A 72,089-nucleotide genomic window follows, 5' to 3' on the forward strand; every position below is an offset into this window, starting at 1 on the left:
TACACACCTACACACCTCACTCACACCTGTACACACCTACACACCTCACTCACACCTGTACACACCTACACACCTCACTCACACCTGTATACACCTCACTCACACCTACACACCTACACACCTCACTCACACCTGTACACACCTACACGCCTCACTCACACCTGGGTGCAGTGCTGCACTCATAGGTGTGTCTGTACTTATATCGTTCATTTACATTTACATTTTTGTCACCTCACTCACACCTGCAAAAAGCGATTTACAAGTGCATAGGTTCTACCACAAGTCAAAGCATCACCTGCATAACTCAGAAAATTCACATGGAATGTTGTTCTAAACATATAGTGCAATTTTTTTTATTTTTTTTGGGTTAGAGAACAGGGATATCAGAAAGGGGGGGCGGGGGAAATCAGGAGGGAGGACTAAGGTACAGTTCGAAACGGTGTGTTTTGAGTCTGCGTCAAAATAGGGGGAGGGATTCAGCTGTCCTGACAGTGGTAGGCAAGTCATTCCACCACTGAGGAACCAGAACGGAAAACAGGCGTGAACGTGCAGCTCGACCGCCAGGTGCACGTAGAGAGGGAACCGTAAGGCGACCAGAGCTGGCAGACCAGAGTGGTCTAGCTGGGGAGTAGGGAGTGATTAAGGATTGTATGTAAGGTGGGGCAGACCCCTTAGCAGCCTGAAATGCCAACACTAGGGCCTTGAAACGGATGCATGCGGCAATAGGAAGCCAGTGGAGGCCAATGAGAAGCGGGGTGACATGAGCCGACCTGGGCTGACTGGTGATCAGGCGGGCTGCAGCATTCTGGACCAGCTGGAGGGGCTTGATGGCACACGCTGGGAGACCGGCTAGGAGGGAGTTGCAGTAATCCAGGCGGGAAATGACGAGCGCCTGGACTAGGAGCTGGGTGGCTTTCTCTGTCAGGAGATGATGGATACGGCGTATATTATACAGAAAGAACCTGCAGGTTCTGGCAGTTCATTAACTATGTGTAACCAACCTACTAGTTTAAAACACATTGTGTCAAATGCAGAACCCATTAATGATATTTGGCAGACGCTCTTATCCAGACTAGGCAGGAGACAGTCCTCCCCTCGAGCAATGCAGGGTTAAGGGCCTTGCTCAAGGGCCCAACATCTTATTGTGGCTACACCGAACCACTGACCTTGCGTGTCCCAGTCATTCACCTTAACCACTACGCTATGCTACAGGCTGCCCAGTTTGCCCATTTGCAAACTGAAAAGTCTTCCAATAAAAGTCTATTGAATGACTGGCAGGTTACACAGGCAATGGTCAAGCACAGGCAAACAGGAATAGTAGACAATGCAGTTCATAGTCAGTAATCTAGACAGGGGTTCGGTAACCAAGCAAACAGACATAACACAGGTAATCCAAAAAGCAAAAGTATGTTAACAGAAAGGTAGTCAGAGAAGGCAGGTAAACCAAAACGAAATCCAAAATCACAAACTGGGAATCCAAACAAAGTCCAAACACAGTGGGTCAAATACAAACAGAAGAACCAAAAAGCAGTGGTATAGGCGCACAAAAACGGGTCAGTACACGAGCAGATCAGACATAGGCCTTTCACACCGGCAAGGCTGTTTTTTCCTTGTGAACCGTGACATCATCATATTCATCATATTCGTGTCATATTCCACCGGCCTTGTGCATTGAGAAACGCTCATGATCATCAACGGAGGGCGGTGGAACTTTGGTTCTTCTTAAACTGGTATGGATGCGGGCTGGTTCGCCAGAAAGCAGCAAGGTTCTGAGACTCCAGAACAGAACCAGAACCACATCTGTCTGAAAGCGTAAACAGAGAAACCACTGGAGAGAATGGCAGGCCCACATTACAATCTGACAACAAACTAACAAAACAGACAGATTTAAATAGACCGATAACCGTTTTTGTTATGAATTTAAAATTAGGAGTGGACCCCCTAAGTAACACAGTTTGTATTGAAATATATTTGTTTTGTTAATATTCTGTTTTTCTCTCTCCTCAGGGACCAACACGGGGGTAATCGTTGCTAGTGTTCTTGGTGTTGTTCTCTTCATCGCTGTCTTCGCTTTCATTGCAGTTGTCATTTATTTCCACCGCCGTATCAGTAAGTATGAAAGTAAGCATCAGCCACACCGCTTTGAGCTCTGTCAGTATTAAACACAGGGTTCCTGAATGCTTTAGAAACAGGAAGGAGCTGTGTCTCAGTGAAGCTGGCCAATAGGATCAGAGTTAACTGAGTGCCGGTAGCCAATAGGATCAGAGTTAACTGAGTGCCGGTGGCCAATAGGATCAGAGCTAACTGAGTGCTGGTGGCCAATAGGGTGGGATTTTCCCCTTGTTTCTGTGAAGCAGCTTGACTCACCTTGTAGATTACCCATAATCCATCTCTGTAGCTCTGAGCTGCAGAATCAGGGTGGGGTTCTAGCTGTAGATACTTTAGTGTGACTGGCTGGAGGACTGAACCCCCACACACAGCACAGGACCCACACAGTCCTACATGAACCCCCACACTAAAACAGGGGCCATACAGTCCTACATGAACCCCCACACTACAGCACAGGGGCCACACAGTCCTACATGCACCCCCACACTACAGCACAGGGGCCACACAGTCCTACAGGAACCCCCACACTACAGCACAGGGGCCACACTGTCCTACATGAACCCCTACACTACAGCACAGGGGTCACACAGTACTACATGAACCCCCACACTACAGCACAGGGGCCACACAGTCCTACATGAACCCCCACACTACAGCACAGGGGCCACAGAGTCCTACATGAACCCCCACACTACAGCACAGGGGCCACAGAGTCCTACAGGAACCCCCCCACACAGCACAGGGGCCACACAGTCCTACACGTAAATATACTGTATAATAACTCACAGGCTCTGATAGTTTAACAAAGACAGGTCAGTACATACTAATCTGCAACATCTTGTCATCTGTAAAGGTTTGTAGGGAAAAGAAAGACCACATAAGTGTCTTTTAGTTTCTAAATTACGACTAAAAATTCATAACTGAAAAAAGTCACGATGACTAAAAAGTCCTGACTGAACAGAAGAGCAGAAAAAAATACACACTCTAAAAGTATACGCTGCAAAAATGTATATGCTGCAACCAAATGCATTCATGGTTCTGATGTGATTGTGCACTTTCTGTTCTGTCAGTATAACACAATTCTTCTGGATATAAACAGGGGAGGACTGCAACATATTAGCATAGGTGGGTGAGCTGTACTAGGGGAGTTAAGGACACCAGTTGTTTCTTATTCTGTGGTTCCAGGCTTCAGATAGAACGTGTGACATGCCCCTCACAGACGCCCAACAAACACAATCACTGGCTGCAGATACTTGCTCTGAGTGTGGCATTCAGCTACATGTCACTGCCTGCAGAAACAAAACCCAGATACTCCTGGAGAAACAAACCCCATAAACATGATTATTGTATGGCCTCAATGACCCAATATAGAGATGCTGCAACTACTGACCAAAATAAAATAAATTACAGAATTTATTTTGCTTGTATTCATGACTAATTGCTGTTGGAAAACCTGGAATAACTTGATGATGAATGTACTCCCTGAACAGCACAGCTAACATGCTAACGTGTGGGAGAGCAGTGATTGGGTTACTGATGTGTATTAAAACAGTGCTGCTCCATGTGCATTCAGAATAAACTCTGCTGTCTTTCTGATTACAGAGCAGAAACAGGGAGAGACTGCACCAAACACTGACGGTAAGAATTCTCTCTCTGTGTGATTCCATTCAGCCTCATCCACCTGACATTGAGGATGTGTGTGTGTGTGTGTTTCTGTATGTACACACGTGTGTATGTTTGTGTAGGTGTGTGTTTCTGTTTGTACACGTGTGTGTGTGTTTCTGTATGTAGACGTGTGTACATCTATGTACGTGTGTGTGTATGTTTGTGTACATGAGATACTGACCACACCAGGACAGTAGTTATTCTATGTTTTACAGTAACTACTGCAGTCAGTTACGTGTCTTAACTTGTAATCCATACTAACATGTCCTCTGTCTGTCTGTGTCTGTGAGTCAGTCCCTCTGTTTGTTTACTGATTATTATTTAAATTAAACTTTTTCTCCTCAGGACTGTTAAAACAGGGAGAGAAACAGGGAGAACACCCCCACCTGGAACCAACAGAATGATCCCACCCATCTGGAACCAACAGAATGAACCCACCCACCTGTAACCATCCCTCATATCGATGAAGAAATTGTTCAAATCTAAAAGGGCAAGGACAGAAAGTGATTAATTTCTGACAAATTCCACCGCCAGCCAGTTATACTTGGTAGGAATGAATGAATGAAAGAATGAGTATAGTATGAATCCACATAATAATAAGTATGGAATGATTAGTTTGCTAAGATAACTTTTATTTTAGCTTTACATAGTCACTCAACCTGCTGTGTAACATTGTTCTGTTGTGAGAATGCATGCAAATCTTTGTTATGTCATTATTGTTTACAAATTTGAAGGGGTCTATATTAGTTTTTGCTGTGATATACACTCACCGAGCACTTTATTAGGAACTATTTTATTACACCTACTTATTCATGCAATTATCAGCCAATCGTATGGCAGCAGTGCAATGCATACAATCATGTAGATACGGGTTAGGAGCTTCAGCTAATGTTCATATCACCCATCAGAATGGGCGAAAGATGAAATCTAAGTGACTTTGACTGTGGAATGATTGTTGCTGGCAGACAGGGTGGTTTGAGTATCTCAGAAACTGCTGATCTCCTGGGATTTTCATGCACACTAGTCTCTAGAGTTTGGTGCAATAAAAAAAAAATCAAAAATCCAATGAGCAGCAGTTCTGTGGACAGAAATGCCTTGTTAATGAGAGACGTCAGAGGAGAATGGCCAGACTGGTCAAAGCTGACAGGAAGGTGAGGAACACAAATAACCACATATTCCAACAGTGGTATGCAGAAGAACATCGCTGAACACACAGCACATCATAACTCTCAGTGGATAGGCTACACCCCTCAGTACAGATGTGTAGGTGTGTACAGGTGTGAGTGAGGTGTGTAGGTGTGTACAGGTGTGAGTGAGGTGTGCAGGTGTGTACAGGTGTGAGTGAGGTGTACAGGTGTGTACAGGTGTGAGTGAGGTGTGTAGAAATGTACAGGTGTGTAGGTGTGTACAGGTGTGAGTGAGGTGTGTGCAGGTGTGAGTGAGGTGTGTAGGTGTGTACAGGTGTGAGTGAGGTGTGCAGGTGTGTACAGGTGTGAGTGAGGTGTGCAGGTGTGTACAGGTGTGAGTGAGGTGTGTACAGGTGTGAGTCTCATCTCTGAACACACAGCGCATCATACCTCTAAGTGGATAGGCTATAGCAGAAGTCTAAAAAATAAGTAATAAATACCTAATAAAGTGCTCACTGAGTGTATATTATTGTATGAGTTCACTCCACTCTTTTTTCAGTAATATATCTGACCTGTGAGAGAGGAAGGGGAACTGAAACTACTTTATAAAATCCCCAGAGAACCCAGAACCCCAAACATGTAGGGGCCGCTCACCTCTCATAATGTCATGTAGTGGTACATTTATATCTGTGTATGCTGTACTGTAGTGCAGGTGTGTGTGCGTGTGTGTGTGCGTGTGTGTGTGTGTGTGCGTGTGTGTGTGTGTGTGTGTGCATGCTGTACTGTAGTGCAGGTGTGTGTGTGTGCGTGTGTGTGTGCGTGTGTGTGTGTGCATGCTGTACTGTAGTGCAGGTGTGTGCGTGTGTGTGTGTGTGTGTGTGTGTGTGTGTGCATGCTGTACTGTAGTGCAGGTGTGTGTGTGTGCGTGTGTGTGTGTGTGTGCGTGTGTGTGTGTGCATGCTGTACTGTAGTGCAGGTGTGTGTGTGTGTGTGCATGCTGTACTGTAGTGCAGGTGTGTGTGTGTGTGTGTGTGTGCTTGTATGTGCATGTGTGTATGTGTGTGTGTGTGTGTGTGTGAGTGTGTGCATATGATCAGTTCCAGACTTTTCTCAATGTGAAATATTGCTTGTTATTTTATGAAATGGCCACATTAATAGCAGGCCATTTTAGACCTGTGTGTTCAGTCCAGTAAGAGTATAAATTAGGGACCAGGTGCAGAAGAGAAAGTACAGAGTCACTGAGTACTGGAGCAGAGTGAGGAACAGAGTCACTGAGTACTAGAGCACAGTGAGGAACAGAGTCACTGAGTACTGGAGCAGAGTGAGGAACAGTCACTGAGTACTGGAGCAGAGTGAGGAACAGAATCACTGAGTACTGGAGCAGAGTGAGGAACAGAGTCACTGAGTACTGGAGCAGAGTGAGGAACAGAGGCACTGAATACTGGAGCAGAGTGAGGAACACAGTCACTGAGTACTGGAGCAGAGTGAGGAACAGCGTCACTGAGTACTGGAGCAGAGTGAGGAACAGAGTCACTGAGTACTGGAGAAGAGTGAGGAACAGAGTCATTGAGTACTGGAGCAGAGTGAGGAACAGAGTCACTGAGTACTGGAGCAGAGTGAGGAACAGAGTCACTGAGTACTGGAGCAGAGTGAGGAACAGAATCACTGAGTACTGGAGCAGAGTGAGGAACAGAGTCACTCAGTACTGGAGCAGAGTGAGGAACAGAGTCACTGAGTACTGGAGCAGAGTGAGGAACAGAGTCACTGAGTACTGGAGCAGAGTGAGGAACAGAGTCACTGAGTACTGGAGCACAGTGAGGAACAGAGTCACTGAGTACTGGAGCACAGTGAGGAACAGAGTCACTGAGTACTGGAGCAGAGTGAGGAACAGAGTCACTGAGTACTGGAGCAGAATGAGGAACAGGGTCACTGGGTACTGGAGCAGAGTGTGGAACAGAGTCACTGAGTACTGGAGCAGAGTGAGGAACAGAGTCACTGAGTACTAGAGCAGAGTGAGGAACACAGTCACTGAGTACTGGAGCAGAGTGAGGAACAGAGTCACTGAGTACTGGAGCAGAGTGAGGAACAGAGTCACTGAGTACTGGAGCAGAGTGAGGAACAGAGTCACTGAGTACTGGAGCAGAGTGAGGAGCAGAGTCACTGAGTACTGGAGCAGAGTGAGGAACAGAGTCACTGAGTACTGAAGCAGAGTGAGGAACAGAGTCACTGAGTACTGGAGTATAGTGAGGAACAGAGTCACTGAGTACTGGAGCAGAGTGAGGAACAGAGTCACTGAGTACTGAAGCAGAGTGAGGAACAGAGTCACTGAGTACTGGAGCAGAGTGAGGAACAGAGTCACTGAGTACTGGAGCAGGAGGTGCAGGTGAGGTGTGACAGAGGGATCTGTTTTCCGTTTGCACCTTTAATTACACTGGATATCAACATTCCTTATTATTTTTGTGAACTTTTTGTCATGAAAGTGCTGTAAACATTGCCAGTTTCATTTTCATTTTATGAAGTGAACCTGTTATTTCCTTCACCATTTTCTTTCATTCATTCAGTGTCATACATTAATGTGGGGGAGTGGGTTATTGTTATTTCATATCAGTACACACTGCCATTAAACCAGCCCCCAGATCTGCATGCACTTGCCATAAGAGACACTTTGAATAACTGACAATCTACCCTGAAATATCTGTGTGCTCTTGCTTTTCATTGTGATTTTATGAAATACTGTTGACTCAATGTGATCTTTTTTTGCTGTATCTACGAGCTTTGCACTCATTGTGGTATTTACAAATACCCAGAATGCCTTATTTCTCTGATATTGTTTGACTGATCCTTTTGTCCTCATGTGACAATAAAAAGTTTTCTATGATTGATGTAAAACAATAAAGCTTTGTGCTCAAATAATACCTGAATTCACGGTGTCATTAACAATTGATGCTTCTCATTCACCCATTCATACACACACACACACCAACGGCGATTGGCTGCCATGCAAGGTGCCAACCAGCTCGCCAGGAGCATTTAGGGGTTAGGTGTCTTGCTCAGGGACTCTTCGACACAGCCCGGGCGGGGGATCGAACCGGCAACCCTCCGACTGCCTGACAACTGCTCTTACTGCCTGAGCCATGTCGCCCCATACTGTGTCATTAGCTACACACTGCTGTAAGAACACTGTGTCATTAGCTACACACTGCTGTAAGAACACTGTGTCATTAGCTACACACTGCTGTAAGAACACTGTGTCATTAGCTACACACTGCTGTAAGAACACTGTGTCATTAGCTACACACTGCTGTAAGAACACTGTGTCATTAGCTACACACTGCTGTAGGAACACTGTGTCATTAGCTACACACTGCTGTAGGAACACTGTGTCATTAGCTACACACTGCTGCAGGAACACTGTGTCGTTAGCTACACACTGCTGTAGGAACACTGTGTCATTGGCTACACACTGCTGTAGGAACACTGTGTCATTAGCTACACACTGCTGTAGGAACACTGTGTCATTAGCTACACACTTGCCCAGCTGTGCATGAAGGATTCTTGGACCCAGTGACTGCACAGCTCAGCTGCTGGACTGCAGAGTGAAAGCGCTGTTAATAATATCCACTCAATGAAGCAAAGCGCCAGAGAACACATCTGCTTTCTGGAAGCAGTTCCTGTTTCCTGCAGAACCCCAGTGAGAAGCAGCCGTGGGGAAAAACATGACATAAAACATGCAGGACAAGTGGTGTCAGTCTTTTTCTTTTTAAAGTCAACAGGTTTTACATTTACAGTTTTACATTTTCACAGATCATTCACACACTTTAGCAAAATGAGCAGCAGCCTTTGGGGAAAGCGCTGCACTGGTCTGTGTGGAGCTTCCCTGAGTTTGTTCAGTGTGTCTGCAGTAAGATGAAGCCCTTTACATTTGGATCAGCACTCACTGCAGACAGCAGGAAGTAACAGGGCTTTAAGCAGTCAGCTGCCATAATGTGTACAACACACAGGAACTCATTTACAGGACATTTCAAATGTATATGTACACTCAGTGAACACTTTATGTGTTCCTGCTGGATATGCGCCTCTCAGATCATCCACAGGAATGTCTCCTGAGTGCCAGTGTGGTTTCTACCCGCTTCTGTTTCCTGATGCAGGTGGAGATGGGGGTTCCTTCTGCCTAGAGTCATTCGTTTCCCTAAATAGGTATGTATCAAATAATTTGCTCAACAAACGTATATTCCTTCCAAACTGGAAATATGTTGGCCGGACGTGCAATAAAAGTGAGCTAAGAAAAAAAAAACATTGTGTTCATTCACGCAACTTCTGAATTGCATATTTTTGTTCTTATATTGAAACGTTTTTTGATATTGAGAAATGGTATCAAGGATTGATCAAGCTCATGGTTGTAAAGGGGGAGGCTGGGGTTTTATTGCCCTGCTTTGCAAATAAGAGGCTGATAAGCATGAAAACTGTTGTTCTCGCTAGCGGAGAGTCTTTTTAACAATCTGGCATCGCTGTTTTGCGGTTTTATTATTTCAGTTTTTTGTCTGATTTATGAATGAAACAATAATTTGAGATGTCAACGACTCAACTACAAGGGGCAAAGTGGATAGCTTAACTGCAACCTGTTCAATCCATTCAACTTGCTGAGCTAGATTTATTACATCTGTGTTATATCCATTCTACCGATACATTACAGCTTGCCGGCCAGCGCAGGATGGGCTCCTATAGTCTGGTTCCTCTCTTCTCTTGCCACTGTTTTAGGGTTTTCTCCCTGCTGAGAAGTTGTTTTACTTCATATATATATATATATATATATATATATATATATATATATATATATATATATATATATATATATATATACTATTATAGGACTCTGGCATGGTGTTTGATCTTCTGTCACTCTGTAAGGTGTCTTTCTAACAAGTGAAAGCAAAATACATTCAGGTCCATAAATATTGGGAAATCGACACAATTCTCATCTTTTTGGCTCTATACACCACCACAATGGATTTGAAATGAAACGAACAAGATGTGCTTTACCTGCAGACTTTCAGCTTTAATTTGAGGGTATTTACATCCAAATCATGTGAATGGTGTAGGAATTACAACAGTTTGTGTATGTGCCTCCCACTTTTTAAGCGGTTCCATGGCCAGGTGTGTGTTATTCCCTCATTATCTCATTTACAAGGAGCAGATAAAAGGTCTTGAGTTCATTTCAAGTGTGCTATTTGCATTTGGAATCTGTTGCTGTCAACTCTCAATATGAGATCCAAAGAGCTGTCACTATCAGTGAAGCAAGCCATCATTAGGCTGAAAAATCAAAACAAACCCATCAGAGAGAAAGCAAAAACATTAGGTGTGGCCAAATCAACTGTTTGGAACATTCTTTAAATGAAAGAACGCACCGGTGAGCTCAGCAACACCAAAGGACCCGGAAGACCACGGAAAACAACTGTGGTGGATGACAGAAGAATTCTTTCCCTGGTGAAGAAAAACCCCTTCACAACAGTTGGCCAGATCAAGAACACTCTCCAGGAGGTAGGTGTATGTGTGTCAAAGTCAACAATCAAGAGAAGACTTCACCAGAGTGAATACAGAGGGTTCACCACCAGATGTAAACCATTGGTGAGCCTCAAAAACAGGAAGACCAGATTAGAGTCTGCCAAACAACATCCAAAAAAGCCTTTACAGTTCTGGAACACCGCCGCTCCCGCTGCCCTCTCATCCTCCTTCTCCTTCTCGCACACTCCCCGGCCTTCCGGCCGTGGTGGTGGTACTAGTCTTTTAATTTCCCCCTCATGGAAATTCTCTCTTCTCCCCCTCTCTGACCTGTCCATATCCACTTTTGAATTCCATTCTGTTGCAGTATCCTACCCTACTAACCTTTTCATTGCAGTTATCTACCATCCTCCAGGGCCCCTGGGAAACTTCCTTGATGAGCTAGACACCCTTCTCAGCTCTTTCCCTGAGGATGGCACCCCACTGATTCTCCTTGGAGACTTCAACATCCACCTTGAAGCCTCCCAGGCTGCTGCCTTCCTACCGCTAATCCACTCCTTTGGCCTCTCCCTGCAACACTCTCCTCCAACCCACAAGGCGGGCAATGTCCTAGACCTTGTCTTTGTAAGGAATTGCTCATGCTCCGATTTCACGGTTACCCCTCTGCCTACATCTGATCACCACTTCATCTCATTCTCCCTCCCTCTTCCTCCCCATCCTCCTCCCACCCACACTTCCTCAGCCCGCCGTAACCTCCACTCCCTCTCACCCTCTTCCTTTGCCAGCACTGTCACCGCCTCACTCCCCCCTCTCAAATCCTTCTTCAAACTCCCCACTGACTCTACATCTGCCACCCTCCTTTCATCTCTCTCCTCTGCCTTTGACTCTCTCTGTCCCTCTGTCTCAAAGCCACCTCACACATCCCCTCCCAGTCCTTGGATATCTGACACCCTCCGTACCTCCAGGACCAGCCTCCGCGCAGTGGAGACACTTCAGAAAATTTACCAGTCTCTCCTGGCGGCATTCTCTACTCTCTGCTTCTAACCCCCGGAAACTGTTCTCCATTTTCTCCTCTCTCCTCAATGCACCGCCTCCTCCACCTCAGTCCTCCTTCACTGCTGATGACTTTGCTCACTTTTTCGATGAGAAGGTCTGTCCTCATTCTTCTAGATCTCTCTGCTGCCTTCGACACTGTGGATCACTCCATCCTCCTGTCCGCCCTGTTAGCATCTGTGGCACAGCCCTGGACTGGATTGAGTCCTACCTCTTTGGTCGCTCTTTCCAGGTTGCCTGGGCTGGTTCGGTATCGACACCTCGGCCCCTTGCCATAGGAGTTCCCCAGGGCTCAGTCCTAGGCCCGCTTCTTTTTTCTCTTTACACTCGTTCCCTTGGCCCTGTGATCACTGCACATGGGCTATCCTACCACTGCTATGCGGATGATACCCAACTCTTCATCTCGTTCCCACCATCTGATACACAGGTTTCTGCCCATATCTCTGCTTGCCTGAGTGACATCCAGAGCTGGATGGATAACCACTATCTAAAGCTCAACCCAGGCAAGACTGAAATGATATTCATCCCTGCTAATACCTCTCCCCACCTGGATCTCTCCATTTCCCTCAGGGATACCACACTCACGCCATCACCCAGTGCAAGGAACCTCGGCGTGGTGATGGACAGCAGACTGTCCCTTTCCGAGAACATTGCGGCGGTGACCCGGTCATGCAGGTTCTTCCTATACAACATACGGAGAATCCGCCCCTTTCTCACCCCCAACTCGACCCAGCTCCTGGTCCAAGCGATGGTTCTGTCCCGCCTGGACTACTGCAATTCCCTCTTGGCTGGCCTCCCAGCGTCCGCCATCAGACCCCTCCAACTTATCCAGAATGCAGCAGCTCGTCTGGTCTTCAACCTTCCCAAATACTCACACGTCACCCCCCTGCTTACTTCCCTCCATTGGCTGCCTGTCATGGCTCGCATCAAATTCAAAACATTGGTGCTAGCAGTTAAGGGGTCTTCCCCAGCTTACCTACAAAAAAATCATCAGACCCTACACCCCTGCCAGACCTCTTCGTTCAGCCTCCACAGGCTGCTTGGCACCTCCCCCTCTCCGAACCTCCACCTCACGCTCACGACTACTATCTGTTCTGGCTCCACGGTAGTGGAACGAACTCCCCGTTGAGGTCAGAACAGTACAATCTCTCCCCACCTTCAAGCGCAAACTGAAGACGCACCTCTTCAAGCAGCACCTCTCCCCATCCCTCCCTACCTCCCTGTGATCCTTAATTGTTGTCTTTGTGATTTACGTGGTGTTTCGGTATTTTTAGTTGGCGAGGTAAGCAGTATTTGGATAGTTAAGTTTGGTCACTTTTGCTTTGTTGTTTGTTTGTTAAAAAAAAAAAGTATCTTTGTTGTACGGGTAGCAATTGAAATTGTACTTCCCTCTAGGGTCTTTCAGCGCACTTAGCCCTGGTTATGGGTATGCACTTTGTTGTACGTCGCTCTGGATAAGAGCGTCTGCCAAATGCCAATAATGTAATGTAATGTAATGAAACAACATCCTATGGACAGATGAGACAAAGATCAACTTGTAAAAAGGCGTGGCATTAAAACGGTCGCTGGGCACGGAGAGAGGAGGGCGACCTGAGCCGCGGATCAGCATTAGACCGCAGCGGAGAGAAGCCATGAAGAGCATCTTCTCAGTGTTCCTGCTTTTCACCTCAGGTAATAAGAGCAACCTCTCTGCTGTATTAAACCAGCGTGTCGCGGCATATTACTGTTTCAATAAACGTGCTCTCACGATAGCTTGAAATGTGCTGAAGCAAGCAAATCGAAAGTACATTATGTGGCGCAGATTACTGAATGCCGTGTTTTGTTGCTAACGGAAATGCTGCTTATACGACAGAGTGCAATGAATGCAGGCTTTAGTAACCACTCACAGCTGGTTAAATATAGAATTTACCGTGAAATGCTGGCGTATCTGTCGCTAACTGTATGGATCGGTACGGTCGAGAAGTAGTTGGTAAACAGCTGCAATGGTTAGGGGTTGCTGCGCGCTCCGTTTTATGATCTAATCTATCTACGTATCCGCGAACTATCAGCCCATCCATGCGCTTTAGAAATGTGGACTGGGCTTGGCTGAAGCGGCGATACGGACACGGTTTTTTTGGTGGCGGTGTTTTTTTTTTTCAAACCAGGAAAATAGCTATTTATTTGCCAGCAATATTTGAAAATATAAGGATATATTTATGAATTGCGACTCGTTTTAGTTTGCACGGGTTGAAATACATGAAATCGCGCAATTCACGAGTCTATTGTTGTGATCTCCGTGAGACACTACAAAAAATTGGACAGGTTTTTAGAGCTATATGATAAAGGATATTTCTGTAAACAAATCTGTCGCGACGGAACCTTGTTGGTACAGTTCTTTCCCGGAGTCTGGGAATGCGCGCAGCTCCAGCTCGTATTGGATAGAAAATTACGCTGAAGCATCGGATTGCTGCCAAAACCTCTTCCGGAGATTAGAAGTGTGCCAAAGAACCGCCCCCCTCCCCGTTTTTCCTGTTGAAGATTTAGTTCCAAAATGCGAGTTCGTGGACCAGAAAGATCTTATTTCTGTATCTTATCATGCAATCTTTAACAGCAAGGCAACGATAGCCACCAGGACAGGCAGGAGGGGAGTCAGGCTCTGGGTTTCCCCTGATCAAGGGAACTGGCACAATAAGAATGGCCTCAATCCTCAAGCTCCAGGGGGATCCCCCTGCTTGTCCCCATTCTCTCAGTCCCAGTCTCTCTCTCTCTCTCTCTCTCTCTCTCTCTCTCTCTCTCTCTCTCTCTCTCTCTCTCTCTCTCTCTCTCTCTCTCACACACACACACACTCACACTAATACACACACACTCACACTCATACACACACACACACACACACACAAACACACACACACACACACACACACACACACACACACTCCCACACACACACACACTCACACTAATACACACAAACACACACACACACACACACACACTCCCACACTCACACACGCACAAACTCCCACACACACACACACACACTCACACTAATACACACACACACACTCACACTAATACACACAAACACACACACACACACACTCCCACACACACACAAAACGGCAGTCTAACCAGTGCAACCATTTTGTACAACTATGGGGAACTATATAGCATATGGAGAAAAGTGTATGTTTGGAGGGAGAAAATTGGTTGAATTAGTATATAATGTAATTTGGCAAACCGGTTATCTGAATGCCAGTCCAATTGGAACGTGTTTTTGTGCATGCAGCCAGTGCTACCATCAGCCAATGCAGTATGCACATTTCTTGGGTACAGTTGTCACTGCTATTGAGTTTACATTGAACTTATGTATGGCACTAATTCATGGCAGATTTATTTACAATACAATTGGGCATTTACAATAGCGTTGTGTGAACTACAGAGCTCAAGCCATTCAAGAATGCTATATTTTTTGCTATTAATTGGAACCAGAAATGTCTTGTCCATTATGGTTATATAGTAATTAAGTTGGAAAAAACAAGCAGTTGCAAGAAATCTCTGAAGGAAATCCGGTGATCATCTGTTGCATGTCTACATTATGTTGCAATAAGCAGTTTACACGGAACAGGGAACCCTGTTCATTTCAGTGCTGCACAGCAAATCCCTACAATATGTAATTAGCTTTGATCAGATTAGGTTTCAAGTGCAGTCAACCTAATGTAATTATGCAATGGCATTGAGTTTAGAATGCACCTGGCACAGCAAATGCTAAATATCGTTTTTTTACCTACAAAAGATTCAAAGAGAATGTCATGTCATTGTTCCAGGGGTTCATATTGAATGCAGAACTGCACAACAAGGGCTGATCCGTTTCAGGATATTGTGCCAATTTCTTGTCTTAATTATTTAATTGACTCAATCATATCTTATCTGACATGTGTATGAGTACTGGCTACAGCTGCAGACTGCAAGTGTGTCCTAATGATCTTACTGTGCTCAAGTGCAGGCTTGAACCAGGGTCATTTATAGAGCTGTCAGCAAATTACTCAAGGCATTGGTGGGTGGCCTGTAACGTAGTGGTTAAGGTACTTGACTGGGACCCACAAGGTCGGTGGTTCGATCCCCGGTATAGTCATAATAAGATCCGCACAGCTGTTGGGCCCTTGAGTTAGGCCCTTAAGGATTGTCTCCTGCTTAGTCTCATCAACTGTACGTCGCTCTGGATAAGAGCGTCTGCCAAAATGCAATTAATATAATATAATAAACACACACCTACAGAAGAACATTAACACACACATTTCAGGGAACATTAAAACACACATACAAAAGAACATTAATACACATACAGGAGAACATTGACCCACTTATATGAAAGACCATTAACACACACATACAGGAGAACATTAACACACACATACACATACATTTTGAATGGTTGGATCCATTTGTAGTTAGAGGCATTGTAATTAATAAAAAGACAGTATTTTAAAATGTAATGTGTGTATTTCATTTTGAAATGCTAATACTTTGACAGTTAAGTGGTGTGATTGTGATTTGGTTCAGTGAACAAATTATTGGTTTTATGTATATTGTATACAAGCGATGAATTTTTTTTGAAAATGTGCATTTTGATTCTCCGTTTTCAGTTTTGTGTCTACAGTTTTGAAAAATGACCTCTAGGTTCTGAAATGAGTGTCAAAGTGACTGTAAAACTGTAAAACACTGTCAGATGTAAATGCAGTAAATGCAGGGAATGTATCATAAAGCCTGACTACTTCTTATTTCAGTTTCCCAATGCGTTATTAGCCTATTTGATTTTCTGCCACAAGGGGGCACCCTTGCCTAATAGAAGGTGACTTGGAGTTTACTTCAACTCACAAAATGGAATTTTGAACGTATTCAAAATTATACATATTTGAATAGCATATTACTTAGGTTTCCCCTAGAATCAATAAAGTGCTTTATAATTTACCTGTAGATGAAACATTCTTTGGGAGAATATATAATTTGGCCAGAAAATAGAAAGTGTTCATTCTAAACTTGTCCTGTTTTGTTGAATATGGTTCCTAACAGAGTTATACCCAGGAGCCCCTTAATTGCTACTGTAGGAAATGTTTAATTGGCTCACGAAATATAGCTCATATGGCTTTAACTGTGTAATTTGTGCAAAGCATTAATATGAGCCCACTTCTACTAATGTGCAGACAGAAGCTGTCTACCAGTGGAAATTTCCACTGAACTGTAGCAACGCGAACAAATATGTGTCATAGGGAATTGTTTCTCTTGGTGCATGTGCTGGCTGCTGACTGGAGGGAGACAGGGACTGCCCCACTCTCCCCAGCAACAGAATGTGTATATAAGCTGTAACGAAGTATAAGGCATTGTTCTCCGCTTTGGAAGCGCTGGACCCGATATGCATATTGAATAAAGCTGTACTCAATTTACTCTCACTTGTGCAGAGCTGTTATTGTGTTTCAGATTTGAATCCGACACTACCTTATTGGACCTGATTGCTCGTGTTGAACTGTCACTATGGCGCTCAACATGACAGGTGCAATAACAATCTAACAATCTAATGGCACAACAGGCTGGCGATGTGTTTCCTACCTGTTACTGTGCCATTATTTCTGAAAGACGGGTCCAGAGGCCACTTTGAGGTGTTACGTGTTCCTGCCGGGGGTGGATATGCGCCCATCAGATCATAAACGGGAATGTCACCTGAGTGCCAGTGTGGTTTTACGGTTCTCATCGCATATGTGGGAATTGAGCCGTTGTTTTTATACTTAACAGGTGTAGGCTACTGTATGAAGAGTCAAATGGATGACACAAGTGAACTAAAGGTGACAGATTAGCAACTAATAACTTAGCTACCGATAGATTTGATCAAAATACATTAAATAAAAACTGCCTGTGAAGAGGTATGTACACATTATCTGTGGCTGGCTGAGCCTTGAGGGAAGGAAGGTACCAGCGGGTATAAAGGCGTGGCATTAAAACGGTCGCTCGGCACGGAGAGAGGAGGGCGACCTGAGCCGCTGATCAGCATCAGACCGCAGCGGAGAGAAGCCATGAAGAGCATCTTCTCAGTGTTCCTGCTTCTCACCTCAGGTAATACGAGCAACCTCTCTGCTGTATTAAACCAGAGTGTCGCGGCATATTACCGTTTCAATAAACGTGCTCTCACGATAGCTTGAAATGTGCTGAAACAAGCAAACCGAAAGTACATTACGCGACGCAGATTATTGAATGACGTAGTTTCGTTGATAACTGAAATGCTGCTTATACGAGAGAGTTAAATTAAAGTAGGCTTTAGTTACCGCTCAGAAAGGGCTATATTTTTCCGTGAAATGCTGGCGTATTTGTCGCCAACTGTATGGACCGGTACGGTCGAGAAGTAGTTGGTAAGCAGCGGCAATGGTTAGAGGCTGCTGCACGCTACGTCTGATGATCTAATCTTACAACGTATCCGCGAACTATCAGACCATCCATGCGCTTTAGAAATGTATATTCGGCTCGGCTGAAGCGGAGATACGGGCTCTAAATAGCTTTTTGGTGGCGGTGCTTTTTTCGCTAAGCAAACAAGGAAAAGTTATTTATTTGATATTTAAAAACATAAATATATATTTGTGAATTGCGACTCGTTTTACAGTTTGCACGGGTTGAAATGCATGACATCGCGCAATTCACGAGTCAAGTGTTGTGATCTCCGTGAAACACAACAAAATGTTTTACAGATTTTGACAGCTATATGATAAAGGATATTTCTGCAAACAAATCTGTCGCGACGGAACCTTGTTGGCGCAGTTCTTTCCCGGAGTCTGGGAATGCGCGCAGCTCCAGCTCCTATTGGATAGAAAATTGCGCTGAAGCATCGGACTGCTGCCAAAACCTCTTCCGGAGATGAGAAGTGTGCCAAAGGACCGCCCCCGTTTTTCCTGTTGAAGATTTAGTTCCAAAATGCGAGTTCGTGGACCAGAAAGATCTTATTTCTGTATCTTATCATGCAATCTTTAACAGCAAGGCAACGATAGCCACCAGGACAGGCAGGAGGGGAGTCAGGCTCTGGGTTTCCCCTGATCAAGGGAACTGGCACAATAAGAATGGCCTCAATCCTCAAGCTCCAGGGGGTATTGGCCCCTGCTTGTCCCCATACTCTTTCTCACACACACACACACACACACACACACACACACACTCACGCACGCACGCACGCACACACACACACACACTCACGCACGCACGCACACACACACACGCTCTAAAGGTGATGAGCCAAGCTTTACTGTCTACCCCACGAATAACAGGTTTACACTCTGCACTGTACTGTACCTCTTTATAAGCAGCAGATCAGAGGTTTTACACACTCTGTATCAATTCAGAAATCTCTCTTCATATCAATTTTTCACACATATTTATGCAATTAGATTTTTCGCAGCAATGTTTCCTTTGTGTTTGTTGGTGAAGTGTCTGACCCACTGTAAGGGTAGCTGACTTGCCGGCTCTGACATCAGACAGCGGAGATTTTGGGTAATTTTGTGGACCCATTGGGCGCTCGGGTGCCTGAATGAAGTGGTCTTTGTGGGCACCCTGTCAGAGGTGGGAGGTCCAGGGAACACAACGATAATAACCTTGTGTGCCCTCCAAACGGAACTCACTCACACCTTCTACCTCCTGGCTGAATAATTGTGCTAATTAGCAAATGGAGGGGAAGAAAATGCTGTGGAGGACTTTTACTTTCTGGGCCTGGATTTTCCACCTCTGCACCCTGCAAGGCAGGGTAGAGGGCAGGGTACAAGAGTTTGGTCATTTCATCCAGTTCACTCCCTGATGATGGTAGTGTGTGTGTGTGTGTGTGTGTGTGAGCATGTGTGTGAGTGTGTGTTTGTGAGTGTGTGTGTGTGTGTGTGTGTGTGTGTGTGTGTGTGTGTGAGTCATGATATGGGTAGTTATCTGTTTTGAGTGAGAACTTTATGATACAGATGGAGTAACACAACCACTGCCAGAGTCGCCAACACAAACTCCACCAGCCTCAACACAAACATTATATACAGCACTGCATCATGGGGACGGTGACCTAGAGAAAGAGAGAGAGAGAGGATGAGTGTGCAGAAGTGAGAGAGAAGCAGGAGGTATTGTGAGGCTGTGGGCAGAGCAGGGAGGGGCTGGAGGAAGGGCTTCTATTGGTTGTTACAGTGGGCTCTGATTGGTGGAGGCCTCCTCTGTTTCCCATCACTGACATCAGCACTGGTGCTGTATTGCTGTAAATGATTCCCATTTACCTTTGCTAGATTGCAATTAACAATGAAAGTTGAATTAATGTTTTCAAATAAAGATAGACTGATTCATATATATATGCACTATAATGAAGGCATTGGGGTATAAATCATGTTTACCTTTGAGACATTAAAATGCTGTTTCCAGGAGGTAGAAATAACCTAGTAACAGCCTTGCAATGAAACTAATGCACTACATTGTAGGACTTTGGTCCTTTGTAAAGTAAAACTTGTAGTTCCAAAGTTTAGGTGAATACAAAGCACAAACAGTTTTCACTACAGTATGAAACATACCTGGTGAACTGTGATACCTGCTTTAAAACCCTTTTCCCAGAAAGTATACTGTGTATCAGTGTAATATAATTGGCAAGTAACTCTTTTATTTATTTAACCTTTATTTTAGCAGCAGTATTCCCACTAAGATTAAAAATATATTTTTCATGGGAGTCCTGGCAGCACATACAGTTTCACAAGTAGCAACATGAAAAATAGTTAACAGTACAACAAGAAAAACAGACCACAACACAATACAACGTAAAAAAATGTATGTATGTCTCTGTACAGTGTGTATATGTGTGTGTGTGTGCGTATGTGTGTACAGGTGCAGTATAACATTTATTATCTTGTGATTGTCCCTGATGGAGTCCTCTCTCTGTGTCTGCAGCAGTGTGATTGTGATTGTCCCTGATGGAGTCCTCTCTCTGTGTCTGCAGCAGTGTGTGTGATTGTCCCTGATGGAGTCCTCTCTCTCTCTCTGTGTCTGCAGCAGTGTGTGTGATTGTCCCTGATGGAGTCCTCTCTCTCTCTGTGTGTCTGCAGCAGGGAGTGTGATTGTGATTGTCCCTGATGGAGTCCTCTCTCTGTGTGTCTGCAGCACTGAGTGTGATTGTGATTGTCCCTGACGGAGTCCTCTCTCTCTGTGTCTGCAGCAGTGAATGTGATTGTGATTGTCCCTGATGGAGTCCTCTCTCTGTGTGTCTGCAGCACTGAGTGTGATTGTGATTGTCCCTGATGGAGTCCTCTCTCTCTGTGTGTCTGCAGCAGTGAGTGTGATTGTGATTGTCCCTGATGGAGTCCTCTCTCTGTGTGTCTGCAGCACTGAGTGTGATTGTGATTGTCCCTGACGGAGTCCTCTCTCTCTGTGTCTGCAGCAGTGAATGTGATTGTGATTGTCCCTGATGGAGTCCTCTCTCTGTGTGTCTGCAGCACTGAGTGTGATTGTGATTGTCCCTGACGGAGTCCTCTCTCTCTGTGTCTGCAGCACTGAGTGTGATTGTGATTGTCCCTGACGGAGTCCTCTCTCTGTGTGTCTCCAGCAGTGAATGTGATTGTGATTGTCCCTGATGGAGTCCTCTCTCTGTGTGTCTGCAGCACTGAGTGTGATTGTGATTGTCCCTGACGGAGTCCTCTCTCTCTGTGTCTGCAGCACTGAGTGTGATTGTGATTGTCCCTGATGGAGTCCTCTCTCTGTGTGTCTGCAGCAGTGATTGTGATTGTGATTATCCCTGATGGAGTCCTCTCTCTGTGTGTCTGCAGCAGTGATTGTGATTGTGATTATCCCTGATGGAGTCCTCTCTCTGTGTGTCTGCAGCAGTGAGTGTGATTGTGATTGTCCCTGATGGAGTCCTCTCTCTGTGTGTCTGCAGCAGTGAGAGTGTATGGCCAGGTTAAGGAGCTGCAAGGCATTGTGGGAAGGAGCATGGTGTTCCCAGCTGCAGGGCAGGATGGGCGTTTGTTCTACAACACTGACCCCATCGCCGTGGTGACCAGTGGCGTGGTTACGGATTACTCAAAGGGGAAGTACGTGGACAGACTGCACTGGGACAGCAGCACAGGATTCTCTCTCTCCGGCCTCAAGATGAATGACAAAGGATTGTATAAAGTTGTGAGAAACAATGGGACTCAGTCTGTAGAGGAGAAATACCAGCTGACAATGTACGGTAAGTATGACTGGCTATGTGTGTGTGCAGTGTGTGCAGTGTGTGCAGTGTGAGCAGTGTGTGCAGTGTGTGCAGTGTGAGCAGTGTGAGCAGTGTGTGCAGTGTGGCAGGGGTTGTGTGTGTTCAGTACAGTGCCACTCTGAGCCATTTTTAAAAATGTCAGATATTTTCCACTCTGTTGCAACTCTGTAGCCAATTCTCTCAGGTATGCAAAACTGCCTTCTGAAGTGTTGTGTATTTTGAAGCAGTTTCACTTTAAAGTATCAATTTAAAGTCATTTTGAATGAACTCTTCATTCTTTCTCAGTTGATTATGTAAAGCTCAGTGTTCCTTGTTACAGAAGTAGTAGTTCCTCAGTTAGGTTGCTGCTGTGTTCATTAGACTCCCTGCTGTACCACTGTAGCCATTATCCCTGAACAGGCCCATAATAACCACCTGTAACAGGGGCCAGGGGTATAAGCTCAGGTCACTGTGATACACTGAGTACAGCAGCCACACTACTGCCACCAAGACCCCTGATCAGAGGACAGATCTTCAACTCTGTCATCAGGAAGGTTTCACACAGGTTTACAAAAAACCTTCTCAAATCCTGAAGTACATGGATATTACAGCCATATGTACAGGTTACATGATATAATTAGGAGGCTGAATTTCAATATATCTGTCATTTTCTCTTTGTAAAATAAAACAAACTTGATATTACTGTATTGTAATGTGATTATATACTGTATTTGTTTGTGTAATGTTTGTGTTCATGACTGTTCTAATATATTATCGTCTCTCTTTCACGTATGTTCTCGGAAATACTTACACCTACACGCCTAGAGAACAACGGTGAGTTTCATAAGTACAGACAGCACGGGCACAGGCAGAGTCTCAAACTGTAAGAAACCTCTGAGCCATCAAAGCTGAACGATCGGCATCTATGCCTGTCTGATCAACAACACAAAGTACACACAATACAAAACAGTATTTGCGCTAAAAAAGCAAAATCCTTCGTATTTAATTCCATATTTATTCGTTAGCACAGCCGTGTAGTGATACGGAAATAAAAATACCGTCTTACTGCGATTCAGCGGAATGTTTTCCACATCTCAGGGCATTTGTGCGCATGTGCAGGCAGCCGCGTTCAACAGGTGTGTTAGCTTTTAAAACTTTCCCAAACCTCCCCAAGAGTCTCTCCAGCCTTCTCAAATTATGGAATGCGTTGCTCATTCTTTTTTATTGTCAAATTCCATTTACTTTTCAATGTTTTTAAAGAAGATTCGTATTTACAGATTTGATTACGATAGAGACTGAGCGGACACCATTGGTGGCAACACGTGACCGAGGGGACGTCGCCGAATGCTTCTGATTTCTCAGCTATAACGTTTCTAATTCAATTCCGTTTTAAACTGCGCACTGTCACGTACCGATAATATTTTCAACATATAAACACAAGCAGCTTCTCTGCATGAACATGACCACTAAGAGCATGTAAGATTGGCGAGAAATTATAGAAGAAAAAGGATTCATTGTTGGAGATGGAGGTTTGCTGTGATGCGTAAAATTGCTGATAGTAACGCACAAGAACTCTGCTAGCTAGATGAACTTTAGCAGTGTAACTAGCTGGGCTGCCTGCTCTCTTAACTGTGTGTGTAGCTTGAAAACTGGACAGGGACTGTCTAACTACAGTAACAAGATATGGTCAAGCCAGAAAGCAGTCGGATACCTTTCAACTAACCCAAGACTGTAAATTATACTGAGAAAGGGGAAAACATTTCGTATTCGTTAGAACACGGTTACAGTCCAAGGTGGATACGTTTGCGGATTGGATAAAATTGGATAAATAGTGGACTGAAAAACGTCAAAAGGAAAAAAAGAACTCATGGATATATGAAAAGGATTAATGAAGGACCATGTAGCTGCTGATTTCGAATACATTCAGTTCGTACGTTAATAATAACGGCCTGCGTGTGCTTCTCTTAAGAGCCTAATTTAGAAATTTAGAAGCTACTCCCCGCTTACAGCAGATTTTGCGGAGCCTTGATTTGCTGTCCTGCTATCACCATGAATCCCCGTATCCATGTAAATTACATCTTCAAATATTTCGATATAAAATAACACTAGCATTGATTTAGCAGTAGAATAACCTCACGTCATAAGTGCAGCTGCAGTGGAAGGAAACACGTTGCGGAACTGTTTACGCATCGGTTAGAGCTTGAATAAAAACTAAAAACATGTTTATTTCTCAGCTCTTATGAGGAAGATCATCAGAACAGCGTTAAATGGCACACAGGAAAGATTAGGTGGAAGAGCCCTACTGTACCTACCATTGTAGTTCAATTACCATTGTATGTATGCAGAGTACGTATGTTTCCGGAGACCACGATATAGGAAATAGTGCTGGGGACTGGTTTACCTGTGTAGTGGTGGGGGTGCTAACCAGCTACTTCTGAGATTTAGCTGGTATATTAACCTACATAGATGATGAAACAACTAAATACTTTGTGGTTGGGCAACTTGCTTCGTTTGTTGTTTTAATCATATAAAGTTAAGCGAAAATAACTTAGCAAACTTACTTTTAATTCAAAAGAAGTATCTATTATGAAATAAAATATAACACGCGGTTATAGATTTGAGTGCAACGTTTTTCATCGCGTAAGGGAAAATACGTTTTTGTTGTAAAGCGGTCCCTGTTATCGTAAGCTGTCGTTTTCAGCTGAAAGTTCACATGCGTCCCTGTGAGTTCTGAGGGCGAAGAGACTGAATGACGCTGCGGGTTTACGGTCCTGCTGAACGGAGAACGAGCCAATCAGACTGCGGCTGCGCCAAGGGCAAGCTCACGCTGTGCTAATTGCTGTGATGTCAGACTTGGAGCGGATCATTTCAGTGTAACCGTTTATTATAGAAAAGAGACACCGGTCCAAATCACTGACGTTGGCGCCTGCCCCACTAGGGGGCGAGTGTAAACAGGTTTAATATATTATCGTCTCTCTTTCACGTATGTTCTCGGAAATACTTACACCTACACGCCTAGAGAACAACGGTGAGTTACAGAACAACACAGTAATGTTCTTACCCCTGCGGACTGGATTAATATAGTGTCTATGGTTTAAAGATTATCAATATCACGTTATTTTTATCATGTTGAACTTTTGCTGTTACCTCATGATCCGATCATTTAGATACACAGAATGTATAAGAGAGAAATGTTCTTTCTCTGAACATATAAGAAACCATTCCCATGTAGGTTTTCTCCACTTGTTTCTGATTGGTCCAGACTAAGCAGATTTGATCTGGACTGTACAGGTGAAATGTTATAACCATGTTTGTGTTCTGTTCTACACGGTATGTGGTGCAGTACAGACATACTGCTCTTCTTCTGTAGTAATGGCTCACCAGTAGTGATGATGTCATAATTGCATGCCTCATATGGAGGGATGATGTCATAAAGTCATCCAGGCTGCCAGTAACATTGGGTGGCTCTGTTAGTGTTGGGTGACACAGTTAAATGATGAATGTCGGTTTATTTATTTTACCTGTTCAGTTAAACATTTAAATAGAAAATATCCAATGTTCTGTCCCCACTCTTGTTGCAGAGCAGAGAGCCACTCAGATTCATATTTGACTCATAATTATACTGCAGTAATGATGTTTTTGAATACTGTTTTCACTATCTCACTCTGTTCTCTCTGCACAGTTCCTGTATCAAAACCCAATGTCAGTGTCATTAGTGATGAATATCCCTGCAAGTTAATGTGCACTGTGGAGAGAGGGACAGACGCGACCCTGACCTGGTACAGAGAGGGAGAGCATTCTCCCTATGACGCCCACCCTCCTCGCAGTGCTCCAGATCTGTATCTGTCTGTGCCTGTGGAGAAGAGCGGTACCTACACCTGTGAAGCGAAGAACTCTGTCAGTACTAATACATCAGACCCACTGACTGTGGGAGACCACTGCACAGGTGAGCTTACTGCACCTCACTCACACCTGTACACACCTACACACCTCACACCTGTACACACCTACACACCTCACTCACACCTGTACACACCTACACACCTGTACACACCTCACTCACACCTGTACACACCTACACACCTCACTCACATCTGTACACACCTACACACCTCACTCACACCTGTACACACCTACACACCTCTCTCACATCTGTACACACCTACACACCTCACACACACCTACACACCTCACACACACCTGTACACACCTACACACCTCACTCACATCTGTACACACCTACACACCTCACACACACCTGTATACACCTACACACCTCACTCACACCTGTACACACCTACACACCTACACACCTCACTCACACCTGTACACACCTACACACCTCACTCACACCTGTACACACCTACACACCTCACCCACACCTGTACACACCTACAGACCTCACTCACACCTGTACTCCTACACACCTCACTCACACCTGTACACACCTGTACACACCTACACACCTCACTCACACCTGTACACACCTACACACCTCACTCACACCTGTACACACCTACACACCTCACTCACACATGTACACACCTACACACCTCACACACACCTGTACACACCTCACTCACACCTGTACACACCTGTACACACCTACACACCTCACTCACACCTGCTCACACCTGCTCACACCTCCATGCACCCTGGATCCTACTTGAGAGCATTTGTTTTTTTTGGAGGGGGGAAATGTGATTGAATAATGTAAAGTGGCCCCTGTGTGCACTGGATCCTACTGAGGAGGAAAAAATGCTAAAATGGGGAAATTATTTGTGGTTTATGTTTGTTTTTTTGGGGAAGCGGAATTGTATTCATTTTGTAATATGAGCTCTATTTTATTGGTCTATTGTTACAACACATGATGTTCAGTCTCCTGATATCTGAAATTGAACTTTGACCTCCCATGTTTTCAGAAAGGCAGCTCTTTTGACTCCACACTAAAATTATTCTCCAGAAAGGATCAAATCTAGACCAACCAGTATGTGCTCTTTTCAGAACCCGATAATGGGTCTTCTCTGTAATAGAATGAAAGTGGCCCCTGTGTCCCACTGTGGCCCCAGGAGAGCATGTGAACCTTGCTGAGGTCACATGTGATATGTGTAAAAGTGCATTTCGGCCATTTCTAATGTATTCCCTTTTTATAAAAAATATGAATAGTTATGTTGTTATAACTTGATATTTTCTCATAATAATTGTTCATGCACAAGACACGTGTTTATCAGTGTATTGATCTGAGTGTTTCATCTAGTATGCTGTTTTAAATTTAAGGTTATGAGGTGCTATGGATTGGAGACCAATGCAATCAATGTTACATTATTATTAGTATTGTTCATATTACCTGTACAGCTGTACTAATGGCAGTCTTTTTGTCATGTGACCCTGAAGCCCCTGGACTTCCTGCTCCTACGACCAGCACCTCGGGTAAGAACCACAGTGCAATGTTCTTACATGTGTGAAATCAACTCTTACACACCTCACTCACACCTCACTCACACCTCACTCACACCTGTACACACCTACACACCTCACACACACCTGGACACACCTATACACCTCACTCACACCTGTACACACCTACACACCTCACACACTCCTGTACACACCTACATATCTCACTCACACCTGTACACACCTACACACCTCACTCACACCTGTACACACCTACACACCTCACACACACCTGTACACACCTCACTCACACCTGTACACACCTCACACCGTTACACACCTACACACCTCACTCACACCTGTACACACCTCACTCACACCTGTACACACCTCACACCGTAACACACCTACACACCTCACTCACACCTGTACACACCTACACACCTCACTCACACCTGTACACACCTACACACCTCACTCACACCTGTACACACCTCACTCACACCTGTACACACCTCACACACACCTGTACACACCTACACACCTCACTCACACCTGTACACACCTCCACACCTCACTCACACCTGTACACACCTACACACCTCACTCACACCTGTACACACCTCACTCACACCTGTACACACCTACACACACCTCACTCACACCTGTACACACCTACACACCTCACTCACACCTGTACACACCTACACACCTCACACACACCTTTACACACCTACACAGATCACTCACACCTGTACACACCTACACACCTCACTCACACCTGTACACACCTACACACCTCACACACACCTGTACACACCTACACACCTCACTCACACCTGTACACACCTACACACCTCACACACACCTGTACACACCTACACACCTCACTCACACCTGTACACACCTACACACCTTACACACACCTGTACACACCTACACACCTCACACACACCTGTACACACCTCACTCACACCTGTACACACCTACACACCTCACTCACACCTGTACACACCGACACACCTCACTCACACCTGTACACACCTACACACATCACTCACACCTGTACACACCTACACACCTCACACACACCTGTACACACCTACACACCTCACTCACACCTGTACACACCTACACACCTTACACACACCTGTACACACCTACACACCTCACACACACCTGTACACACCTCACTCACACCTGTACACACCTACACACCTCACTCACACCTGTACACACCGACACACCTCACTCACACCTGTACACACCGACACACCTCACTCACACCTGTACACACCTACACACCTCACTCACACCTGAGTGGAGTGCTGCACTCATAGGTGTGTCTGTACTCATATAGTTCATTAACTATGTGTAACCAATTAACTACTTGTTTAAAACACGTAGTGTCAGAATGCAGAACCCATTAATGACATTTGGCAGATGCTCTCATCCAGAGCGACGTACAGTTGAGAGACTACGCAGGAGACAGTCCTCCCCTGGAGCAATGCAGGGTTAAGGGCCTTGCTCAAGGGCCCAACAGCTGTGCGGATCTTATTGTGGCTACACTTACATTTACATTTTGTCATTTGGCAGACGCTTTTAATCCAAAGTGCATAGGTTCTACCATAAGTCAAAGCATCACATCCAGAACTAGGAAAACACACATGGAATGCTGTTGTAAACATAGTCGTCATCATAAGTGCAAAATATATATATATATATATATATATATATATATATATATATATATTTTTTTTTTTTTTTTTTTGGGGGGGGTTAGACAAGGATAGGGATATCAGAAAGGAGGGGCAGGGTAAATCAGGAGGGAGGGCTAAGGTAGAGTTTGAAAAGGTGGGTTTTGAGTCTGTGTCGAAATAGGGGGAGGGATTCTGCTGTTCTGACAGTGGTAGGCAAGTCATTCCATCACTGAGGAACCAGAACGGAAAACAGGCGTGAACGTGCAGCTTGACCGCCAGGTGCACGTAGAGAGGGAACCGTAAGGCGACTAGAGCTGGCAGACCGGAGTGGTCTAGCTGGGGAGTAGGGAGTGATCAGGGATTGTATGTGAGGTGGGGCAGTCCCCTTAGCAGCCTGAAATGCCAACACTAGGGCCTTGAAACGGATGCGTGCGGCAATAGGAAGGCAGTGGAGGCCAATGAGAAGTGGGGTGACATGAGCCGACCTGGGCTGACTGGTGATCAGGCGGGCTGCAGCATTCTGGACCAGCTGGAGGGGCTTGATGGCACACGCTGGGAGACCGGCTGGGAGGGAGTTACAGTAATCCAGGCGGGAAATGACGAGCGCCTGGACTAGGAGCTGGGTGGCTTTCTCTGTCAGGAGATGACGGATACGGCGTATATTATACAGAAAGAACCTGCAGGTTCTGGCAGTGGAGGATACTTGCGGAGCCAGGGTGAGGCAGTTATCAAGAGTCACCCCAAGATTCTTTGCCATACGGGAGGAGGAAACTACAAAGTCCTCAACAGTCAATGAGAGGTCGATTGACAGAGAGGACTTAGCAGGGATGTAGAGAAGCTCAGTTTTGGCACGGTTGAGCTTCAGGTGATGGGAAGTCATCCACGCAGAGATATCAGCCAAGCAGGCAGAGATCCCTGTGGTGATTTGGGTGTCGGGGGGGAAGGAAATGAAGAGTTGGGTGTTATCAGCGTAGGAATGATAAGAAAAGCCGTGGGAAGAGATAACAGAACCAAGAGACATGGTGTACAGCGAGAAGAGGAGAGGCCCAAGAACCGAGCCCTGCGGGACTCCAGTTCATAGGGGGTGAGGGTCGGAGACTGAGCCCCTCCAAGTCACCTGGTAGGAGCGACCAGAGAGGTAGGAGGAAAACCAAGCGAGTGCAGAACCTGTGACACCCATCCCAGACAGCGATGAGAGCAGAATCTCATGGTTGACTGTATTGAAGGCGGCCGACAGGTCGAGGAAGATGAGGACAGAGGAGAGGGATTTTGCTTTAGCAGAGTGGAGTGCCTCAGTGACCGCGAGCAGGGCGGTTTCAGTGGAGTGGCCACTCTTGAAGCCAGACTGGTTGGGGTCATGGAGATTGTTCTGGAAAAGATAAGTGGACAGTTGGGAGCAGACCGCCAGTTCCAGAGTTTTAGCGAGAAAGGGAAGAAGAGAGACAGGCCGGTAGTTGTTCAGGGCAGAGGGGTCAAAAGTAGGAGGGGCTTGATGGCACACGCTGGGAGACCGGCTAGGAGGGAGTTGCAGAAATCCAGGCGGGAAATGACGAGCGCCTGGACTAGGAGCTGGGTGGCTTTCTCTGTCAGGAGATGATGGATACGGCGTATATTATACAGAAAGAACCTGCAGGTTCTGGCAGTTCATTAACTATGTGTAACCAACCTACTAGTTTAAAACACATTGTGTCAAATGCAGAACCCATTAATGATATTTGGCAGACGCTCTTATCCAGAGCGACGTACAGTTGAGAGACTAGGCAGGAGACAGTCCTCCCCTCGAGCAATGCAGGGTTAAGGGCCTTGCTCAAGGGCCCAACACCTTGCGTGTCCCAGTCATTCACCTTAACCACTACGCTATGCTACAGGCTGCCCAGTTTGCCCATTTGCAAACTGAAAAGTCTTCCAATAAAAGTCTATTGAATGACTGGCAGGTTACACAGGCAATGGTCAAGCACAGGCAAACAGGAATAGTAGACAATGCAGTTCATAGTCAGTAATCTAGACAGGGGTTCGGTAACCAAGCAAACAGACATAACACAGGTAATCCAAAAAGCAAAAGTATGTTAACAGAAAGGTAGTCAGAGAAGGCAGGTAAACCAAAACAAAATCCAAAATCACAAACTGGGAATCCAAACAAAGTCCAAACACAGTGGGTCAAATACAAACAGAAGAACCAAAAAGCAGTGGTATAGGCGCACAAAAACGGGTCAGTACACGAGCAGATCAGACATAGGCCTTTCACACCGGCAAGGCTCCGTGCCGGTTCCGTTCCCAAACCTAATTTTGAACCGGCCCGGCGCATTCAGACCCAAAATAAATAGGTTCGGAACCTGAAAATTTGGTTCTCAGCTGGAACCAAAAAAGAGTTGTTTTTTCCTTGTGAACCGTGACATCATCATATTCATCATATTCGTGTCATATTCCACCGGCCTTGTGCATTGAGCTACGCTCATGATCATCAACGGAGGGCGGTGGAACTTTGGTTCTTCTTAAACTGGTATGGACGCGGGCTGGTTCGCCAGAAAGCAGCAAGGTTCTGAGACTCCAGAACAGAACCAGAACCACATCTGTCTGAAAGCGTATACAGAGAAACCACTGGAGAGAATGGCAGGCCCACATTACAATCTGACAACAAACTAACAAAACAGACAGATTTAAATAGACCGATAACCATTTTTGTTATGAATTTAAAGTTAGGAGTGGACCCCCTAAGTAACACAGTTTGTATTAAAATATATTTGTTTTGTTAATATTCTGTTTTTCTCTCTCCTCAGGGATCAACACGGGGGAAATCGTTGCTAGTGTTCTTGGTGTTGTTCTCTTCATCGCTGTCTTCGCTTTCATTGCAGTTGTCATTTATTTCCACCGCCGTATCAGTAAGTATGAAAGTAAGCATCAGCCACACCGCTTTGAGCTCTGTCAGCATTAAACACAGGGTTCCTGAATGCTTTAGAAACAGGAAGGAGCTGTGTCTCAGTGAAGCTGGCCAACAGGATCAGAGTTAACTGAGTGCCGGTGGCCAATAGGATCAGAGTTAACTGAGTGCCGGTGGCCAATAGGATCAGAGCTAACTGAGTGCTGGTGGCCAATAGGGTGGGATTTTCCCCTTGTTTCTGTGAAGCAGCTTGACTCACCCTGTAGATTACCCATAATCCATCTCTGTAGCTCTGAGCTGCAGAATCAGGGTGGGGTTCTAGCTGTAGATACTTTAGTGTGACTGGCTAGGGGACTGAACCCCCACACTACAGCACAGGACCCACACAGTCCTACATGAACCCCCACACACAGCACAGGGGCCCCACAGTCCTACATGAACCCCCACACTACAGCACAGGGGCCACACAGTCCTACATGAACCCCCACACTACAGCACAGGGGCCACACAGTCCTACAGGAACCCCCACATTACAGAACAGGGGCCACACAGTGCTACACGTAAATATACTGTACAATAACTCATAGGCTCTGATTGTTTAACAAAGACAGGTCAGTACATACTAATCTGCAACATCTTGTAATCTGTAAAATTTTGTAGGGAAAAGAAAGACCATGTAAGTGATAAGTGTCTTTTAGTTTCTACATTATGACTAAAAATTCATAACTGAAAAAAGTCACTATGACTAAAAAGTATACACACTGCATATAAAAATACACCCTCTAAAAGTACACGCTGCAAAAATATGCAATGCAAATATATATGCTGCAACCAAATGCATTCATGGTTCTGATATGATTATGCACTTTCTGTTCTGTCAGTAAAACACAATTATTCTGGATATAAACAGGGGAGGACTTTAACATATTTGCATAGGTGGGTGAGCTGTACTAGGGGAGTTAAGGACACCAGTTGTTTCTTATTCTGTGGTTCCAGGCTTCAGATAGAACGTGTGACATGCCCCTCACAGACGCCCAACAAACACAATCACTGGCTGCAGATACTTGCTCTGAGTGTGGCATTCAGCTACATGACACTGTCTGCAGAAACCAGACCCAGATACTCCTGGAGAAACAAACCCCATAAACATGATTATTGTATGGCCTCAATGACCCAATATAGAGATGCTGCAACCACTGACCAAAAGAAAATGAATAACATAATTTATTTTGCTTGTATTCATGTCTAATTGCTGTTGGAAAACCTGGAATAACTTGATGATGAATGTACTCCCTGAACAGCACAGCTAACATGCTAACGTGTGGGAGAGCAGTGATTGGGTTACTGATGTGTATTAAAACAGTGCTGCTCCATGTGCATTCAGAATAAACTCTGCTGTCTTTCTGATTACAGAGCAGAAACAGGGAGAGACTGCACCAAACACTGACGGTAAGAATTCTCTCTCTGTGTGATTCCATTCAGCCTCCTCCACCTGACTTTGAGGATGTGTGTGTAGGTGTGTGTTTCTGTATGTACACGTGTGTGTGTGTAGGTGTGTGTTTCTGTATGTACACACGTGTGTATGTGTGTGTGTTTCAGTATGTACACACGTGTGTGTGTGTTTCTGTATGTACATGTGTGTGTGTGCAGGTGTGTGTTTCTGTATGTACACGTGTGTGTGTGTGTGTGTGTGTGTGCAGGTGTGTGTTTCTGTATGTACACGTGTGTACATCTAAGTACATGTGTGTGTGTATGTTTGTGTACATGAGATACTGACCACACCAGGACAGTAGTTCCTCTTTGTCTCACAGTAACTACTGCAGTAATCCACACTAACATGTCCTCAGTCTGTCTGTGTCTGTGAGTCAGTCCCTCTGTTTGTTTGCTCATTATTATTTAAATTAAACTTTTTCTCCACAGGACTGTTAAAACAGGGAGAGAACCAGGGAGAACCCACCCACCTGTAACCAACAGAATGATCCCACCCACCTGTAACCAACAGAATGATCCCACCCACCTTTGGCCAACAAAATGATCCCACCCACCTGTAACCAACAGAATGATCTGTCAATGAGACTGGAGTGAGACCCACCCCTGACTGACTGAGAGACAACCAATCACATTCAAGCCCGTCCAGAGACAACCAATCACAGTCAGACCCGTCCAGAGACAACCAATCACAGCCAGACACATCCCTCAGGCTCACTGACAGACAACCAGTCACAGTCAGACCCGTCCTGAGGCAACCAATCACAGCCAGACATATCCCTCTGACCCACTGAGAGACAACCAATCACATTCAGACCCTTCCAGAGACAACCAATCACATCAGACCCATCCAGAGACAACCAATCACAGCCAGACACATCCATCTGACTCACTGAGAGACAACCAATCACAGTCAGACACATCCATCTGACTCACTGAGAGACAACCAATCACAGCCAGACATATCCCTCTGACTCACTGAGAGACAACCAATCACAGTCAGACCCTTCCAAAGACAACCAATCACAACCAGACACATCCCTCTGACTCACTGAGAGACAACCAATCACAGTCAGACCCGTCCAAAGACAACCAATCACAGCCAGACACATCCATCTGACTCACTGAGAGACAACCAATCACAGTCAGACCCGTCATTCTGGTTAATCAAACCACATTCAAACACCCTCATATCGATGAAGAAATTGTTCAAATCTAAAAGGGCAAGGACAGAAAGTGATTAATTTCTGACAAATTCCACCGCCAGCCAGTTATACTTGGTAGGAATGAAAGAATGAGTATAGTATGAATCCACATAATAATAAGTATGGAATGATAAGTTTGCTAAGATAACTGCTGTGTAACATTGTTCTGTTGTGAAAATGCATGCAAATCTTTGTTATGTCATTATTGTTTACCAATTTGAAGGGGTCTATATTAGTTTTTGCTGTGATATACGCTCACTGAGCACTTTATTAGGAACATTTTTATTACACCTACTTATTCATACAATTATCAGCCAATCGTATGGCAGCAGTGCAATGCATACAATCAAGTAGATACAGGTCAGGAGCTTCAGCTAATGCTCATATCACCCATCAGAATGGGGAAAAGATGAAATCTAAGTGACTTTGACTGTGGAATGATTGTTGCTGGCAGACAGGGTGGTTTGAGTATCTCAGAAACTGCTGATCTCCTGGGATTTTCATGCACACTAGTCTCTAGAGTTTGGTGCAATAAAAAAAATTCTAAATACAATGAGCAGCAGTTCTGTGGACAGAAATGCCTTGTTAATGAGAGACGTCAGAGGAGAATGGCCAGACTGGTCAAAGCTGACAGGAAGGTGACAGTAACACAAATGACCACGCAATACAACAGTGGTATGCAGAAGAACATCGCTGAACACACAGCGCATCATAACTCTAAGTGGATAGGCTATAGCAGAAGTCTAAAAAATACGTAATAAATACCTAATAAAGTGCTCACTGAGTGTATACTACTGTATGAGTTCACTCCACTCTTTTTTCAGTAATATATCTGACCTGTGAGAGAGGAAGGCGAGCTGAAACTACTTTATAAAATCCCCCAGAGAACCCAGAACCCCAAACATGTAGGGACCACTCACCCCTCATAATGTCATGTAGTGGTACATTTATATCTGTGTATGCTGTACTGTAGTGCAGGTGTGTGTGCGTGTGTGTGTGTGTGTGTGTGCGTGCGTGTGTGTGTGTGTGCATGCTGTACTGTAGTGCAGGTGTGTGTGTGTGTGTGTGTGTGAGAGAGAGAGTGTGTGTGTGTGTGTGTGCGTGTCTGTGTATGTCTGTGTGTGCATGTATGTGCATGTGTGTATGTGTGTGTGCTTGAGTGTGTGTGTGTGTGCGTGTGCATGTATGTGCATGTGTGTATGTGTGTGTGTGCTTGAGTGTGTGTGTGTGTGCGCGCATGTGTGTCCATGTGTGTGTGTATGTGTGTGTGTGTGTGCATGTGATCAGTTCAAGACCTTTCTCAATGTGAAATATTGCTTGATATTTTATGAAATGGCCACATTAATAGCAGGCCATTTTAGACCCGTGTGTTCAGTCCAGTAAGAGTATGAATTAGGGACCAGGTGCTGAAGAGAAAGAACAGAGTCACTGAGTACTGGAGCAGAGTGAGGAACAGAGTCACTTAGTACTGGAGCAGAGTGAGGAACAGAGTCACTGAGTACTGGAGCAGAGTGAGGCACAGAGTCACTGAGTACTGGAGCAGAGTGAGGCACAGAGTCACTGAGTACTGGAGCAGAGTGAGGAACAGAGTCACTGAGTACTGGAGCACAGTGAGGAACAGAGTCACTGAGTACTGGAGCAGAGTGAGGAACAGAGTCACTGAGTACTGGAGCACAGTGAGGAACAGAGTCACTGAGTACTGGAGCAGAGTGAGGAACAGAGTCACTCAGTACTGGAGCACACACACTGGAGTGAGGAAGGTGCATCTGAGGTGTGACAGAGGGATCTGTTCTCCATTTGCACCTTTAATTACACTGGATATCAACATTCCTTATTATTTTTGTGAACTTTTTCTCATGAAAGTGCTGTAAACATTGCTAGTTTTATTTTCATTTTATTAAGTGAACCTCAGTTATTTCCTTTACCATTTTCTTTCATTCATTCAGTGTCATACATTAATGTGGGGGAGTGGGTTAATGTTATTTCATATCAGTACACACTGCCATTAAACCAGGCCCCAGACCTGCATGCACTTGCCATAAGAGAGACTTTGAATAACTGACAATCTACCCTGAAATATCTGTGTGCTCTTGCTTTTCATTGTGATTTTATGAAATTCTGTTGACTCAATGTGATCTTTTTTTGCTGTATCCATGAGCTTTGCAGTCATTGTGGTATGTACAAATACCCAGAATGCCTTATTTCTCTGATATTGTTTGTCTGATCCTTTTGTCCTCCTGTGACTATAAAAGGTTTTCTATGATTGATGCTAAAACAATAAAGCTTTGTGCTCAAATAATACCTGAATTCACAGTGTCATTAGCTACACACTTGTCGAGGACCCGGCCCTAGGCCCCGCTGATATGAGATTGACAGGGATGGTTAGGAAGGAATGCATTGTTAACCCCTCGCAAACGCCATTGAGGTGGTAGCAAGAACGCCCGTAAGAGGAAAAATATGTGGTTCAGAGATAATGAGCAGCCCTACTTGTCAGCGGAGGAGTCTGAAGTCGGGGGACTTAGATTTAGAGTACTAAGGAGCAAGGTTAAAGTTCTGACTGAGGCCATGCATAGAATGAGTTCCAGCATAACCTTGGAGGAGATTCAGATAAGGCTTCCAAGAGCCTCTCTGTACTTTTTCACATCCGCCATTTTGGGTGCATCTTCTGTGTAATCTAACTTTTGATCACATGGTGTTTCTCTAACCCTGCACTCCTGCGTGTCAAAACGTTCCAGTATCTTTTCAACATATCTCTTTTGTGATACTTCTACACAGTTGTCAGACCGGCTGAAATCCATGCCAAGAAAATGCTTTAACCTGCCTAGATCCTTCATCCTAAATTTTGTAGAAAGCATGTTTTTCACTTCCTCTAGTATCTTTGTGTTGCTAGCAGCGATGATAAGATCATCGACCCAGATAATAATTATTACTTTCCCCTCTTTTGACTCCTTGGCATATACGCAGTGGTCTGACGGGTTCTGTGTAAAACCATCACCTGTTAAACATTCATGCAACATCACATTCCAATTACGCCCCGACTGCTTCAGGCCGTGAATTGACTTCTCTAGTTTACACACTAGTTTTTCTCCCTCCTCAGCATAACGCTCAGGTTGTTCCATATATATATCGTAATCTATGGGGGCATGAAGATAGGCAGTTTTCACATCCATTTGATGTAAAATTAAATCATCCTGGGCTGCCTTCTGTAAGAGTACTCGTACACTTGTCAGGTTAGCTGTTGGTGAGAATGTCTCCCCATAATCTACCCCAGCTCTCTGGCTGTATCCTTTCGCTACAAATCTAGCCTTGTGCTTGTCGTGTCCGTCAATGTCACTCTTAATGGAGTACACCCACTTTCCTCCCACTGTTTTCTTGCCCTCTGGCAATTTTGTCAGGGTGAAAGTCTCATTGTCTTTTAGGGACTGTATCTCCTCATCCATCGCTCTGGACCACTTTTATGATTCAGTCGATGTCATGGCCTCTTTAAAAGGTCTGAGGGACACCGCAAACTGCCCTGTAACAGTAATCTACGCTACTGAGTGTGCTATCATCCTCATAATTATTAATTATTATCTCCCTGAAGATAAATCTGTGCTCAATGCGCTAGGCTGTGGGGCCTCTACCCTCTCTTCACCCTCATGCACTAGTCCCTGTGGGCTTCCTCTCTCTCACCCAGTCTTCCTCCGGGTCCAGCTCTAGCTCCTGTGTCTGAGTCTCGCTTTCACAAGTTGTCTTGGTGACAAACTTTACCAGTCTGTGTTTCTGCACTTTCTCTTGGTCGGGGTAGTAGACTAGATAGGCAGGACTGTTTTTGTCGTGTGTCCTACAAAACGTCCTTTCTCACATCTAGAATCTAATTTTCCCTTGTCCTGCTGGTACACATAGCACACTGATCCAAACGTTTGCATCCTAGCCATATTACACTTTTTCCCTGTCAGTGCTGTATATGGGGTAGTGCCCATGTGCTTATTAAAGCACCTGTTTCTGGTATGGGCCGCTTCCTGGATGGCATAGTGCCAAAGACTCTTGTGTAGGTCACTATCGATCAGCATACATCTGGCCATCTCAAAAAGAGTACGTCCTTGTCTTTCAGTCCCATTTTGATGAGGGGAATATGGACAGGACGTCTCGTGCCTAATCCTGTTCTTTCTCAATAGGGTTTGAAACTCCTTACTTGTGAACTCTGTTCCATTATCTGATCTAATGCATTTCACTGTCCCATAAGGGGCTACATCCGCCAGATATTTCTCAGTGGCTTGGACTGCGTCGCTCTTCGTTTTCAAAAAGTAGACAAGTACTGCCCCTGTACACACATCTGTAAATGACTGCATATACTTGAAACCATTTATAGACTCGTTATTGACCGGACCAGCTAAATCCGTGTTCACCAACTCAAGTGGTGTTTTTACTTTGTCGGTCGGTTCTCTGTTTCTACTTTGGGTAAACTTTCCCTCTATGCACACTGCACACTCTTTATCAGGCTTACACTTTGTACCCTTAATACGCATACCTTCAGTTACCTCCTGTAGCTTTAAGATATCCTCATAATTGCAATGACCCATGATCTCCTGCCTCATGTTTGAATATCATGGCTAACATGGCACTTATCATCAACCTCACACTCGGTTTGCAAGCAGTACATTTTCTTACACACATAAATGTCAAACCTAGTACCATCCGGTAACACCATGGCATCTTTACCCTCGTCGAAGAACACACTGGCACCGTTTGCTGTAGCAGATCTCACACAGAAGAGTTCTTGGGGGTACGATGGGATGTACAGTGCGTTCTTCAATGTTACTTTACACCGTTGCTGTCTATCAGACATACCTGTGCTTCTCCCCTGCCGTGCGCCACTCCAAAAGTACGCTTCCCGTCTGCCAGTTACATGCAGTGTCTCCCCGGGTTGAAAGTGCCGTCAAAGCTCTTGAATTTGTTCTTATCGTTGATGATGTGGGATGATGCTCCCGTGTCCACGATCGATCCTCTTCTCTGGGTCTGTTGTCGCTGTAGCCTGGCCCCCTCTGCTTGTACTTTGAGAGTGTAGTCCTCTCCTCCCGTAGCTGCTAGGGCGTCTTCCTGTCCACGATCTGCTCCATGGCCACCGCCATTCCCGTGCGCGCACGCATCGGGCGCCATCGCCGTGGTCTTTCTTCCTGCACACTTTTTCTGTATGTCCTTTGATGCGACAAAAACTGCACCACACTTTCTTTGTACAGTCACCTTTTCGATGGCCCGTCTCTCCGCATCGCCAGCACACCAAGCTGTTGCGTTCGGCGTCCCCATCACGGACGAATCGCTTGCCGGGCTTTTTCCTTGGCGTCGCTTGGGCCTTCAGTACGCTTTCGGTCGTTTGGTCCAATGGTGTGGCTAAATCTTCTGTGGCCTCGAAGTTCCTTAATTTCGCCTTAAATTGTCACAACGTCAGCTCAGCGTCGCCGTGTGTCACCATTAATGTGAACGGCTTGTACTTCTCGGGTAATCCCCGCATGACCATCGCCATCATTAGTCCCTCACTCGGTGCTTCGCCAGCGCTCCTGAGTGCCGTAGTGATCTGCTCAGCTCTGATAATGTATTCGGTTACAGTCTCGTTATCAGCTTTCTTCAGCCCGGTCAACGTTGTATACAGGGTGACATTTCGGGGCCTACCTTTTCCGATGTAGTGTTCCCGTGACACTTTGAGGCTTTCTCGACCCTTGTCCTTTGTGTCTCTGAATATCAGTCCCAGACTTGTATTGTCGAGTAGTGGCGCTAACTCACAGTAGGCGTCTGCATTCAGCTTGTCATCTAGAGTCTTCTCTCCCGCCGTCAGTTCTCCAGGGAGTGCTCTAAGGATTGTTTCCTTCAGTCCCACTCCGTGCATGCAACACAGCATCCTCTCTTCCCAGAGCTCATACTCGTCTGCTTGTCCGTTGAATGTGGGCCACTTGCTCGTCTTTGTATTTGCCATGGCTTTTGTAGCTTAGTTTTTCTCCTTGTTATTGTAGATTTAGCTCCTCGGTTCTCCCGTCTCTAAACTAGCTCAACACTTGGCTAACTAGCTACTCCTCTGCTAACCGTGCTAACCTGTGGTCCTCCTGCTTCGTTATCGCACGTGTGTACTTCTTTTTCCAATTGTAAAATAATCCGTTGTAATCTGGGCCCATAACCTGTTACCAGAGTAGCTTTATACCTTCTTATCTCCTTGCAGTAGGAAGGTGGATATTCTATCAAAGAATCGTACTTAACAGTTTTACCATAAACTTCAGCTGTTTATTATTTCACGTCTGTTCATGAGAAGGAACAAGTGTAGAAGAGATAGAGACATCATCCGTGGGCGCCTTATCTATCTGCCCAACTCATACCTGGCGCTACAGCGCTCTCATGTGGACAGGAGTAGTCACATCATGCAAATAATACATACAGCAACACATGAGCCATACAACATACATAGCCTATTATATATGCCATATCTTAGCAAACCTCCTTCCCTCAGTAAGAGCACTGAAAATGGGTTGTGGATGGGTCTTCCAACATGACAATGACCCAAAACATACGCCCAAGGCAACAAAGGAGTGGCTCAAAAAGAAGCATATTAAGGTCCTGGAGTGGCCTAGCCAGTCTCCAGAACTAAATCCCATCAAAAAATCTGTGGAGGGAGCTGAAGCTTCGAGTTGCCAAGCGACAGCCTCGGAACCTTAAGGATTTGGAGAGGATCTGCAAAGAGGAGTGGACCAAAATCCCTCCCAAGATCTGTGCAAACCTGGTGAAAAACTACAAGAAACGTCTGACCTCTATGCTTGCCAACAAAGGTTTCTCCACCAAGTATTAAGTCCTATTGGTCTATGTATCAAATACTTATTTCATGTGAAAATATGATATTAAATTTATATGATGTTGTTATTGTGGATTATTTTGTGATATTCTGTCTCTCAATGTTAAAATGTACCTATTCTACACATTCTACACAGTTCCATTCTTTGCAAGTGGGCAAACCTACAAAATCAGCAAGGGATCAAATAATTATTGCTCCCACTGTATATGCCATAGACTGTAATGGCACTTATATAGTTGTATAGATATTGTTGTTTTTGTATTAGCTATTGTATTGCTGTATTCGGGGTATTCTAGCTGCCAACTGTGGTATGCTAATTTGGAAGTTGATGTATTCTTCAAGGGTTCTGATTATCTGTATGTTTACTCTAGGATTCGGAACTGTACTGTCCTCTCAGGTCCTCTCCGCACTTGTACTTGTGTTTGATCTGCACTTCGTTGTACGTCGCCCTGGATAAGAGCGTCTGCTAAATGCCATGTAATGTAATGTATGTACACGTTATCTGTGGTGTGAACCCGCTGGCCGACCGGGGTGGGGGGGGGGGGGCTCGGGTACCAACGGGTAAAAAGGCGTGGCATTAAAATGGTCGCTGGAGAGGATGGTCACCTGAGCCGCTGTTCAGCATCAGACCGCAGCGGAGAGAAGCCATGAAGAGCATCTTCTCAGTGTTCTTGCTTTTCACCTCAGGTAATACGAGCAACCTCTCTGCTGTATTAAACCAGCGTGTCGCGGCATATTACTGTTTCAATTAATTTGTTTTCACAATAGCTTGAAAAGTGCTGGAACAAGCAAATCGAAAGTACATTATGTGGCGCATACTGAATGAGGTGATTTTGTTCGAAAATAGTGAAATTAATGCTGGCTTTAGCTACCGCTCACAGCTGGTTAAATATACAGTTTACCGTGAAATTCTGGCGTATCTGTTGCTAACTGGACCTGTACGGTCGAGGAGTAGTTGGTAAGAAGCTGCAATGGTCAGGGACTGCTGCGCCTACGTCTGATGATCTAATCTTTTTCATCCTCAGAGTGATGGCAGGTTCACTCCCTGATGATGGCAAGAGTCAGTGTGTGTGTATGTGTGTGTGTGTGTGTGTGTGTGCATGTTGGTGTGTGTTTGGGTGTGCGTGTGCGTGTGTGTGTTTACCTGTGAGACATTAAAATGAAACCAGGTTTTCATGTGGTAGAAATAACCTAGTAACAGCCTCACAATGAAACTAATGCACTACATTGTAGGACTTTGGTCCTTTGTAATGTAAAACTTGTTGTTCCAAAGTTTAAGTGAATACAAAGCACAAACTGTTTTATTTACAGTATGAAACCTACCAGGTGATGTAGGCAAGTCAACTGTGATACCTGCTTTATAACCCTTTTCCCAGAAGATGTACCGGTGTAGTATAATAGGACCGGGCTTGTACCCTAAAGGTTGCAGGTTTGAATCCCCGGTGGGACACTGCTGTTGTGGCCTTGAGTGCAGTATGTATAAAACTGTACTGTGTGTAAGTCACTCTGTATAAGTGTCTGCAGAATTGTGGTATTTTATTTTATTTAACCTTTATTATAGCAGCAGTATTCCCACTAACATTAAAAATATATTTTTCATTGGAGTCCTGGCAGCACCTACAGTTTCACATGTAGTAACATGAAAAATAGATCACAGTACAACAAGAAAAACAGACCACAATTAGGGGTGTGAACGGTTAAACCGTTCAACAGTTAACCGAAACTGATTTGTAAACAGTTACAAAAAATTGATAACCGATAACCGTTATTTTTTTCTGAAGGTGAAATGGTATACTCAGTTTAAAATAAATGCACCTTCATCACTAGGCATATTATTGCGGTTCTAAACTATTCTAGACTGGCAATCGACAAGCTTCAGTAGTTTGAGAGGGCAATCTGGCCATTTCAGGTGTGTGTGTGTGCGTGTGTGTGTGTATGTGCATGCTGTACTGTAGTGCAGGTGTGTGTGTGTGTGTGCATGCTGTACTGTAGTGCAGGTGTGTGTGTGTGTGTGTGCGTGTGTGTGCGCGCATGTGTGTCCATGTGAGTGTGTTTGTGTGTGCATGTATGTGCATGTGTGTATATGTGTGTGTGCGTGTGTGTGTTTGTGCATATGATCAGTTCCAGACCTTTCTCAATGTGAAATATTGCTTGATATTTTATGAAATGGCCACATTAATAGCAGGCCATTTTAGACCTGTGTGTTCAGTCCAGTAAGAGTATGAATTAGGGACCAGGTGCAGAAGAGAAAGAATGTGACAGATGTCACTGAGTACTGGAGCAGAGTGAGGAACAGAGTCACTGAGTACTAGAGCAGAGTGAGGAACAGAGTCACTGAGTACTAGAGCAGAGTGAGGAACAGAGTCACTGAGTACTGGAGCAGAGTGAGGAACAGAGTCAATGAGTACTGGAGCAGAGTGAGGAACAGAGTCACTGAGTACTGGAGCAGAGTGAGGAACAGAGTCAATGAGTACTAGAGCAGAGTGAGGAACAGAGTCACTGAGTACTGGAGCAGAGTGAGGAACAGAGTCAATGAGTACTGGAGCAGAGTGAGGAACAGAGTCACTGAGAACTGGAGCAGAGTGAGGAACAGAGTCACTGAGTACTGGAGCAGTGTGAGGAACAGAATCACTGAGTACTGGAGCAGAGTGAGGAACAGAGTCACTGAGTACTGGAGCAGAGTGAGGAACAGAGTCACTGAGTACTAGAGCAGAGTGAGGAACAGAGTCACTAAGTACTAGAGCACAGTGAGGAACAGAGTCACTGAGTACTGGAGCAGAGTGAGGAACAGAGTCACTGAGTACTGGAGCAGAGTGAGGAACAGAGTCACTGAGTACTGGAGCAGAGTGAGGAACAGAGTCACTGAGTACTAGAGCACAGTGAGGAACAGAGTCACTGAGTACTAGAGCACAGTGAGGAACAGAGTCACTGAGTACTGGAGCACAGTGAGGAACAGAGTCACTGAGTACGGGAGCAGAGTGAGGAACAGAGTCACTGAGTACTGGAGCAGTGTGAGGAACAGAATCACTGAGTACTGGAGCAGAGTGAGGAACAGAGTCACTGAGTACTGGAGCAGAGTGAGGAACAGAGTCACTGAGTACTAGAGCAGAGTGAGGAACAGAGTCACTGAGTACTAGAGCACAGTGAGGAACAGAGTCACTGAGTACTGGAGCAGAGTGAGGAACAGAGTCACTGAGTACTGGAGCAGAGTGAGGAACAGAGTCACTGAGTACGGGAGCAGAGTGAGGAACAGAGTCACTGAGTACTGGAGCAGAGGAAGGTGCAGGTGAGGTGTGACAGAGGGATCTGTTCTTCATTTGCACCTTTAATTACACTGGATATCAACATTCCTTAAACTTTTTCTCATGAAAGTGCTGTAAACATTGCTAGTTTTATTTTCATTTTATGAAGTAAACCTCAGTTATTTCCTTTACCATTTTCTTTCATTCATTCAGTGTCATACATTAATGTGGGGGAGTGGGTTAATGTTATTTCATATCAGTACACACTGCCATTAAACCAGGCCCCAGACCTGCATGCGCTTGCCATAAGAGACACTTTGAATAACTGACAATCTACCCTGAAGTATTTGTGTGCTTTTCAGTGTGATTTTATGAAATACTGTTGACTCAATGTGATCTTTTTTTGCTGTATCCACGAGCTTTGCAGTCATTGTGGTATGTACAAATACCCAGAATGCCTTATTTCTCTGATATTGTTTGTCTGATCCTTTTGTCCTCCTGTGACTATAAAAGGTTTTCTATGATTGATGCTAAAACAATAAAGCTTTGTGCTCAAATAATACCTGAATTCACGGTGTCATTAGCTACACACTGCTGTAAGAACACTTCTGAAGAACACGCAACTTCTGAATTTTATATTTTTGTTCTTATATTGAAAAGTTTTTTTGATGTCGAGAAATGGCATCTAGGATTGTTAGACTATGAGTCTGTGGTGAGCTCATGGTTGTAAACCATGAGAGTGACAAGAGGGCAAGCGGGAGGCTTGGGTCTGATTGCCCTGCTTTGCAAATAAGCGGCTGATAAGCATCTAAACTGTTGTTCTCGCTAGCAGAGAGTCTTTCTAACAATCTGGCATCGCCATTTTGAGGTTTTATTACTTCAGTCTTTTGTATGATATAAATATGAATGAAACAATAATTTGAGATGATAACAACTCAACTACATGGCGGCGATGTGGATGGGGTTCACTGCAGCCTGCTCAACGTGGATAGGGTTCACTGCAGCCTGCTCAACGTGGATAGGGTTCCACTTGCTGTGCTAGACTGATTACATCTGTTAGATCCATTCTGCTGTGACATCACAGCTTGCCGGCCAGCAGAGGATGGGCTCCTATAGTCAGGTTCCACTCAAGATTTCTTCTCTTGCCACTGTTTTCATGGGGTTTTTTACCTCATGTGCTCATTATTTTGGGATTTTGTTTGTTCTTCTGTGATGCGTCTTTCTAAGTGAAAGCAAAATATGTAACTTGTAGGCTACTCTACACATACTGGGTTTTTCTTTCAGGGATACTGAAGAGTCAAATGGATGACACAAGGTACTTTCTCTCTCAGTACTTTCCACGCCTGGAAGGCAGCAGTTTTGAGGACTAGTGAACTAATGGTGGCAGATTAGCAACTAATAACTTAGCTACCGATAGATTTGATCAAAATACATGAAATAAAAACCGCCTGTGAAGAGGTATGTCATCTCGCTCACGCTCACTCACGACTGCGGTCTGTCCTGGTCCCACGGTGGTGGAATGACCTCCCGGTGGATGTCAGAAGGGAAGAGTCTCTGACCTCTTTCAAGCGCAGACTGAAAACTCATCTCTTCAGGCTACACCTTTCCCTCCCTAACTCACCACCATGATTAGCCTTACAGAGTGGGAGCAATAATTATTTGATCCCTTGCTGATTTTGTAGGTTTGCCCACTTACAAAGAATGGTACTGTGTAGAATTTTAATCATAGGTACATTTTAACATTGAGAGACAATAGCAACATACATTTTATAAATTTACTATCGTATTTTTACATGAAATAAGTATTTGACCCCCTACCAATCAGCAATAATTCTGGCTCCCACAGACCAGTTAGTTTTCCATTAAGAAGCACTCCTAATCTCAACTCTGTACCCAAAACACCCGTGTCAACTCGTTACATCGTTATGTAGCTGTATAAAAGACACCTGTCCACACAATCAATCAGATTCCAACGTTTCCACCATGGCCAAGACAAAGGAGCTGTCTAAGGACGTCATCAGGGACAAAATTGTAGACCTGCACAAGGCTGGGATGGGCTACAAGAAAATAAAAAAGCAGCTTGGTGAGAAGTTAACAACTGTTGGAGCAATTAATTCCATTAAAATGGAAGAAACACAAAGTCACCGCCAATCTCCCTCGGTCTGGGGCTCCACGCAAGATCTTGCCTCGTGGGATATCAATGATCATGAGAAAGGTCAGGGATCAGCCCAGTACTACACAGGAGGAGCTTGTTAATAACCTGAAGGCAGTTGGGACCACAGTCATGAAGAGAACCATCAGTAACACACTACACCGTGAAGGATTAAAATCCTGCTGTGCGCGCAAGGTTCCTTGAAGTTTGCGAAAGAACACCTGGATGACCCAGAGGAGGCTTGGGAGAAAGTGATGTGGTCAGATGAGACCAAAATAGAGCTAGTTGGTATCAACTTGACTCGCCGTGTTTAGAGGAAGAGAAATGCTGAGTACAACCCCAAGAACACCATCCCCACTGAAGCATGGAGGTGGAAACCTTATGCTTTGGGGGTGTTTCTCAGCTAAGGGGACAGGACGACTTCACCGTATCGAGGGGAGGATGAATGGGGCCATGTACCAGGAAATTTTGGGCGACAACCTCCTTCCCTCAGTGAGAGCACTGAAAATGGGTTGTGGATGGGTCTTCCAACATGACAATGACCCAAAACATACGCCCAAGGAAACAAAGGAGTGGCTCAAAAAGAAGCATATTAAGGTCCTGGAGTGGCCTAGCCAGTCTCCAAAACTAAATCCCATCAAAAAATCTGTGGAGGGAGCTGAAGCTTCGAGTTGCCAAGCGACAGCCTCGGAACCTTAAGGATTTGGAGAGGATCTGGAACAAAGGAGTGGACTAAAATCCCTCCCAAGATCTGTGCAAACCTGGTGAAAAACTACAACAAACGTCTGACCTCTGTGCTTGCCAACAAAGGTTTCTCCACCAAGTATTAAGTCCTATTGTTCTATGTATCAAATACTTATTTCATGTGAAAATATGATATAAAATTTATATGATGTTGTTATTGTGGATTCTTTTCTGATATTCTGTCTCTCAATGTTAAAATGTACCTATGATTAAAATTCTACACAGTTCCATTCTTTGCAAGTGGGCAAACCTACAAAATCAGCTTGTACTTGTGTTTGATCTGCACTTCGTTGTACGTCGCCCTGGATAAGAGCGTCTGCTAAATGCTAAATGGGGGGGGGCAGGGGGCAGGGGCAGCGTGAGGCTCGGGTACCAACGGGTATAAAGGCGTGGCATTAAAATGGTTGCTGGACACGGAGGATGGTCACCCGAGCCGCTGTTCAGCGTCAGACCGCAGCGGAGAGAAGCCATGAAGAGCATCTTCTCAGTGTTCCTGCTTCTCACCTCAGGTAATACGAGCAACCTCTCTGTTGTATTAAACCAGCGTGTCGCGGCATATTACTGTTTCAATGAATTTGTTTTCACGATAGCTTGAAATGTGCTGGAACAAGCAAATCGAAAGTACATTATGTGGCGCATACTGAATGAGGTGATAGTGAAATGAAATTAATGCTGGCTTTAGCTACCGCTCACAGCTGGTTAAATATACAGTTTACCGTGAAATTCTGGCGTATCTGTTGCTAACTGGACCTGTACGGTCGAGGAGTAGTTGGTAAGAAACTGCAATGGTCAGGGACTGCTGCGCCTACGTCTGATGATCTAATCTTTTTCATCCTCAGAGTGATGGCAGGTTCACTCCCTGATGATGGCAAGAGTCAATGTGTGTGTGTATGTGTGTGTGTGTGTGCATGTTGGTGTGTGTTTGGGTGTGCGTGTGCGTGTGTGTGTTTACCTGTGAGACATTAAAATGAAACCAGGTTTTCATGTGGTAGAAATAACCTAGTAACAGCCTCGCAATGAAACTAATGCACTACATTGTAGGACTTTGGTCCTCACATGTAGTAACATTAAAAATAGATCACAGTACAACAAGAAAAACAGACCACAATTATGGGTGTGAACGGTTAAACCGTTCACCAGTTAGCCGAAACTGATTTGTTGATAACCGATAACCGTTATTTTTTTCTGAAGGTGAAATGGTAAACTCAGTTTAAAATAAATGCACCTTCATCACTAGGCATATTATAAACTATTCTAGACTGGCAATCGACAAGCTTCAGTAGTTTGAGCAAGCGATCTGGCCATTTCAGGGGGTTTAAAATGCAAACACCACAGGGAATTGAATGCTACAGTATTAGAGTTATCAAATAATTTCTGTTGTCGTTGGTTGACTTATTGTCATGTTTGTCATTATTGTCATTCATGTTCAGTTATTGTCTTAGTTACTTTATTGTCATGTCACGTATTATGTTCGTCTAGTCTCGCCACGTTTTTATGTTTTATTTCTTGTTACGTTTAATTTTCATGTCCTGTTACGTTTCAGGTTTAGTTGTTACGATTTAATTGTTAGTCTTATCATGTCACGTTATATAATTTATTCATGTCACAGTTCGCAAACTTATGTCACAATTTATGTTTGTTTCATGTTATTTTGTTCCGTTCATTGATTAGCATACACTTTTTTGTGTCTTTCTGCAAATCTTGCATTCCTGCTTTCTCTCTCTCCTTTTCTGTCACTCACGCTTCCATTACATTACATTAATGGCATTTGGCAGACGCTCTTATCCAGAGCAACGTACAACGAAGTGCATACCCATAATCAGGGAGCTTCCCTAACTGTTTCATTTTCCCTTGTCTACTTACTAATCTACTAACTTTGATCAGGATTGGGTAATACCAACATTCTAACCATGTGTTCATGTTTACCTTATGTTTCTCGTAAATGTAATTTACTAATTTACTAACGCTAGGGCAGGATAGGTTTATTACTAACGATTACAAATTTTCTTGTTAACTTGTCAATCCTCCACACCTGATTTCCATTCACATGCTGCTCTCAAGCTAATTGTCTGCACCTGTCTACACCTGCATAAAGCTCAGTGGTCATAGCAAGCCTTTGCGGAATTGTTACCGACCAAAGTTATTGACTTCTGTTGACCACTGCCTGCCTGTACCCCAAATCCTTGCCTGCTGTCTTAGTGCTTTTGCCCCGTGGAGCGGACTTCGGTCTTGACTCTTGTGCCGCCTTGGACTCCGAGCCTGCCTGCTGTCCATCTGCACTACTGCCCCGCTGACAGCTTTCCTGGTTACTGGACTTTTTGCATGGTGTACCAATTTCGAGACTGCCTTCTCCCTCAGTACTGTACTGTACTTTGGTTTAGGCTGGATTATACGTGTATGAACTTTGCTTCTTTTTCGACTACGCTCCTTCTTTACGGACATTCCCTCAAAGCCGTGACAGGACTCACATCTTTGTCTGAGTCCTGCATTTTGGGTCCAACCCCCCCCCACGCACCCGTCTCCCTTATGGCTTATTGTAACGTTATGTCGTTTGTTAAGGTTCACAGAAGATCCGTGTTTATTCGTTGACAGGCGAATTCAAACTACCCGCGAACCAAACGTAGCTTTCCACTATGCTGTATCTACTAATAAACCAAGCAATACGTCAGTGGACAAATGTTGTTAAACGATTGTCCAACGCCATATAAAATGCATGTTTAGCGCTTCATAAAAATATATCAAATTGTACAGAGACCTGTATTGGCAGGAAAGTCAAATCATTAGACCAGTAGCCTATGGTAAAATAGACCCGGGGTTATATTCTATCAGCCAAATATTGCGTGATCACGGAATTTTGAGTGCACAACCCCGTCTGTAACGAAGTTCACAGCAGCATATTCACAGATTACCTGCCAATCTCAGGCAGAAGCCGTAGGGAGGAGGGATGAAAACATGACGAATTATAATTTTAAGCGATGCTTTTAAAAAATGACACAAAATCGACCAGTGGACGTAAACTACAGGGATTTCTGTAACTGTGAGGTTACACTGCACACTGCACACTGTCAATGTCAATATTTAATTTGGCAATTAGGCTGACTTACCATTATCGGATTTACAATGTTGACATTTAATTATTGAGATGGCCCAAAATAAAGTTTGAAAATGTATGTATGTCTGTGTGCAGTATGCGTATATCTGTATGTATGTGTGAGTGTATTATTGTCATTGTCCCTGATGGTGTCCTCTGTCTGTGTGTCTGCAGCAGGGAGTGTCTATGGCCAGGTTAAACAGCGGCATGAACGTGTGGGACAGAGCGTGGAGTTCCCAACCGAAGTGAAGAACAGCGGGAATGTGATGTACCGCGGTAAGGTAATTGCACACGTGATCAGCGGTGCAAGAAGACCACTCTCTAACGAGTACAATAACAGACTGCAGTGGGACAACCGCACTGGATTATTCTCCCTCTCCGGGCTCAAGATGGAGGACGAAGGACTGTATAAAGTTGTGAGAAACGATGGGACTCAGTCTGTAGAGGAGAAATACCAGCTGACGGTGTACGGTAAGTATGACTGGCTATGTGTGTGTATTGTATTATTGCATTTTCTCTCATTTAAATGTTAGGTACAGAAGTATGTTAAACAGAGCTGATGTATGCATGCCAGTGTAGATTATTGGCTGTTTTCACTGTTCTTTATGTTGTAAGTAATTCCATGGAGAGTGGCTTTACAGTGATCCATGTTTGACTTTTTAAATTCTGGTACAAATGTACATGTATCAGATCTCCACCAATCAGCAGGCTCCCCTCTGAGTTGCAGCAGCTTGCAGTGTGAGCAGTGTGAGCAGTGTGAGCAGTGTGAGCAGTGTGGGCAGTGTGAGCAGTGTGAGCAGTGTGGGCAGTGTGAGCAGTGTGGCAGTGTGGGCAGTATGAGCAGTGTGTGCAGTGTGAGCAGTGTGAGCAGTGTGTGCAGTGTGAGCAGTGTGAGCAGTGTGAGCAGTGTGGGGCAGTGTGAGCAGTGTGAGCAGTGTGAGCAGTGTGTGCAGTGTGGGTAGTGTGCAGTGTGAGCAGTGTGAGCAGTGTGGGCAGTGCGCAGTGTGAGCAGTGTGAGCAGTGTGCAGTGTGAGCAGTGTGAGCAGTGCGCAGTGTGAGCAGTGTGAGCAGTGTGCAGTGTGAGCAGTGTGAGCAGTGTGGGCAGTGTGGCGGTGTGCAGTGTGTGCAGTGTGAGCAGTGTGGGCAGTGTGTGCAGTGTGAGCAGTGTGGGGCAGTGTGAGCAGTGTGAGCAGTGTGTGCAGTGTGTGCAGTGTGAGCAGTGTGTGCAGTGTGGCAGGGGTTGTGTGTGTTCAGTACAGTGCCACTCTGAGCCAGTTTCAGTGTTGCTGTGCAACGGAATTATACTGTAATGTTCCTGCGTTTTGTCTGTTAGTTTATTTGTGATTGTCATTTATAATCTTTCATATTCATATCTGGTTGTCTGTTTGTTCATCCATTTATAGTTCATTGCATTCGTCTTCCCCTGTGATGTCTGTCTGAATGTTTTCTGAGCCCGAGTCACTTCCCTGTCTGCGTGCTTCACTATTCGGATGGTTTCGGAATTTTCCGTTTTCCCACGATTCCTTCTCAGTCTCACTTTTCGTATTTCCTGCTTTTTCCTCATTTCATGTTGCAGATAGCACTAATATACCAATAACAACTAACAGATTTTCTACAGTACTGATTATATTAACACACTAACTGTCTGTCTAACTAACTAACTAACTAACTGTAACTAGTTTGGGTAATTAGAATTTAATCATGTAAACTAACATACTAACTAACATCTCTAGTTTCAATACGGCTCTGTAACTGCGCCTCTACATTTTGAAGCACACTTATTTTGATAATTTCTTTGTTCTTTCTCAGTTGATTGTGTAAGGTCATCAGTGTTTCCTGTTACAGAAGTAGTAGTTCCTCTGTAAGGTTGCTGCTGTGTTCATTAGACTCCCTGCTATACCACTGTAGCCATTATTCCCAAACAGGCCCATAATAACCACCTGTAACAGGGGCCAGGGGTATAAGCTCAGGTCACTGTGATACACTGAGTACAGCAGCCACACTACTGCCACCAAGACCCCTGATCAGAGGACAGATCTTCAACTCTGTCATCAGGAAGGTTTCACACAGGTTTACAAACAACCTTCTCGAATCCTGAAGTACATGGATATTACATTACATTACATTACATTATTGGCATTTGGCAGACGCTCTTATCCAGAGCGACGTACAACAAAGTGCATACCCATAACCAGGGATAAGTTCGCTGAAAGACCCTAGAGGGAAGTACAATTTCAACTGCTACCTGTACAACAAAGATAAGGACAAGGGCCATTTTTTTATTTATTTTTTTGAACAAACAAACAAACAGAGCAAAAGTGACCAAAGTTAACTATCCAAACACTGCTTACCTAGCCAACTAAAAATACCGATACACAAAGCAAGTCACAGAGACAACAATTAAGGTTCACAGGGAGGTAGGGAGGGATGGGGAGAGGTGCTGCTTGAAGAGGTCAGTGTCTTCAGCTTGCGCTTGAAGGTGGGGAGAGATTCTATAGTCTATAGTCTATAGTTCTATATTACAGCCATATGTACAGGTTACATGATATAATTAGGGGGCTGAATTTCAATATCTGTAATTTTCTCTTTGTAATATAAAACAAATTTGATATTACTATAGTAATGTGATCATATACTGTATTTGTTTGGTATAATATTTGTGTTCATGAGCGTTCTAATATGTTATCATCTCTCTTTCGTGCATGTTCTCTGGAAAAACCCGTGCCTAGAGGAAAACGGTGAGTTACAGAACACAGTGATGTGTTCCACCCCCTGCGGACTGGATTCATACCAGGTCTATGATTTAAAGATGACCAATAACGCCTGATTTTAACTCGTTAGCTCATATAATTTCCTCTGTTACCTCAGGATCTGTTTTATATAATTTATATACACAAAATACGTCAGAGAAATGAAAATGTTAGCAGAAACTGTTTTTGACATTTTAGATTTTCTGTTGGGTTTAACTTTCATAGTTCTGCTGTGCTGAAACTGTAGGTGGTACAGACAAACTGCAGGCTTGGTAGTAGTAATATGATTAAATGCACCATCTGTAGGAATGATGTCAGTCACAGTAATGCAGGCTGTCAATCACAGTAATGCAGGCTGTCAGTCACACTGGGCAGATCAGTTAGGCCCCATTTACACTTAAATGTCATGAGCATCCTGAATATATCTGTGTAGTTATTAGCCATATAATGCAGGTGTAAATGCATCCAAGATGCATTGGGAACAGACTGAAATCTGAGAGCCTAAACAATTTCTTAGATGATGTTTAGCTGTTCTTTTATTTTACCTGTTAAAGTTACATGTTTAGATATTAAATGGAAAATGTACTCAGTTTGTATGTTCTGGTCCTACTTTTATTCAAATTCCGACTAATAATTATTTGTTTTTCTGCATTAATAATGTTTTGAATGCTGCCTTCACTGCCTTTACTCTCTGTACAGTTCCTGTATCAAAACCCCATATTACCATCACTCATAATGAATACCCCTGCACTCTACTGTGCACTGTGGAGAGAGGGACAGACGCGACCCTGACCTGGTACAGAGAGGGAGAGGAGAACTATGGGAGCTCCCCTGTTCACAGTGCCCCACACCTGTATCTACCTCAGACTGTGGAGTGGAGCGGTACCTACACCTGTGAGGCGAAGAACTCTGTCAGTACTGAGAGATCAGAACCACTGACTGTGGGAGACCACTGCACAGGTGAGCTTACTGCACCTCACTCACACCTGTACACAACTACACACCTCCCTCACACCTGTACACACCTACACACCTCACTCACACCTGTACACACCTCACTCACACCTGTACACACCAACACACCTCACTAACACCTGTACACACCTCACTCACACCTGTACACACCTAAACACCTCACACACACCTGAACACACCTACAGACCTCACACACACCTGAACACACCTACACAACTCACTCACACCTGTACACACCTACACACCTCACTCACACCTGTACACACCTCATAGATCAGACCTGAGAGATCAGACCCACTGACTGTGGGAGACCACTGCAAAGGTGAGCTGACTGCACCTCACTCACACCTGTACACACCTACACACCTCACTCACACCTGTACACACCTCACTCACACCTGTACACACCTGCACAGCTCACTCACACCTGTACACACCTACACACCTCACTCACACCTGTACACACCTACACACCTCACTCACACCTGTACACACCTACACACCTCACTCACACCTGTACACACATACACACCTCACGCACACCTGTACACACCTACACACCTCACTCACGCCTGTACACACCTCACACACACCTCACTCACACCTGTACACAGCTCACTCACACCTGTACACACCTACACACCTCACTCACACCTGTACACACCTACACACCTCACTCACACCTGTACACACCTACACACCTCACTCACACCTCACTCACACCTGTACACACCTCACTCTCACCTCACTCACACCTGTACACACCTCACTCTCACCTGGGTGCAGTGTTGGAGCCATAATGATATGAGTTGATCTATAATTATAAATATGAATATTATTATTTTGTCTACCTATAGCAAGCCTCCCCCTTTTGGCCGGAGCCGCAACTGCATCTATTTAATCAGCGAAGTAATTTGCGGCACCTGTGTTAGTCCTAGGGAGACGGGGAGACGGAATCGTTTTTTGACCACACAAACCAAAGAAAGGACACAAAGAAAGAAACACACAAAAAAGGCCAAAGCAAAGTCTATTTTTGTTTATTGTAAAAAGTCAATTTGGAGAATATTTTTGTTCAATGTTTAAGCAGAATAAATGCATTTTTTGTTTCAACTTGAAATCGGATCTCCACGATTGTTTGATTGTGCGTCAAACCCCCGCTCCGGCTTGGACAGTGGCTATTTTTGAAGCATCAAAATACGCCACTATATGCAGTCCTGCACTCATAGGTGTGTCTGTACTCTGCAGTGCTGCACTCATAGGTGTGTCTGTACTCATATAGTTCATTAAGTATGTGTAACCGATGAACTACATGTAGCTAGTTTAAAACAGTGTCAGAATGCAGTTGCGACGTACAGTTGAGAGACGAGGCAGGAGACAGTCCTCCCCTGGATGCAGGGTTAAGGGCACAAAAACGGGTCAGTACACGAGCAGATCAGACAGAGGCCTTTCACACCAGCAAGGCTCCGTGCCGGTTCCAGTTCCCCAACCCAATTTTGAACCGGCCCGACGCGTTCAGACCCAAAATAAATAGGTTCAGAACTTGAAAATTTGGTTCTCAGTTGGAACCAAAAAATAGTTGTTTTTTCCTTGTGAACCATCATATTCATCATATTCGTGTCATATTCCACCGGCCTTGTGCATTGAGCTACACTCATGATCATCAACGGAGGGCGGTGGAACTTTGGTTCTTCATAAACTGGTATGGACGCGGGCTGGTTCGCCAGAAAGCACCAAGGTTCTGAGACTCTAGAACAGAACCAGAACCGCATCTGTCTGAAAGCGTATACAGAGAAACCACTGGAGAGAATGGCAGGCCCACGTTACCATCTGACAACAAACTAACAAAACAGACAGATTTAAATTGACCGATAATCATTTTTGTTTTGAATTTAAAGTTAGAAGGGGACCCCCTAAGTAACACAATTTGTATTAAAATATATTTGTTTTGTGAATATTCTGTTTTTCTCTCTCCTCAGGGATCAACACGTGGGGAATTGTTGCCAGTGTTCTTGCTGCGGTTCTCCTCATCGCTCTCATTGCAGTTGTCATTTATTTCCAGTGCTGTGGTGAGTATCAGCCACACCGCTTTGAGCTCTGTCAGCATTAAACACAGGGTTCCTGAATGCTTTAGAAACAGGAAGGAGCTGTGTCTCAGTGAAGCTGGCCAACAGGATCAGAGTTAACTGAGTGCCGGTGGCCAATAGGATCAGAGTTAACTGAGTGCCGGTGGCCAATAGGGTGAGATTTTCTCCTTGTTTCTGTGAAGCAGCTTGACTCACTCAAGGTGGGGTTCTAGCTGTAGATACTTTAGTGTGACTGACTGGAGGACTGAACCCCCACACTACAGCACAGGGGCCACACAGTCCTACATGAACCCCCACACTACAGCACAGGGGCCACACAGTCCTACATGAACCCCCACACTACAGCACAGGGGCCACACAGTCCTACATGAACCCCCACACTACAGCACAGGGGCCACACAGTCCTACATGAACCCCCCCACACAGCACAGGGGCCACACAGTCCTACATGAACCCCCACACTACAGCACAGGGGCCACACAGTCCTACACGTAAATATACTGTACAATTTTGTAGGGAAAAGAAAGACCATGTAAGTGATAAGTGTCTTTTAGTTTCTACATTATGACTAAAAATTCAGAACTGAAAAAAGTCGCTATGACTAAAAAGTCCTGACTGAACAGAACAGCAGAAAAACATACACACTGCATATAAAAATACACCCTCTAAAAGTACACGCTGAAAAAATATGCACTGCAAAAATATATGCTGCAACCAAATGCATTCATGTTTCTGATATGATTGTGCACTTTCTGTTCTGTCAGTATAACACAATTCTTCTGGATATAAACAGGGGAGGACTGCAACATATTAGCATAGGTGGGTGAGCTGTTCTAGGGGAGTTAAGGACACCAGTTGTTTCTTATTCTGTGGTTCCATGCTTCAGATAGAACGTGTGACACGCCCCTCACAGACGCCCAACAAACACAATCACTGGCTGCAGATACTTGCTCTGAGTGTGGCATTCAGCTACATGACACTGCCTGCAGAAACCAGACCCAGATACTCCTGGAGCAACAAACCTCATAAACATGATTATTTTATGCCCTCCATGAGCCAATACAGAGATGCTGCAACTACTGACCATAAGAAAAAAATTACATCATTTATTTTGCTTGTATTCATGACTAATTGCTGTTGGAAAACCTGGAATAACTTGATGATGAATGTAATCCCTGAACAGCACAGCTAACATGCTAACGTGTGGGACAGCAGTGATTGGGTTACTGATGTGTATTAAAACAGTGCTGCTCCATGTGCTTTCAGAATAAACTCTGCTGTCTTTCTGATTACAGAGCAGAAACAGGGAAAGACCACACAAAACACACAAAATCAAAGGAACAGAATGCCACTAGGGGAAGGACTCGGGAATAAAGGGGCTAGAACAGGGCTTGGGACTCAGGAAAACACAGGAAAAGACGAACTAGCAAGGTGCAATTGAAAAGGACAGGTATAAATACACGGAAATGAGACAAACTAGGCGGGGCATGGGAGTGAGGGCGGTCTAACAAATAAACATCAGGTGAGACACATGAAAGGGTAATAATACAATAACGAGGGGGAAACGCGGACTGGATTCACAAAGACACACGTAATACAAATGGCTCTGGACTAGGGAGTAGACAATTGCATAGAATCAGGAGATGTAGAGATAACGAGAGACAGACAAATACTTCACTGAAACTTCCGGGTACAGCGGTACCCATTGTTCTATGAGTTATTAGCGAGTTTTAAACTCTATGGGAATTGGATTTTATCCAATCTCGAGACTGAAAAACTATCTACGCAACGCCATCTTGATGGCCAATCAGGGCAAAGATGCGCTTTAGTGACCAAATTTACATACGGTGGCTATATAAGCGACATCACAGGCCGTCATTCTTTCTTCGAGACAAATTTTCAGCGAAGGAAAGAGACAGGGCCTGTGAAGCTTAAAGAGACAGGGCCTGTGAAGCTTAAAGCTTGCTAATAACTCATAAAACAATGGGTACCGCTGTACCCATTCCTTATTAGCTTCACTTTAAGCTCTATGGGAGCCCTATAGCCCACGCCCTGTCGTCAACATCAGCCTCTTGATGCAGAACAACAGGCGATGGCAGTGATAGCCAATCAAGAGGGGGCTCCCCTCAATAGCCAGCCCTTTTTCCTGTATGAAAAAAGGGGGGACTGTATAAACCGAGGAGCCACAACCATCCCCAGCGCTCGTTCATGTAAACCAGCTACCGAATACCCAAGCCGGGAGATAGTCAATATAAACATGCACGCCTCTAGCCACCGCATAGAGGCGTTGCACATAATGTGTTTGAGCAGCTGCTACGTCCGATTGGACGCCAGGCTCAGGACTGCATATGCAACCGACGGTGTCGATGCATCTCGCAGATAAAAACATACAAAGGCGCATAACTCCATGACGCCGCTGTACAAATGTCCTGCACACTGACCCCTTTAAAAAGTGCCCGAGAAGCTGCCAAGCCTCGAGTAGAGTGGGTGCGAACCCCCGACAGAGGGGGCAAGCCCATAAACTCGTGCGCCCAGTCACCGCCGCACTCCCCCCTCTCGAATCCTTCTCCAAACTCCCCGCTGACTCTGCATCTGCCACCCTCCTTTCATCTCTCTCCTCCGCCTTTGACTCTTTCTGTCCCCCTGTCTCAAAGCCACCTCGCACATCCCCTCCCAGTCCTTGGATATCTGACACCCTCCGTACCTCCAGGGCCAGCCTCCGCGCAGTGGAGAGGAAGTGGGGGAAATCCAGAGACGCTTCAGACCTCATGACTTACCAGTCTCTCCTGGCGGCATTCTCTTCCGATGTCACTGCCGCCAAAGCAAAATACTATCAAACACAAATTCAAAACTCCGCTTCTAACCCCCGGAAACTTTTCTCCATTTTCTCCTCTCTCCTCAACGCACCGCCTCCTCCTCCTCAGTCCTCCTTCGCTGCTGATGACTTTGCTGATTTCTTCGATGAGAAGGTCACAGTCATCCGCAGATCCTTTACAACCACCGCCCCCCTCACTGTGCCCTTCCCCCCCTCTAGGCCCATCCCTTCCTTTTCCACTTTCTCCCCCCTTACAGACTCTGATGTTTCTCAAATCCTGCTCTGCCACCGCCCTACAACCTGTGCCCTTGACCCTATCCCCTCTTCTCTTCTCCAAACTATCACACCTGACATTCTCCCATTTGTCACCTCCCTTGTCAACTCCTCCCTGTCTTCCGGCTGTTTTCCGGCATCCTCCAAGAGGGCCCACATCACTCCGCTGCTAAAAAAGCCTACCCTGGATCCCTCCATCATCCAGAACTACCGCCCGGTATCTCTTCTTCCTTTCCTTTCTAAAACTATAGAACGAGCCGCTTCTACTCAACTTTCTTCCTTCTTTTCTAACAACAACCTGCTAGACCCCCATCAGTTTGGCTTCAGATCGGGCCACTCGACAGAGACTGCGCTCCTCTCCGTCAGTGAGTCACTCCATGCCGCACGAGCAGCCTCCCTCTCCTCTGTCCTCATTCTTCTAGATCTCTCTGCTGCCTTCGACACTGTGGATCACTCCATCCTCCTGTCTGCCCTGTCAGCAACGGGCATCTGTGGCACAGCCCTGGACTGGATTGAGTCCTACCTCTCTGGTCGCTCCTTCCAGGTTGCCTGGGCTGGTTCGGTATCGACACCTCGGCCCCTCGCCACAGGAGTTCCCCAGGGCTCAGTCCTTGGCCCACTTCTTTTTTCTCTTTACACTCGCTCCCTTGGCCCTGTGATCACTGCACATGGGCTATCCTACCACTGCTACGCGGACGATACCCAACTGTTCGTCTCGTTCCCGCCGTCTGATACGCAGGTTTCAGCCCGTATCTCTGCTTGCCTGAGGGACATCCAGAGCTGGATGGACAACCACCATCTAAAGCTCAACCCAGGTAAAACTGAAATCATATTCATCCCTGCTAATACCTCTCCCCATCTGGATCTCTCCATTTCCCTCGGGGATACCACACTCACGCCGTCACCCAGTGCAAGGAACCTTGGCGTGGTGATGGACAGCAGACTGTCCCTTTCCGAGAACATTGCGGCGGTGACCCGGTCTTGCAGGTTCTTCCTATACAACATACGGAGAATCCGCTCCTTTCTCACCCCCTACTCGACCCAGCTCCTGGTCCAAGCGATGGTTCTGTCCCGCCTGGACTACTGCAATTCCCTCTTGGCTGGCCTCCCAGCGTCCGCCATCAGACCCCTCCAACTCATCCAGAATGAAGCAGCTCGTCTGGTCTTCAACCTTCCCAAATACTCACACGTCACCCCCCTGCTTACTTCCCTCCACTGGCTGCCTGTCATGGCTCGCATCAAATTCAAAACATTGGTGCTAGCCTTCCAAGCAGTTAAAGGGTCTTCCCCAGCTTATCTGCAAAAAATCATCAGACCCTACACCCCTGCCAGACCTCTTCGTTCAGCCTCCACAGGCCGCTTGGCACCTCCCCCTCTCAGAACCTCCACCTCACTCTCACGACTACTGTCTGTTCTGGCTCCACGGTGGTGGAACGAACTCCCCGTTGAGGTCAGAACTATAGAATCTCTCCCCACCTTCAAGCGCAAGCTGAAGACACACCTCTTCAAGCAGCACCTCTCCCCATCCCTCCCTACCTCCCTGTGAACCTTAATTGTTGTCTCTGTGACTTGCCTTGTGTATTTTTAGTTGGCTAGGTAAGCAGTGTTTGGATAGTTAACTTTGGTCACTTTTCTCTGTTTGTTTGTTTGTTTGTTCAAAAAAAAAAAAAATGGCCCTTGTCCTTATCTTTGTTGTACAGGTAGCAGTTGAAATTGTACTTCCTTCTAGGGTCTTTCAGCGAACTTATCCCTGGTTATGGGTATGCACTCTGGATAAGAGCGTCTGCCAAATGCCAATAATGTAATGTAATGTAATGATTGCGTCAGTAAGCCAATGGGAAAATCTCTGTGCAGTTACAGGTTTTCCTCTAGCAGCAGCGCCATAACAGACAAACAGCTGATCTGATTGTTGAATAGGCTGCAAACATCGTACGTATATCGACAGAGCACGCACTGGGCAAAGTGTATGAAGCATAGCATCCTCCTCATCCTCATGAGGAGGGGGCTTAAAAGCCACCAGGTCCAATACCCGTTAGCGGAAGGACGTGGTGATAACCTTCGGGGTAAACGCAGGGTTCGGTCTCAGCACAACTCTGTCAAATCCTGAAAAGGAGAGACAGTCTGGGTGCACAGACAAGGCGCATAAATCGCTTACTCGCTTAGCAGAAACTAGCAGCGCCACCTTAAGGGACAAAGCTCTCCATTCAACGCTCTCCAGCGGTTCGAAAGGAGGGCTACACAAGGCTTTTAGTACCACCGTTAAGTCCCACTGCGGAACACGGGGTGGGGCCACAGGTTTCAGATGCCGGACGCCCTGGATAAAACGCTTTACCAGGGGGTGGGCAGCCACCGTAGAGCCACCATAGCCAGTATGGCATGCAGAAATTGTGAAGACATACCCCTTTAACGTGGACAAAGATAACCCCTTATCAAGTAGGCTCTGCACAAAGTTGAGCACTACAGATACAGGGCACACTAGGCGGTCCTGAGAGTGTTCGAGTCTCGAAGGCCTCCAATCTGCCTTTATAAGCCATTGTGGTTGAGAGCGCGAGCATGCTGCATAGTATTTACAGCTGCCTCGCTCAATCCCATGTTCATGAGCCTGCTCCTAACGGGCCAAGCCGTGAGGCGCAGCCTGCTTGGGTGGGGATGAAAAATGGTCCCCGCCCCCTGTGACAGGAGGTCCCAGCGCTGGAGAAGTCGCCACGGGACGCCGGTCAGCAGCAGGGCTATATCGGCGATCCACTGTTTGTGCGGGCAATCTCGCACGATCAAAATCAGGGGTTTCTTCTCCTCTCTCGCTTTGGCTAGTACCTGCGGTACCAGACCAAAGGGAGGGAAGGCATAGAGGAGGCCCTTGGGCCAGCGATGGGCTAGGGCGTCCACTCCCAGTGGGGGCGAGCCGGTTGCTGTCATCGCAAACCATAATGGGCGAATAAATCCACCCTCGCTTTTCCAAAGCGTGACCACACCTCCGCTACCACGAGTGGGTGAAGACACCACTCTAGGGGGGAGGGACCGCCCCGAGACAAGAGATCTGCGCTACAGTTCAGCTGCCCCGGGACGTATGCCCAAGTCCAGATCCTCACCGGCAGCCGGTGTAGAAGTGGACATTTGGTGCCACCCTGTCGGTTTAGGTAAGCGACTGTCGCGTTGTTGTCGCTTCTGATTAGAACGTGTCTGCCCCGAAGAAGGGGTTTGAAACGTTGTAATGCCAGCCATACTGCTGTGATCTCCAGCACATTGATATGAGGCAGAGGAGGGTTCCACAACCCGCTCGCCATCATTCCATTGCAGACCGCCCCCCACCCCTTGGTGGAGGCGTCTGTGTATACAGGGACATGAGTGGAGATAGCGCCCATTGGCACACCGACACTCAGCATTCGCCCATTTCGCCAGTGCGATAGTGCTCTCACAACGGACTGCGGAATGCGAAACAGTTTTGTGCGGTCTCTCATTGGGTGGAAATGCTTTCGCTTGAGCCAGAATTGCACCGGTCTCATGCGTAGCAATCCCAACGGAACTACGGCGATTGCTACCGCCATTAAACCCAACAGGCGCATAATCGTGATTCCACTGATGCAGCGACCTGGGAGAAATCGGCAAGCGTAGTCTCTCAGGGAAGCAATTCTCTCCTGAGAGAGGCGCGCCGTCATTGACGATGAGTTCAGCCGGAGCCCTAGGTATCAGCATCTCGGTGTGTTTTGCAGCCAACTCCCTGGAAGGGGCTAACACAAGCCAGTCGTCCAGACACATATGCCCTGTTGTCGCAACGGGGCGATAGCAGCCCGCGCCACCATTTCGAAGGTGCGGGGTGCTAGGGACAGACCGAATGGGAGTTTGGTAAATTTGTACGCTCTTCCCAGAAAAGTGAAACGAAGGTACTGCCAATGTTGCGCTGTACAATGTTCACATGGAAGTAAGCGTCTTTTAAATCTACGAGCGTGAACCAGTCCCCTTGGCTGATTGAGCTCATTACACGCTTGTGCGTTAGCATCTGAAAACGTCGTTTCACCAAATGACAGTTGGTTTAGTGCTCTCAGGTCCAATATTGGTCTCACACCGCCGTCTTTCTTTGGGACGAGGAAATAAAGAGAATAAAACCCTTGCATTTCGTCATGTTTGCGGACAAGACGGAAAGTACGCTGCATATTTGTTTCCCTTACTCCTACAAAAGGAGGAGGGGGGACAGCGAACTGTAACGCGTAGCCCGCTCTGATTACAGTACTGAGCCATGGCGTCAGCTTGCACTTCCGAGTCCAAGCACAAAGGTTGAACATGGACCTGGTTGAAAGCAGTGCAGACTGTACCGCGGGCTTCTGAATTTGCAGAAGCTCGGCTCTTAAGTGGGGACGGGGCCGAATTCGAATGGTGCTTATCTGGGATAGGCCGACGTGGAGTCCTGGCTGGACTCCGATACTGCCTGAATGACGGGGGAAAACGGCCCCTTTTGACTGGGAAATCACCAACGCTGATGCCAGCTTTGTGGCAGAGGGCAAGGGTAATGTTTGTGTAACAAGAGGGGGAGTGTGCTTTGTGACTGTAAGGGCGAAACTTGCTCCCGAGTAGGCGCTAGTAAAGTCTGTGATACAGGAGGGATGTCCGGTCCACTCGACCGGACTGCCTCTATGACACTCTCCCGTCGAAATTCAGGAACACTTCGATTGAGGCGGGTGAGCCCTGGGTGCAGCAGGGTTGAACGGCTTCGTCCAAGCCTTGCCGCTAGCAATAGTGGTAGCGTCTCTACGGCCACCGGGCTGCTCCTCAGTTGAGCGCTGGGATGACGACACAGGAGTGCGGCGAGTCTTAGACCATGAACGGCGATCCTGGCGTCTTGCTTCTGAGGCAAGAGGCAGGTGCTTCTGCAGAGTGGGTCTCTCCTCATCCAGTCGTTTAAACCTCGCTATCGCTTCGATCACCGCTGGACCGAAGAGACCGTCGAGAGAGACTGGGGCATCAAGGAGGGGGACCTTCTCCGCTTCGGGGAGTGCCAAGTTGGCCAGCCATAAGTGCCTAAGAGATGCTACACTCCAGCCCATAATCCATCCAAAATCCTGTGCCAACACCTGGGTGAGGTGCAGGATTGCACCCGCGTTCTTCCTCAGCTCCGCAGAAACATCATCTGCGAGGGAGGGAGTGAGGGACTCGATCAAGTTTGTCTGTGCTATCGCTAAGATAGCAACATTGTTCGTTGCATCAGCGCCTTGGGAACTGCAGATAAACAAACGTTCAGACTGCAGGAGGAGGGGGTCAGGGGAGCTGCAGGAGGAGGGGGTCAGGGGGGCTGCAGGAGGAGGGGGTCAGGGGAGCTGCAGGAGGAGGGGGTCAGGGGAGCTGCAGGAGGAGGGGGCCAGGGGAGCTGCAGGAGGAGGGGGCCAGGGGAGCTGCAGGAGGAGGGGGTCAGGGGGGCTGCAGGAGGGGGTCAGGGGAGCTGCAGGAGGAGGGGGTCAGGGGAGCTGCAGGAGGAGGGGGTCAGGGGAGCTGCAGGAGGAGGGGGCCAGGGGAGCTGCAGGAGGAGGGGGCCAGGGGAGCTGCAGGAGGAGGGGGTCAGGGGAGCTGCAGGAGGAGGGGGTCAGGGGAGCTGCAGGAGGAGGGGGTCAGGGGAGCTGCAGGAGGAGGGGGTCAGGGGGGCTGCAGGAGGAGGGGGTCAGGGGGGCTGCAGGAGGAGGGGGTCAGGGGAGCTGCAGGAGGAGGGGGTCAGGGGAGCTGCAGGAGGAGGGGGTCAGGGGAGCTGCAGGAGGAGGGGGTCAGGGGAGCTGCAGGAGGAGGGGGTCAGGGGGGCTGCAGGAGGAGGGGGTCAGGGGAGCTGCAGGAGGAGGGGGTCAGGGGAGCTGCAGGAGGAGGGGGTCAGGGGAGCTGCAGGAGGAGGGGGTCAGGGGGGCTGCAGGAGGGGGTCAGGGGAGCTGCAGGAGGAGGGGGTCAGGGGGGCTGCAGGAGGGGGTCAGGGGAGGTGCAGGAGGGGGTCAGGGGAGGTGCAGGAGGGGGTCAGGGGAGGTGCAGGAGGAGGGGGTCAGGGGAGCTCCGCTCTGGTCGCCGCCGCTTTCATCACGAGCGGAAAGTCTTTCAACAGGGAGGGGTGGTGCTCCAACTCACCCGTCGCTGTTGGGATAGCGACAGAGCCAGAAGGCTCCAAATTGTCTTCTGGACGGATCTCCTGATCGCTAGAGTGGAGAAGGAGGTTGTCGTCCTCGTCCCCAGAGCTGTTAGCGAGGGTTAGGAGTGCCTCTTCCAGATGGGCCGTGTCAGACGGAACCTTGCCTTCGGGGGGAAAAGGCGAAAGGCTCCAGGAAGTCAGCCCTGGCGTCTTCGTGGTGCATGTGTAACAGGTGAGAAATTGCCTGAGTCCGAGGTGGGATTTGAACCCCGGCCTCTCACTTGTCCAAATATTTGTTGAACGAACGCGTTACCAGTCAGCTAAAGACGAACTCGCCTCTAGCCAAGGGCAACAACGTTCCTTTTTTGAATTTGAGGGTTACGTCATCGGGGAGTGTTGTCGCGATAACCTGCTACCAGCCTTCGCTTTCACTGCACTTCACCATGCTTACTAGCGAACTAGCTGAGCTAACCACGCTACACATGCTTACCGGCGCAGAAACTCCTGCGCCCCGAGTGCAGCGCAGGCGGTGCAGGTCACCTTAGATAAGGCCGCGAGAGCATGGGTCTCGCCGAGACACATAACTCAAGAAGTGTGAGGGTCCGTACCCTCCACGGCCGCGTCGCACCCTTGGCACTGCTTCACGGCTAAATCTTCGAGCTCGACGTCGTCCAGCGAGGGCCTTCGAGTCGAGACAAAAAGCTCCTTCCTCACAGCGGCGCGTTTCTGCTCGCAGACGAAGAACTTCGGCGTGGTAGAAACGTAAGTCTCCAGCTAGGTTGCTAAATTTGAGAAGACGGCCTGCAATGTCGCTTATAGAGCCACCGTATGCAAATTTGGTCGCTAAAGCGCATCTTTGCCCTGATTGGCCATCAAGATGCCGTTGCGTAGATCGTTTTTCCGTCTCGAGATTGGATAAAATCCAATTCCCATAGAGCTTAAAGTGAAGCTAATAAGGAAATAGAACTAAGTAAGTAATCAGTGATAGAATAGGGAGGCGGAGTTACAGAACAGAATTGAAACTGGAGATGCGTTAGTTACGTAATTAAATTACAAATACCCAAAACTAGTGAATGTTAGTTTGTTAGTTTGACAAAAATATTAGTGTGTTAGTATAATTAGTACTATACAAATTCTATGTTAGTTGGGATTAGTATATTAGTGTTATCTCAAACATGAAATGGAGAGAAAGCAGGAAGTAAGAACAGAAGGAATCGTGTCCGAAACCACCCGAATAGTGGAGCACGCAGACAGGGGAGTGACTTGGGATCAGAAACATTCAGACTCAGACATCTCAGGGGAAGACGAGTGCAAAGACTAATGAATGTAAACAGAACACCAGACATGAATATGAAAAATAATAAATTACAAGAACAACGATAATAACTAACAGTATTAAAACAGTGCTGCACCATGTGCATTCAGAATAAACTCTGCTGTCTTTCTGATTACAGAGCAGAAACAGGGACAGACTGTGCCAGACACTGAAGGTAAGAATTCTCTCTCTGTGTGATTCCATTCAGCCTCATCCACCTGGCTTTGAGGATGTGTGTGTAGGTGTGTGTTTCTGTATGTACACGTGTGTGTGTGTGTGTAGGTGTGTGTGTCTGTATGTACACGTGTGTGTGTGTGTTTCTGTATGTACACGTGTGTGTGTGTTTCTGTATGTACACGTGTGTGTGTGTTTCTGTATGTACACGTGTGTGTATGTGTGTGTGTTTCTGTATGTACGTGTGTGTGTGTGTGTTTCTGTATGTACACACGTGTGTATGTGTGTGTGTTTCTGTATGTACACATGTGTGTGTGTGTTTCTGTATGTATATGTGTGTGTATGTGTGTGTGTTTCTGTATGTTCGTGTGTGTGTGTTTCTGTATGTACACACGTGTGTATGTGTGTGTGTTTCTGTATGTACACGTGTGTGTATGTGTGTTTGTTTCTGTATGTACACGTGTGTGTAGGTGTGTGTTTCTGTGTGTTTTGATAATGAAACAATTTCTCAATTGTTTCATTATCAAAGTAAAGCCACCACTTAATTTGAAATAAAGATATCATCATCATCATCATCATCATCATCATCATCACACAGAATCCAGGAACAAAATCAAAGGAACAGAATGCATTCATAGTTCTGATATGATTGTGCACTTTCTGTTCTGTCAGTATAACACAATTCCTCTGGATATAAACAGGGGAGGACTGCAACATATTAGTATAGGTGGGTGAGCTGTACTAGGGGAGTTAAGGACACCAGTTGTTTCTTATTGTGTGGTTCCAGGCTTCAGATAGAACGTGTGACACGCCCCTCACAGACGCCCAACAAACACAATCACTGGCTGCAGATACTTACTCTGAGTGTGGCATTCAGCTACATGTCACTGCCTGCAGAAACCAAACCCAGATACTCCTGGAGAAACAAACCCCATAAACGTGATTATTGTATGGCCTCAATGACCCAATATAGAGATGCTGCAACTACTGACCAAAAGAAAATAAATAACATAATTTATTTTGCTTGTATTCATGACTAATTGCTGTTGGGAAACCTGGAATAATTTGAATACTCCCTGAACAGCACAGCTAACATGCTAACGTGTGGGAGAGCAGTGATTGGGTTACTGATGTGTATTAAAACAGTGCTCAATCATGTGCTTTCAGAATGAACACTGCTGTCTTTCTGATTATAGCACCAACCCAAGACAGTAAGACTTCTCTCTCTCTCTCTCTGATTCCATTCGGTTTCAGAAGTGCAAGAAGAACCCTGGTGGACGTTTTGGAGCTGGTTCTGATGGTGGTGGTTTTAAACCAGGCCCCTGAACTCCATGCACTTGCCCTAAGAGGCACTTTGAATAATTGACAATCTACCTTGAATGTCTGTGTACAGAAGATGAAAGCATGGCTTTAAAGCACGGCTTTCCGTCCTCAGCTTCTTGCTGACTGGCACAGGACAGTGAAAATACATTGCTCCTTGATAATCCCAGACAGTAACGTCTCTCCTATAACTTTGCCTCCAGTTTTATGTCAAACCATTTTAGTTTTTCCTGTTCCCCTGTTCCACATTGTTCACTGTTTTTACTCCAGTGCTATGTGGCACATGTAGTTTATATCGTCGATTTAAACAAACATAGATTCATTACCAATGTTTAGTTTGGATGAAATGAAGGAAGCCTGCACACTGATATGCGCCTTACACACCTTTATTGTAGACAATGTTTCGATCCCAGTGGATCTTCATCAGTTTGGGCACATCGCTTTATGTTTCTCCACCAGGACAATCAGCTTTCCTTGTTCATCGTTGAACAGAATAAACAACGGACAGTAACGGCGAGTTCAAATTCAAGTTTATTATAAGAAAACATCATGGCATAGATGTTAAGTACTAAATAAGTTTTCATATATATTTTCATGTTCACAAAGACAAGTTACAAAGTTTCTGTCGCACACACAGTCATATAATGATTTTTAAAAATCAGATCATGGGTAAGCTTCATGAAAAAAGATTATGGTTTTTTCGAAGGTATTTTAGGGGCGGCAGTATATGCTAATTACACATTTTGTGCACACGCCTTTTATTTACGATTGATTGGTATTTATTAACATACACACACGGATACAAAAGCTGTGTCTACACCTGTTTCATGAATCCGGTGCAAATGTTTTATTCGTTTCAGATCACACATGCATTTGCACAAGGATTTCCAAAAATATTGATAAATGAGGCCAGTTGTGGTATGTATAAATACCCCTAATCTCTCTGACATTTTTTGACTGATCCTTTTGTCCTCATGTGACTATAAAAAGTTTTCTATGGTTGATGCTAAAACAATAAAGCTCTGTGCTCAAATAATACCTGAATTCACAGTGTCATTAACTACACACTTCTGTAAGAGCACTGTGTCATTAGCTACACACTGCTGTAAGAACACTGTGTCATTAGCTACACACTGCTGTAGGAACACTGTGTCATTAGCTACACACTGCTGTAATAACACCATGTCATTAGCTACACACTGCTGTAAGAACACTGTGTCATTAGCTACACACTGCTGTAAGAACACTGTGTCATTAACTACACACTGCTGTAGGAACACTGTGTCATTAGCTACACACTGCTATAGGAACACTGTGTCATTAGCTACACACTGCTGTAGGAACACTGTGTCATTAGCTACACACTGCTGTAAGAACACTGTGTCATTAGTCACACACTGCTGTAAGAACACTGTGTCATTAACTACACACTGCTGTAAGAACACTGTGTCATTAACTAGACACTGCTGTAGGAACACTGTGTCATTAGCTACACACTGCTGTAGGAACACTGTGTCATTAGCTACACACTGCTGTAAGAACACTGTGTCATTAGCTACACACTGCTGTAGGAACACTGTGTCATTAGCTACACACTGCTGTAATAACACTGTGTCATTAGCTACACACTGCTGTAGGAACACTGTCATTAGCTACACACTGCTGTAAGAACACTGTGTCATTAGCTACACACTGCTGTAGGAACACTGTGTCATTAGCTACACACTGCTGTAAGAACACTGTGTCATTAGCTACACACTGCTGTAGGAACACTGTGTCATTAGCTACACACTGCTGTAAGAACACTGTGTCATTAGCTACACACTGCTGTAGGAACACTGTGTCATTAGCTACACACTGCTGTAAGAACACTGTGTCATTAGCTACACACTGCTGTAAGAACACTGTGTCATTAGCTACACACTGCTGTAGGAACACTGTGTCATTAGCTACACACTGCTGTAGGAACACTGTGTCATTAGCTACACACTGCTGTAGGAACACTGTGTCATTCGCTACACATTTGCCCAGCTGTGCATGAAGGATTCTTGGACCCAGTGACTGCGCAGTTCAGCTGCTGGACTGCAGAGTGAAAGCGCTGTTAAAAATATCCACTCAATGAGGCAAAGTGCCAGAGAACACATCTGCTTTCTGGAAGCAGTTCCTGTTTCCTGCAGAACCCCACTGAGAAGCAGCCGTGGGGAAAAACATGACATAAAACATGCAGGACAAGCAGGGTCAGTCTTTTTCTGTTTAAACACAAGTGAACAGGTTTTACATTTACAGTGTTACACTTTCACAGATCATTCACACACTTTACCAAATGAGCAGCAGCCTTTGGGGAAAGCACTGCACTGGTCTGTGTGGAGCTTCCCTGAGTTTGTTCAGTGTGTCTGCAGTAAGATGAAGCCCTTTACATTTGGATCAGCACTCACTGCAGACAGCAGGAAGTAACAGGGCTTTAAGCAGTCGGCTGCCATAATGTGTACAACACACAGGAACTCATTCTCAGCAAATTCTAGAGACAGGTGTGTGTGAATTCCAGGAGATCAGCAGTTTCTGGGAAACTGAAAAACCATGCTGCCTGGCACCAACAATCATTCAGGCCAAAGCCACTTAGATCACATTTCTTTTGGTCTGAAAAACCGCTGAACCTTTTGACCATGTCTACATGCCTGTATGCATTTAGTTGCTGACTACATGATTGGCTGACTAAATATCTACATGAACAAGCTGGTGTACAGATCATTAAAGTGTTCACTGAGTGTATGTCTGTGTGCATGTGTGAGTGTGTGATTTAAGGAGCCATATTGTGGGGCTCTTTCTCACAGCAGTGCAGGTGATATTGATACATTGTATGAGGAAGCAGACAGTGTCTGAGTCTGCTCTCTCAGTGACCGCTGTTCAACTGGCTAACTGAACAGAACATTTTTTCTGCATCACCCTCATTATTTGGATGAAGATGCTGTAAAATACAGCTCCAATTTAAATGGACAGATGACTGTGGCGGTTGCAAAATCTGCAAATACGTCATCCATGTTGTGAAGAGATATCTACAGAATCAAGAAGAGATATCTACAGAACCAAAAAGAGATATCTACAGGATCAAGAAGAGATATCTACAGAATCAAGAAGAGACATTTACAGAATCTTGAAATGGTAAGACATTTTATATTAAGACTTTTAGAACAAAACCGCTCTTCAGTGCATAATGTGAGGAATAAAATATGTGAGGATCATTATGCAGTGTGTGGATTTGATAGTGGGGGGAGGGCAGGCCATTGCTGATTGGTGCAGAGTCAATCACTGTCTGCTTCCCCATACAATGTATCAACACTACATATTCCACATATATAATACATAATTAGATATTATTTTAAAGTAAAGTATGTCAAACTGATAGAAGGCCATTGCTTTATTACTACAATTATAGCATCACTTTATAAATACACCACATTATTTATAATTTGTATATATATACTAATTTGAACATAAGCTCAATTTAACAGAGACCTAGTTATATTTAAATCATAGATTATTTTATAATAAAAAGATAACTGTGAGAGATTGGTACAATTTCCAATATGAATTGAGTGAGTTTGTATGGGCTATCTGGAATGTGTAGGCAGCTCATTTCTGTTGAAAAGCTGGCCTAACTCATCTAAACAACACCACGCCTAACTCATCTAAACAACACCACGCCTTACTCATCTAACAACACCACGCCTAACTCATCTAAAACACCACGCCTAACTCATCTAAACAACACCACGCCTAACTTATCTAAACAACACCACGCCTAACTCATCTAAACAACACCACGCCTAACTCATCTAAACAACACCACGCCTAACTCATCTAAGACAACACCACGCCTAACTCATCTAACACCACCACGCCTAACTCATCTAAACAACACCACGCCTAACTTAT

The 72,089-nt window shown here is 45.5% G+C and overlaps 2 protein-coding genes across 4 annotated transcripts; both read left to right on the plus strand.

The window, feature by feature from the left end:
- The first annotated feature begins 13,024 nt into the window (after positions 1-13,024).
- Positions 13,025-36,612, plus strand: LOC133131444 (T-lymphocyte surface antigen Ly-9-like). Of its 3 annotated transcripts, none has more exons than XM_061246813.1 (7): positions 13,025-13,124; positions 21,352-21,645; positions 25,328-25,591; positions 27,040-27,075; positions 31,520-31,633; positions 33,034-33,069; positions 33,541-36,612. In XM_061246813.1, the coding sequence occupies exons 1-7, from the start codon at positions 13,085-13,087 to the stop codon at positions 33,585-33,587; spliced, it is 831 nt and encodes a 276-aa protein (XP_061102797.1). In that variant the 5' UTR covers positions 13,025-13,084; the 3' UTR covers positions 33,588-36,612. The 3 variants fall into 3 exon arrangements, with proteins under 3 accessions (XP_061102797.1, XP_061102795.1, XP_061102798.1); XM_061246811.1 differs by lacking the exon at positions 13,025-13,124 and adding an exon at positions 17,201-17,540; XM_061246814.1 differs by lacking the exon at positions 13,025-13,124 and adding an exon at positions 17,202-17,540 and having other exon boundaries at positions 31,520-31,621.
- Positions 36,613-47,665: 11,053 nt separating this feature from the next.
- LOC133130429 (coxsackievirus and adenovirus receptor homolog) lies at positions 47,666-69,192 on the plus strand. Its single transcript, XM_061245023.1, has 6 exons — positions 47,666-47,774; positions 50,531-50,827; positions 53,806-54,066; positions 56,058-56,147; positions 66,802-66,837; positions 68,091-69,192. Exons 1-6 carry the CDS (start codon positions 47,666-47,668, stop codon positions 68,132-68,134), a joined length of 837 nt encoding a protein of 278 aa, XP_061101007.1. The 3' UTR covers positions 68,135-69,192.
- Positions 69,193-72,089: the final 2,897 nt, after the last annotated feature.

The sequence above is a fragment of the Conger conger genome, chromosome 6 (assembly GCF_963514075.1).
Source record: "Conger conger chromosome 6, fConCon1.1, whole genome shotgun sequence".
NCBI classification, from domain to species: domain Eukaryota; kingdom Metazoa; phylum Chordata; class Actinopteri; order Anguilliformes; family Congridae; genus Conger; species Conger conger.

Excerpts from the sequence above, each read along its gene's own strand:
- LOC133131444 (XM_061246813.1), top strand. The coding sequence starts at position 13,085 with ATGAAGAGCATCTTCTCAGTGTTCCTGCTTTTCACCTCAG. Across the intron at positions 21,646-25,327 it reads ATACCAGCTGACAATGTACG|TTCCTGTATCAAAACCCAAT; the intron begins GTAAGTATGACT and ends CTCTCTGCACAG. Across the intron at positions 31,634-33,033 it reads CCGTATCAGTAAGTATGAAA|AGCAGAAACAGGGAGAGACT; the intron begins GTAAGCATCAGC and ends TTCTGATTACAG.
- LOC133130429 (XM_061245023.1), top strand. The coding sequence starts at position 47,666 with ATGGTTGCTGGACACGGAGGATGGTCACCCGAGCCGCTGTTCAGCGTC. Across the intron at positions 47,775-50,530 it reads GTTCCTGCTTCTCACCTCAG|CAGGGAGTGTCTATGGCCAG; the intron begins GTAATACGAGCA and ends GTGTGTCTGCAG. Across the intron at positions 66,838-68,090 it reads GACTGTGCCAGACACTGAAG|AAGTGCAAGAAGAACCCTGG; the intron begins GTAAGAATTCTC and ends ATTCGGTTTCAG.